The sequence below is a fragment of the Lycium barbarum genome, chromosome 11 (assembly GCF_019175385.1).
Source record: "Lycium barbarum isolate Lr01 chromosome 11, ASM1917538v2, whole genome shotgun sequence".
NCBI classification, from domain to species: domain Eukaryota; kingdom Viridiplantae; phylum Streptophyta; class Magnoliopsida; order Solanales; family Solanaceae; genus Lycium; species Lycium barbarum.
In genome coordinates, this window is record NC_083347.1 from 19,371,094 (window position 1) to 19,432,041 (window position 60,948).

The 60,948-nt window shown below is 35.1% G+C and overlaps 3 protein-coding genes and 1 pseudogene across 3 annotated transcripts; 2 read left to right on the forward strand and 2 right to left on the reverse strand.

The window, feature by feature from the left end:
• Positions 1-5,653: 5,653 nt before the first annotated feature.
• Positions 5,654-9,167, reverse strand: LOC132617256 (transcription factor MYB101). The gene is made up of 4 exons (XM_060332222.1): positions 8,668-9,167; positions 8,177-8,510; positions 6,726-7,626; positions 5,654-6,286 (listed from the first exon to the last, which is right to left on the reverse strand). Exons 2-4 carry the CDS (start codon positions 8,492-8,494, stop codon positions 5,988-5,990), a joined length of 1,518 nt encoding a protein of 505 aa, XP_060188205.1. The 5' UTR covers positions 8,495-8,510; positions 8,668-9,167; the 3' UTR covers positions 5,654-5,987.
• Positions 9,168-18,170: 9,003 nt separating this feature from the next.
• Positions 18,171-20,202, reverse strand: LOC132617228 (probable membrane metalloprotease ARASP2, chloroplastic). Its single transcript, XM_060332187.1, has one exon. The coding sequence runs from the start codon at positions 20,070-20,072 to the stop codon at positions 18,744-18,746; it is 1,329 nt and encodes a 442-aa protein (XP_060188170.1). The 5' UTR covers positions 20,073-20,202; the 3' UTR covers positions 18,171-18,743.
• A 5,940-nt stretch (positions 20,203-26,142) lies between these two features.
• Positions 26,143-29,000, forward strand: LOC132619013 (11-beta-hydroxysteroid dehydrogenase-like 6). Its single transcript, XM_060334002.1, has 6 exons — positions 26,143-26,450; positions 27,380-27,572; positions 27,685-27,770; positions 27,915-28,046; positions 28,134-28,298; positions 28,439-29,000. Exons 1-6 carry the CDS (start codon positions 26,256-26,258, stop codon positions 28,742-28,744), a joined length of 1,077 nt encoding a protein of 358 aa, XP_060189985.1. The 5' UTR covers positions 26,143-26,255; the 3' UTR covers positions 28,745-29,000.
• Positions 28,915-37,439, forward strand: LOC132619518 (11-beta-hydroxysteroid dehydrogenase 1A-like; annotated as a pseudogene).
• The last annotated feature ends 23,509 nt before the right edge of the window (positions 37,440-60,948 follow it).

Consider the following 60,948-nt stretch of genomic DNA (forward strand, 5'->3'; position numbering starts at 1 on the left):
ATTTCTCAAATACGTAAAATTTCCAGTCATCTTATTAAATAATTTGTGCTCATTTCCTATTTAAAAATTTCAACAAAAAAAATGTCTTTTAATACATAAATTTTCTCATTAAACTGTACGTGTATTATATATGAAAAGAGAAAAAAATTAACCAAACTTTGTATATGCGATGTTGGATTTTTACCAAATTAACTTTTTTTATAAGACCAAAAATAATGTTTTATGTTATGATGGTATCTCTGCAATGATTATCTATCTTCAAACACCAACCAACCGAGAGTGAAATAATAATAAGTCAACTGATTGCTTTTCTGTTTGATAACAGTTTTGAGGTCCGATTAATTGAATTCAATCTCACTTTGGACGGTGAAACACTCCTAAATGCGACTTTGTTCCTAATATTCGGACTCGAGGCCTCTTGATAAGGATAGAGAAATATTCGTCCTTAGGTGATCCTTAGTTCTTCCTTCGTTGACATAGAAAATACTCCCACCTTTTTAGTTTATGTGAGATCATTTCCTCCGACTTCCGGTCCCTTCCCTTTTGTTACGGTTAGTAAATTAATTGGTCCAAAATATTTGTCATTTTAAAAAATAAGATAATTTTTTTTTTCATATTTACCTTTACTCTAATAAATGTGGAGGGAGACTAATATAGTGAAAGAAATAGTAATATTAATCTCTGATCAAATAATACATAAGAGTAATTTAGAAGCTATTTGGATTGACTTTTTAAAAGTAGCTTATAAGCTAAAAGTTAAAAGACATAAGTTGGAAATACCCAACTTTTGAATTTTGACTTATTTTTTGTACTTTTTTTTTTTAATCTAAAAGTAAGTGCTAAAAACACTTTTTATTTTTCCAAACACCACAAAAACTAGAAAGAGTTTAAAAGTCAATAAACACTTAAAATAAGCCAAATCAAACATCTTCTTAGTCAAATTATCCTTTAAGTTAATGTTTTCTCAAAAGGACCGCAAAACACAAACATGATAAGTAAAATGGATCAACGGGAGCAGTCATTAATCACTTTAAAAAAGAATGGTACATTATTATATTTGGAACACAATTAATTTTACACTTTTTATTTTATCAATAATGAGAAGCTTGTGAAGTCAAACAAATACTATGGTATATATCATGCCACAAATCTGAAACGTTTTATATCTACTCAAATATTTATTAAGACGACAATTCAAGAATTATTATTTCTTTCTGAAATTTCAAGCTGATTAAGAATTTAAGATTAAGTCAAATAAATTGGACCAGAAGGAACGAATTCTCGATGGATATGGATCCAAGAGCTGGGCTCTGGTTTTTCATTTTTAAGGTGATCTTTAGCCTTGCAGTGAGACGATAATATTCTATCCAGGACATTAACGGAGCAAATTTTGATGTAAGACAGAGTCTCTAAAATCATAAAAAAGACATATTCATACGTCCGTTGACACGATAAAATGCATATACGTATAAGTGCCAAAATACAATTGTATAGAACAGGCATGCCAATTTGGTCAGTGGACATTCACTTTATACCTTGCAACGGCCGATACCATCAACTAACAGTAATATGTAAATGCAAAATAGGCTTTCATTAAGATACAACAATCTAGTAATTAGAGGTGACATCGCTGTATTTTCGAACTTTCTGAAATTCCTGGTAATATGCCATCAGCAGCTTCTAAATTTAGTAAAGGCTCATCACTGTATTTTGTGCGTGATCGATCAATTGGATAAATGATTTATTGGGGATTTTGAGGCCTTATTTATTTAATTTGTTCAACTTTTATATGCGAATTCTTCCTTTATCAGGATTTAAAGGTCAACTATATATGTACATGTAACAGTCTCGTAAACGTGAATTGATAATTAAAAGAAAAAATGAACTGTAACATAATATGATGATCGATGTATTAATCTACACTAATAATATAAAATTGATAATTCAAGCTCGATCCTTGCCATGTAAAGAGAGGCTAAAAACAACTAGGATCCGCACAGATATCAACAAAAAATAACTAGAACTTCAACAATACTTCGAAGTTATTGTAACTAGGTGAACAAAGTCATAATTTTTCTTTTATGTCAGAAAAGTCACTTATCTTTTGTTATTTCACTCAAAAGGTCACTCAAGTCGAAAAATGATATATCTGACCACGTTTTAATGATGTGGCACTAACTTTCAAGCCAAAAATAGAAAACATTAATCCAGCCAATTTTAATCAAAAAACTTCCTAGCCAACCCAATACTCGACCTGTTCATATGCCAAACAAATGCCCAATACCCGACCCGTAAAATATCTTCATATGTCAAACAAATGCCCAATACCCGACCCGTAACAGTGGCTGTGATGAAATCTAGACCTAGAACCTCTTGACTAGCTACTCTATTACTATATAGTATATACCTATATATGTTTAAAAGTTTAAGCAGTAAGAGAGAGCATATCACACAATTGAGTAGTTCCTGATTTAAGTGGAGATGCTAAAGTGTGAAGAATTTGCTAAAGATTTTAGGATGAAGACTTCCTAATATAATCCTAATTAGATAGAAGAACAAAAGGAGGAAATTAAGAGTAACACACAATGAAAATTGAGTAGTTCCTGATTTAAGTGGAGATGCTAAAGTGTGAAGAAGTTGCTAAAGATTTTAGGATGAAGACTTCCTAATATAATCCTAATTAGATAGAAGAACAAAAGGAGGAAATTAAGAGTAACACACAATGTGGATGTGCGAACTATCTCTCAGACTATTCTATGGCTTGAATTAGGGTGTGGCATTGCAAGCCATCACTGCATGATATTGTTTATTTGAGAATAGGACCGGCTTAACAAAATTAGAGACCTAAAGCTAGATTTTAATAAGAGGAATTAAACTTATAATTCAATGAAATTCAAATGTATTTTTGTTTACAGTTCATTCTTTTAGCCTTTTGAGGTGCAAAATGAAATAGTGGAAATCATATGTATTTACAGATCATATATATGGTTCGTTCTTTTAGCTTATTCAGGCAAATCGCGAGTAATTGATAATTGATTTTTTTTTTGTATGCCTTACCAACATGACTTCATAACCGATAAAATATATACTAATGAATTATAAGCAAGTTATGTATCTGTAAAACTTTTACCTTACCAACATATAACGCTTGCAACTGCAGGAGGTGTTGATATAAAAACTCTAGCTATTGGCTCAATAGATCTCATTTTTTTTTTGTTTCTTTTTTTATATTATATAGTTTATTAATATTTGGTCAAATACTAATGCAACTATTGCTTTTAAATGTTACTCAAGGAGCATACCGAAGTGTCATAATATGCTACATATTTATGTAATCTTTTCTTGACTATTTGGAATTATTTCGCGGTTCTAAATTAGCTTATATTGGTACTTTTTTTCCTTTGTAGTGATCACTTGAAGTAGAGATAAGTCCTTTTGTTGCGTATGAAACACAGAAACAATTTCAATGTAGCTTGATTTTGAAGGAAATCGGTGGATTTTTTAAGCTTCACGACGATGATTTACATCGCCCATAATTTCTCTCTCTCTCTCTCTTTTTTTTTTTTTTTTTTCAGGACTTAAATTTCTATCGACTTAAAAAAAATGATGCACACAAATCCAAAAAATAAGGTCTACGTTCTTAAGATAATTAATCAAATATCATCTATATATCCTATGGCCTTATGGTCATAACGTTAGCAAAGCTTTGACGTATGGCACACAGTCCCCAAAACCCTAAAAAGCATATCCTAACGTCAAATTTGTATTGGTAAAGTTTCAATATAAAGTATCAAAATAAAATGACATAGAACGTGAAACATGCCAATTCCGTCACCAAGTTGCATTTTTTTTTTCTTGTTATAAGGTTGGCTAATTGACTTTTTTAGAAAAAGAAAATAGAATAAATGGAATAAAGAAGAAACAAAAAGTGAGCGATGATTTAGGGAAGTGATGGTATGCATGAACCTTTAATAGGGAATGATAAAAATAGAGACGTCTTGGTACCTAAGTACTTTGAAGCAATTGGAAATTATGGGCCTTCTATTTATATATAATAGATATATCATTAAAAATCTAAATTTAGTAAAGACGCACACATCACCACATTTCTGCGAGATTCCGGATAAAGAAGGATGTTATGCAAGTCTTTCTTATTGGGGCCTATAATTGAGAAAGAAAATAGTACTAGAGAAATAATTGATTAAATTAATAGAAAGTACAGGTAGTTAAGCACATATTACAATTAATTAATAAATGGTTCACATATACTTGGAGCAAGACTACGTACTATTTTCCGATCAGTACCAATGTAATATTGCGTCCTGATGCTGCTCCTTATTATTTGAACGGTTTGATTAAAAGATATAACATTTTTTTCTCAGATTTCATTTAAGAGCCCGTTTGGATTGGCTTATAAGTTGGCTTATAAGCTGTTTTTAGCTTTTTTGAGTGTTTGGCTGACCAGCTTAAAGTATTTTTGTACTTAAAATAAGTTCAAAAAAATAATTGAGTCCATTTGACTTAGCTTATCTAAAGCAGCTTATAAGCTGAAAACAACTTATAAGCCAAAAAAAATAAGTTGGACTACCCCAACTTATTTTTTTTGACTTATAAGCTGTTTTCAGCTTAAAGGCATAAGCCCATCCAAACAGGCTCTAAGTTTCCTTTCTTAGCTTATTAACAAGTCAAGTAATTAAAAGAGTTGCAGATTCACTTGAGTGGAGTTCAGAAAAAAGCTAAAAGTTCTTAGAATTTTTTTTTAGAATAGAGAACAAAAGTAACCAATAAAATTCTTCAAATTCATAACTAAGAATTAAATTACTAAAACTTCTTTAGTCTAAAAATAATGAACGAAATTAACAACTTTTAACAATTCGCTCATGACATTTTTATATAGCAGACGACTTAAATAGCATAATCGCTAGCTTGACCATTGTTCTATGACTCATCCTTATTGTGCTAAGTAGGTGCTCCCTTTTATTTCTAAAAACTATATATTCTTTTTAAATATAATTTACATTTAATAGAGAAATTTCCCGACTAAGTTAGGGGGAATACCCTTCATTGTATTTATGGAAAAGATTTTTTTTTAAAATATTCGATGTTTATTTGCTTGGAGAGTCATGAAAACATACTTATTAAAGTTCAATATTAATTTTAGCAAAATTGTGTAGAGTTTTGATGAAACTTTTGAGTACGCATTAAAGATCGATAACAATGTCTAATTAAATAAGTAATAGTTTGAGCAGTGATATAAAGTTAAATGTTGACGTAGCTGTAAAAGAAGATGATTTCCCCCATACTGAAAGTTATTTTCTCCCTTTACGGAAAATGTTTTTCTTGAAGAGTATTTCATGGCAGCCAAACGCTAGTTTTTTTTTTTTTTTTTTAAAAAAAGTCTTCACCATATCAGATACACATAATTCCGCGTGGCATTCCACCTATATGGAGAAAATCAGTGAACATAAGCTTTTACAATTCGAATAGATAAAAATGAAATTGAAAAGATCTTATGTGCGTTATTTTCAGATTTCTTATGTGTAAACTTAAATATCTCTTGTGAAAAAATACAAAACTAAAAATAAATTTGCAAAGGCTACAAAATCAATTGCTTTACCAAAAACAAAACATTAATTCCAAACTCCATGGACAACATGAATTAACTTTTCCCAGATATATTCATCACAATTCACAAACCAATATAAAAACAAGTTTAACAATTCTTGATTAATTTTGTTCCAACGAACAACTGTCTGGACTGATTACCCTAAAACTAGACAATCTATTCAACAAAACAGGAGTTCTCACCATTCATAGTCCAAATACAACAAACAATCCAGGACGACCAAATAATCTATCATCAAATGTACCTATATCTCAATAACCTAAGGTAAAAAAAGAGAAAAAATGAAAGAGAGGTGACATCAAAATCCCTCAATCTTTGCCATTCTCTTACGTATATATCTATGCCTTTTATTTATTTTATTCTAACAAAAAGAAGGCATGTTGTTCCAGCAACAACCTCCAAGTTCTAAATCATGGTTCTTTGGCCCTGACGAAGTTGTTATTACCACTTGTGACTTGGAAGAATCTTCAGCCTGATTTTCAGCTTTGTGAGCATCAGTACCAATATTTGACGATTTCCCATTTGAATTGTTTTTGTCATCAGTTTCGTCATACCAATCTGGAACTGGTACAGCTTGCGGAAAATTATCAAGAAGGCACATTATATCCTCATCCACTTGATTAATTCCTTGTAATGAAACTTCATTTCTCATGAATATCCCTATAACAAGCAAAAAAAGTTTAAGTTACTATAATCATATCCAAAATATTTTATTATACTCCTATAAGAAAGAAGAAAAAAAAAACACAGTAAATTAAGTTGTATAGCTGTTCACCCAACCGTTTAAGCTAACTATAGCTGACAGATGTATAATATATGTATGATATGTGTATAATCAAGTATAATCAGTGTACAATTGATGTATACCGGTAAGGAAAAATAAACAGTAAATCCGGCTGACTATTCGTGTAAAGATCCCAAAAATAAGCCACCAACAACTTATGTCGCTGAAAACTTCGTTGCTAATCCTATTTAAAAACGAATTGGCGATGAATTATCAAAAAACCTTATTAGCTACGGGCTATTTAGTGACAGATTAGCGACGAATTTCATATCTAATTCCTGTTTTTTATTTGTAGTGCGAAGTTTAATTAATTACCTGAAGATGAATGGGGATCAGGGCTGGAGCTTTCAGAGTTGTTATTCAAGGTGACATCACCACCATGAGCAAAGCTGTAAACTGATTCTTCAGTTAAAATGGCTTCATCTTGATCTCCTGTCTCTTCTTCCACAAATCCATAATCTTCCCACAATGATTTCCCTTTATAATCAGCTTCTTCTTTTAAATCAATATAATTATTCTCTTCGATTTTTATAGGCCGGGTCAAAGCCTGAGACTCCTCCAACAAATCTTCCAATAATCCACTATTTCCTCGCGATAATCCAGCAACATTTGCATAATTATTAGCATCGCTTGAACCAAAATCACTGCCTGTATTCTCAGATGATGATGCAGTCGTTACAGGCATGGACGATTGCCTTGAGGGGTAATCAATAGAATTAATACCCATACCGGAGATTAAACCATTTTGGTTCGAAGGAATCCCCATAAAAGGCCTCGTTGTTAAGCTAAAATTTGGATAATTTTGTTGAAATGATGGCACTGGCATTGAGTTGGACAAGCCGTGACCAAAATTGTTATTAGCCACAGACGTTGGCAGTGACGAAATTTGTGAATTTCTCATAGAGGACGGTATTGTCAAGGAAAGGCCTTTAGGAGGATCGCGAAAAATGTTGTTACTATTAAGTGGGAATTGATGTGTCATAGGAGGTTTCATGGTTGAAGGATTGAAGATATCCAAAAGGGAAAGAGAGGGAGTATTGTTGTAAGTTGCCCTTTGGGGATCATATGGTGAAGAAATAAGGCTTTGGGTTTGATTATTTTCTTGTTGGTTTTGTGATTGTAATTCTTGAGGGTATATGGGCAAACCAGCTCTTTGTCTTCTCTTTAGCCTTGTGTTCCAGTAATTTTTTATCTCGTTATCTGTTCTTCCAGGTAGCTGCAATTTATGAAACAAACACCAAATAGAATTAGACAATTTGTCATTAACTAGATCAAAATTAAAGCCAAAAAGGGACTAGTTAATTAGTGAAGTCAATGCCTAAAGTGAAGTTCAGATTCAATATAAATGATACTCATACCAATAAGAATTTGATTTAGATGTAGAATACCTATCTAGAAATTTTAACAACTCAATTTATAACAACTTAAACCTAAAATTACACGCATGCGAAGGTTGATGAAATGTTCTTTTTTCTGGAAAAAAAACAAGACCAAAAGAAAGACGAAAAATAAATGAATCAACAAGATAATTAATAAACTCTCCAAGGAATCCCTTTATGGAAAATGATTAGTTTAGTTTGTAAAAATCAATTCAAGGTTAGAAAAAAAGAAACATACAAGATCCTATATATGCACATGAAGATGGTTAATTTGCTACAAAGCGACAAAAAAAGAAAAGAAGGGGGCATAGATGTCATAACAAAGAAACAATTTCATTGCTCTCACAGGCGAAAAGAACAAGAAAAAAAGAGAGAAAGAATTTGAACCTGAGCAGCCATGCGAGCCCATTTGTTGCCAAGTTTAGCATGAAGCTCAATAATAATTCTTTCTTCTTCAGGAGAAAATGCGCCTTTCTTAAGATTAGGTCTCAGATGATTAGCCCATCTTAATCTACAACTTTTACCACACCTCATCAATCCGGAATTCCTTTGAACAGCATTCCAATTTCCTTCTCCTTGTTTCTTCACGTACTCCATTAAAATCGCATCCTCCGTTGCTGTCCATGGCCCTTTCTTTAGAGCATGTCTGTTTCCTCCTCCACTTCTTCCTCCCCCGTTCTTCATTCCTCTATCATCTGGGGCCATCAACCCTTCCCTTTTCCTGAAAAAAAAGAAAAAGAAAAGGATAAGACATTACGGTAAGACGTAAAAATCGCGTTTTTTATTTTATTTTAACCATCTGGTTCTCACTGGCTTGACTAATTTAAATATAAGAGAAAAAAAAACTTTTAGAATTTTTCTTTGTTGGGCTTACTCACAATTCTCTATGGAATGAAGATAAACAAAAACAAAACTTCTATTCCCTTGTTCTTTTTTCTTATTTTATTTTTCTTTGTGTGGTTGTTTTCTTGTGAAGACAAAGATATAAATGAGAAAGAGCAAATTAGAAGAGGGGATATATGATATCTAAGTTCAAGAAGAGAAATTAAAAATGTTTTGGGGAGTGATTGGGATGCAAGAAACTAGATGGAGGTGGGGTGAGGTGGATAAGAGAAATGCATTTATGAAAATTGAAGAAAAGAGGAAATGTTGGAGAATTGAGTGTGTGTGTGTGCGAAGAGAAGTGAGATGCTAGAGAAGGAGAGGTGGTGAGTATTTATAGGGTGAGCTTGTATTTCGTCCCGGCTTGCAAGCTCTATGCTTCAGTATTTTGCTCACCTTCTTGGTCCATGCTTTTATTCACTTACCTTAATGAAGCTCCACTAGTGTGTCTAATATTTGCATTTTCAATCTTGCAAGATAATAGGTAGGGTTTATCTCTTCCTTTATTTTATTTTTTTGAGGGAGGGTGTTTCTTATTTTTTGTCATCTAATAGAGAATTATAATGGGCGGATAGGATTTCTCCATTCTTAATCAGAGAGGTCTTGCATTTGATCCCGGAAATAGAGAAAAAACCTATTATGAAATACTTCCCTCTCTAATGGGTCTTACGCGATGAGAATTCGAATTACTCGAGGTTCTAAAGCAAATACCTAACACCAGGCGAGAAAACAAAAATAATACGTAATTTTGTGATGTACCGAAGATGTAAGAAGTAAATGTTTTTTTTTAATGACAGTAACAGCCTTTTTTCGCGATTTACTTGAATATAATGTAATATAAGACAATATCGAATGAACTTTCTATGAAAACTGAAAAGTATTCTTCGTAGAACTGTGATAAGGAAGACTATTTAGGAGTTAGGACAAAAATTTGATTTTAAATTTGAGTATACATTTTCATCCGCATGAAAATATTTAACTAAAAAAATTCTGTTGTAGATATGATCAAACATTCCAAATTACCATTATATAATCTCTTGTATGTGTATCAAGATACAATTTTATTCCACAATTCTCTTAAAACAATACTAGAGAATTGGAAAATGATAAATAATGGCACCCGAGATTCAAAATAGGTTCAATACTACACTCTTAATACCTAAATACAAAAAAAAAAAAAAAAAAAAAAAAAAAAAAAAAAAAAAAAGAGTTAATTTTTTTGTAAAATGTAAATAACATATTTGTTGGTAGAATCTTGATATGAAAGACGCAAACGTAGAGCTAGAGTGTCGGACGCGGATCCGGCAGAATTCAGTAATTTTGATTCAAATTCTTTATTTGTCTTAAGAAATTCAGTTAATATGTACGAATTATTAGTTCAGAACCCAGTAATTCACAAGGGAACTAAAATTTTGAACCTATAAACTGCAAATCCTTACTCCACCTCCGGAAAGACTGCTAAGAAAAAATATCATGTTAAAATGGGGAAAGGTGCAAATATACCCCTCAACTTTGCGATTTAGAGCAGATATACCCCTCAACTTTGCGATTTAGAGCAGATATACCCCTCAACTTTGCGATTTAGAGCAGATATACCCCTCGTTAGAAAAATGGTCATATATACCCCTGTTAGGGCTGTTCAAAACCGACCGTTACCGATAACCCAACCGCAAAATTGGCTTATTGGTATTGGGTTATCGAATTAGCCGTTGGGGAATGGATTAAAATTTTATAATTAACGGGTTATCGGTCTGGGGGGGGGGAGGGTTACTCAATTTTCTTATCGGATAAACCGTTAACCTGTTAAGAATTTATCATACTTATATTTTTATCCCTAAACATATAGAATATGTATTATAATTATAATTTATAAACCTAAAGCTAAGCCCCAGCCGGCCAGGCCCATTCAGTAAGTCAGTAAGACAATAGCTATTATTCACTTAAGTCAGTAAGGAAATAACCCTAATTTACCCACAACAACTGAAAGTTGTTTGTAATCTACCAATTAGTCCATTCCCTGCTTCTTATTTTCCTATATTGTAGTTTGCTAATTTCCTTGGAAAAATGGTGCTACTTGCTACGTTATTGTTACAAATATTGAATCCAAGATTTCAATCTTCTTGGTTATATTCCTATCCATTTGTTTTTGGGTAAATCAGTATTTTTTCCTTGACTACATGTGATTTTAACTTTCATTTTTCTCTTAGATTCAGCCGATAAACCGCCCGATAATTGCTAATCTGATACCGAATCAACCGATGTCTTATAGGTTAGCTAGCGGATTAGTACTTTTAAAAGTCGATAACCATTAAGCCGAACCGTTAAGCGTAATTATCCGTCCAATCCGCCCGATAAGTAGCCCTAATCCCTGTCGTTATGCTAATTTCCACTCTCTCTGTTCTCTCTACCTCAATATTCACCATGGCTAATAAAGCGAAAAATCAGAGCTTCCAAATCCATACAACAACAAGTTGAAGAACCACAAGACATTAAATAAGAACCTGATGTTGAACAAGAAGAATACGAAAACGATGTCGTAGAAGAAGAAACAATACATGAAGAAGACGAAGAAGAAAAAGATCCCGAAGATAAGAACCGTAATGCGGCGACGATGAGATCCGCCACTGCCACTGTCGAGTCACTCGCGAAAATTCTTCCATCGGCGAACAAATCTACGAGGGATTGGATTTGAGGCTTGTATTCATTTTTTAGCAGTGTAGACAATCTCAAAGTGAGCAAATACACCTGCTCGTCATTCTCCTTTTTGTATCTCAGATCTGAGTATATTTAATTGTATTCCATGACTTCTCCTTTTTGTATCTCAGATCTGAGTGTATTTGAATGTATTCGTCATTTTTTTTAGTGTAAATATAAATTTAACGTATTTAGCTGATTGTATTTTTGGGCAAACTAGATGTATTTGATTGTATGTGGTGTTTGATCCATACACATGTGTTTGTATACAATTTTTTTGAGTAAATACAATGTATCTGAATTTGTCTTGTTTGTATACAAATTTACCCATCATTGTTTGATACACCTGAATACACTCTATAGTAGTGAAATACTAATCGGCGACAACTCAAATATTGTCGAATACATTAAACCTTTGCGACGTCCGGCGGTGACCTTGCTGATTGGAACTCGAATACATTCAAATATAGTTAACACAAAAGGATACATTAATATATAAATACACTGCAATACAAAGCTCCTTCGTATATTTAAAAAACTGGAATACAATCATTTTGAATACACATGTACTAAAAGAAAATAAGGTTGTATGCATTCAAATACATGCGACATCAAATAAGGTTGGATACAACTAAATAGTTTATTCAAATTACACTCAAATACAATGAATTGCCTTGAACTAGCTACAAAATGTAAATAAATAAAATGTAGCTACGGATTGTTAAAAGCTCTTAAAAGGTAGTGGTTTATGTAAGTTTCCCCAAAAAACAAGTCTACCCTTTTTTTAGTAGAGTTTAAAGAGAATGATTTATTTGATATTATGGATGACTAGTTATGGAGGGATTGTTTCGTTTTTGTAGGCTGGTCCGGTCTATTGCTCTTTCCTTGTGCCTATTTTGTTGTAGGGGGATGGTTTACATGTACAATCTTTGTAACTTCATGATATACCCATGGATTGGCCAGTTCCCATTTGGAAGGCTGCAATTTCTTAACTGTCGCGGTTTCTACTCCTGCTAATAGTTTAGCACATTCGTTGTTGTTACTATGGGGTCCAGAAGCACAAGGAGATTTTACTCGTTGGTGTCAATTGAGGGTTGTTGTGTGTGTGTGGGGTGTGGGGGCGGAGGGCGGGGGGTGGTTGTGGACTTTTGTTGCTCTCCATGAAGCTTTTTTAGTAGACTTTTTTTTTAAAAAAAAAAATCACCTAGTTTAATTTTTTTTTCTGGTGGGTCGAGTTTGATTTGTTTAAAAAAATGGGTAGACTAATTATTTTAAAGTCACCGAGATACTTCTTTAAACTACCCAGACAACCCACTAGAAAAAACAATTGCCACGTGTCTTTAAAATATAAGTCTACTAAAAAAAAAGGGTATACTTTTTTTTTTAAAAGCCGCATGACACTTTTTGATTAAAAAATAAGTTAAATGATTTTTAAAAGAATATAATCTCGTCAGCGAAAATGCTACATTTGCACCATTTGCGTAACGACAGGCGTATATATGCACGAGTTTTTTAATGATGGATATATCCACATGAAAATATTGAACCGAATTAATTATCATTAAAGGAAATTTCATCATCTCATTCTCTGAATTAAATCCAGAATTATTGTAATCTGGGTGATATTTGCATGACTTATCTGCTTTATTACATATTATGTTGTTTATTTCTACAATATGATTATTGGATTACTGCAATCTCACTAACACGGGGGCGAAGCGTTCGGATATCCGATTTTGATGTCGCCATTAAATTTGTATCAGCTTTTTAATTTTTTTGTACGTATAATTACTTGGGGACAACTTTAGATACACGGTGCCTGAAATTAGACTTGACAAAGTCTAACTTCAGACAATATGACTGAAATTCAATCATTTTTTGTTGACTACAACCATTTCGGAATTTCTGTCAGAAATTCATGCATATATGGCTAAAATACAAATAAAAACGGCTGAAGTCAGATTAAAACGATAGCACTTCAGTCATATATGGCTAAAGTTCAGGCCAAAATGATTGAAGTCCAACCATTTTTGCATGAACTTTAAGCAGAAATGCATGAACTTCACATTTTGTCAAAACCTAATTTCAGACACCGTATATTTAAAGTGGTGTATGTGCAAAAATCTTGAAAAGACGAGCACGGATTAATTGCGGTGCAAAGACAAGCTACCTAGTATATATTTTTTTTACTTAATATGAGAAGTGTTTGCATAGGGAAATTCACAGGAATGCCCCTTATTTGGGGTGGTCTTTAATTTTTGCCCCTCAAATTGTTGGTCTTTAATTTTTGCCCTTCGCCTAGAATACCCTGAGGTTCTGGGTTCAAACCCCAGCTCAGGTATAAAAATTAAAAAAAAAATCACAAGGCAAGGCTTTTGGAAAAGTCTGCCTTATGCGGCATAGGTTGCCTTAAGGTATAACTAAAGTTCTACCGGATCTGGCAGATGTTGCCTTATACGACAGACTTTTAGTTATGCCGGATCCGGCATAAGTTGCCTTATAAGACAGACTTTTAGTTATGCCTTAAGGCAATCTATTCCGCATAAGGTAGACTTTTCCCAAAGCCTTGCCTTGCAATTTTTTATTTTATTTTACTAAGCAGGGGTTCGAACTTAGAACCTCGGAGTATTTTCGATCACTCTTTTAAGCGAAGAAAAAAAAATAAAGACCAGCAATTTGAGGGACAAAAATTAATGACCACCCCAAAAGAAGGTCAATCCGCGCAAAAAAAATGGTTTGTATATCCAGACCCAAAAGAAAGAAAAAGTCTTTATATACGGGCCTGGGACAGGACAACCCAACCTAAATTTATGGGAGTTAGCACCGGCATTAAACATAAAAGTCATAAATTACATAAAATAGCAATAGTATAAAGAATTGGCAAGCAATTTCCCATGTTTTAGGCTATTAGTTTTTGTATTGCATAATCAGTAAAGTGTCCTTTAAAAATAGGTTCATACATTACAAGTGTCCTTTAAAATAGGTTCATCTATTACAAACTCATTTTCTCTCTTCAGTAAATTTTTCGCTCTCACAAATCATCTTCCCATATCTCTCACCCATATCTCTCAATTGATAACCATATATCAGTAGGCGGTATCAATAAAAAAAAATATATTGATTGTTTAACTGTATAGTATCCATAATTCTCATCATCAATATTTTGAAGACGAATTTGAAAAACCATTGAAACTTGGCTTGAATTTTCTTAATTTGCATATTTGTAATTTGTCTCGATTGGGTGATATTGAATTTTGTTGGAATTATCTTATGGAGCTTGACCATCATTTTTGGAGGTATTTAGAGATGATTTGAGGCAAATTTGAAACTCGAAGTTGAAGATGACTCTATCTGTGTATCCCCACTATATATATATATATATATATATATTACAATGCATATCCATTTATCTCTTGTGTATCATGTATGTCTGTGTAAATTCATGAATATTTCTGCGTGGTATATACTGAAATACACATCTCAGTGGAGTTCATGAAAATTTATGTGTGATTTACATTGGTATATTCAATATATAACGTGACATACACATGTCGGATAATCATTTTTTAAATCTGATTTTTCACTTAAAACAAATCTTTATCACTTCTAATCTTCCTCAAATTTTGTACATAACCTTGTTTAGGTGTTTTCAACTAATTCCAACCACGCCTACTCACACCCATTCAATCAAATGGAGAAGAACGAGAAGGAGTAGGAAGAGGAGGACGGTGAAATTTATGTAATACTCACACTTGGATTCAATCCTTTGGATCGAGTGGCAACTCTGTTATTCAATTGGAAAAAGCTGAATGCTCAATGACTATTACCGGGAAGAAGAATACTATGTATTTTGTGTATCTTAAAAATGTTATCAATGTATACATATTATATGGAGCATGAAATTAGATAATATTTACCTTCCTCGTAAATCATCATTAATTCTAAGCGTTTTGTCCAAAAATTTCATGACCGCTATAGTGAGGTTGTTAGTAGCTATGCGTCCACCAAAACAATGTATGAAGGGACCTGGTTATCTATCATTTCCCTTATGCAGTGCAGTAAGTAAATAGCACAGGATATTCACGTGGAAAACTCTTTGCTCAAGGGATTAAAAACCACAACCTACCACGTAGGATTTCAAACTCCGTTACACTGAGCAACTTTCAGATTACAACCTCTTGCAGTCTAGGAATTAACCTCTTAATCTCTCACCCTTACAATAACCCTATTGTAAGCTACACATTCTTGACTACCTCCAACCAAGCACTCAACAAAGTTTGACTACCTCTAGCCAAACCAACTAATACACCTTGACTACCTCTAGATAAGTGTACCACTCAAAAAAACTTGTGAAGATAAACTTCCTACAAGCAACTTTTGAGATTTCAGAATACCTATACAACAACTTCCTTTAGAGAAGAGTAGGTTTGCAATTTATAGAACAAAAGACAAAGACTCAACAAACTTAAAGACCTAAAAAATCTTCACTTGTAAGGAGCAGGTCCTGCAGTTTGTTGTAGCTTTGCACTTGGAAGCACTTGAAGAACCTTGTGTCGACTGCTCTTCAGTATGGTGAAATTAGGTTTTTCAAGGCTCACATAAGACCTTATAACATATTGCTTATATACTAGGGAAACATGAGAAGTGAGATGGAACAGTTGCAGCTTTACAACTGTGACTATTGACTACAAGTTGTACAAAGAGAACAGATAGAAGACCAGGTCTCGCTCTGGTTCTTCACGGCTTGACAATCATCAAAATATAGAACGTATCATTTCTTATCAGAGGTGTTGTTATGTATGTATACTGACATTTGATGTTTAGATATCATTTAGCTGTTATAAACAAAATAGGCAAAAAACATTTTTTTGTACTTTTTATGTTATAAACGAAAACAAAATACTTGTTAATTTTAAAATCTCAATCAGTCAATTGAGAAATTATTATGAGCAATGTAATTTTTTCCTTTAGATATTCGCACTTGAAGTTTACTAGAGTCTTTTACGGACTTGTTTTTAGTTTTATAGCATAAGAGATCTTCATTTTACACATAAGAGATCTGAAAAGATCATTTTCTTCTATTTATTTTGTAAGTGGACAAGAGGTCTCATTTTCTCAATATTTAACGAATGCTAATCTTTTTGAGCTTTAATTGCTAAATCCAATTGATGGTTAAAAATATCAATAAATATTTAGGGTTGTATAGAGATATTAATATCCATAGATTAAATAGTCGTATGAGGAAAGGAGGCCAAGCAACAGATAGAAATAGTGGGCACAACCATTTTTTGGCCATGCTTTCAAATAATAGCTAATAATATTATCATGTGATTTCAATTTTTTTCAAGTACAATTTCACGATAATGTCCTGAAATTTCATCTACAAAAGTTGAAATATAATTTCATGACTGCTATTATTTTCAGTTACATAAATGAAAAGTGATTATTGGTGACTTTTATCCGAACAACAGAAGGAGTATAAGATAGCGAAAAAGACTTGGGATAAGTTTTATGCAATTATCGTCCAACCAACTCAGACTAAAGAAAAAACGAGGCGATCAACATCCCAAACCACCATTATAAAATCTCCTGCATAAGTGTTTCAATTGAATCTCCTTCGTCGAAAAATTATACTTTAAATACAGAATTATTTATTATTATTATTATTTTATTTATTTATTATTATAAAATTTCCTTTATGAACTTTTTTCTAGTATATTGGCAAAGGAGGTCCAAAATTTAATTTTGGTTACAAATTCAAATCTTAGGTATGAATTTGTAGTGTCTTTTTAAATCCCCTTATATAAATTTCTAATCAACACAACATACGCCACCATTTCAATGTCAGAGCAAGTCTCACCAACATCAACTAGAAGTGTTTAATCCTTTATACATGTTGCCCAAAATACACCACTGATTGCTTAAAAATGCATAGATAGATCATATCTAAGAAATTCAACTTATACAGTTTTATGTCTCTATTCACTTATAATGTAATGTAGATGTAGATACCACATGAGTGCTTGCTATGTGATAGGAATATACCTAAGACTGTGAAATGCAGGTTCTATAAGTCTTTCTGGACCAACAATATTATATGCTTGCGAATGGAAGAAGCCCCACATATTTAGCAGGAAATTTGAAACAAATTATGCAAATATAATATTGTTAGTCCAGAAATAGATACTATAGAGGATTCACATAATTTGACTCCAAGTCATGAATTTCTGGATTATTTAAAAGAATTAAGAAATCAAAGTTTGGATTCATACAAAAAAATTGGATGCATCGCCTTTTGTACTCTTGTCCAAACTCTGCCATAGCTGAGGTAGAGGATATACTCTATGGTAACATTAGTTTATCTCTTTTAAATTTACGCAGTCATTACGTGCTTGCTTCGTGCACAGGCGCAGCAGAATTTGAAGCAGCTCAGCGTACTAGCCCTATAATGGAGTTGACCCAACCCCACTCTCTTAGCATAAAGTGGAGCAAATCCTTCTAAAAAAAAAAGGTATAAAGTGGAGCAGGGCCATTGGCCTGGTCTATGTTGCCGATGAATTAACTGCATTATAAGAAGCTATAGCTCTTGCCAACTACCCTAGGAATAAAAAAGAAACTCTATCCTCAATCCGTCTAATCCTTAGTTGATAGTGGCAATTTCGCTCGTGCATCCTTTGGTTGTGAGCCCCACCATACAATTCCTTTGTTGTTCCCGAATTACGACATTAACATGACTGAAGGTGCAGTAACAACCTTGTTTCCAGCTAACAATATTTTTATTTGATCACTACCGGTACATAAGAGATTAGACTCATCATGGATCGTCAGAGTGTTGAAAGTACAATATAGAATACACAGGCTACAAGAAAATACTAACTTTTGCGCAAAATGGACCTACCTACTTAATGAACCATTTCTCCCGAAGAGAGGAAATGAGATCTCTTGAGACATAAGAAGACAAATCTGTATCATGTATATTAATTGAGACATAAACAGGAGAAGCCAAGTTCAACTTTGTGTTAAAATAGATTCTTTAGACAAAAAGGAAACCTATAACCAAATTTTATGACCAGTTTCCCAAGTTTTATAACAGCTCCTCCCCTCGTTTCCTCAGCTTCCGTGGCAAACAGTAAGAATATGAAAGTAACACATTGTACTCGTATAAATTTCCATATACATTGTATAGTGAAACGAGCAAGGAGTTTCTCTTTTGAGCCAGTGATACCAACATAACTGTTCAGGAATATCCGTGTATCTGAAATAAATTGAAATCAATGAGAAGTCAAGTACCTTGCAACGTTTGTCTTGGAAGGAAGAGCTATGTTCAAGTTGTCTGTAAATTTCTCAATATCAATTCTTCCAGATTATGAACAACTGTTTATAACATATCCTTGATAAAATCAAGGTTCAGAGTATCACGGACAAGAAGGACCAGTCCAACAATTAACACAAACATGATTCCAGATGACATAATCCCTTGCTCTACTTCTGAAGGAAGTTTTTTTCCACCTCTAGCTGCTTCCACGAGTATCAATGCCAAAGTACCCCCATCCAAAGCCGGCAAAGGAAGGAGATTTATCACCGCAAGGTTGATATTCAGAACAGCAGCAAATTGATAAAGCCCATCAACGTTCGACTTTGCAACTTCGGCACCAACAGCTATAATAGCAACAGGACCCGATACCTTACTAGCCGTTTGAGAGAAGTTCATAAACGTCTGTTTCAAGCTGTCCAAAACATTATACGTAAGACCCCAAAACTCTCTTCCAGAGAAGCTAAACGCCTCGAGTATATTCTTCGGCTGAATTTTCGAAATCTTGAAATTCGGCGAGAGCTGAACACCAATCCTACCCGTACCATCCGAATTCTCATCGGGCGTAACTCTAACATCAACATTCCCTTCTCCTCTTCCTATTTTCAACAACACATTTCTCTTTGGGCTTTTCTTGATTACATCAACAACTTCAGATACCAAACTAGGCCCAGGCCCACTTTTCCCTAAGTTAATTCCATTAACACCTAAAATTACATCACCAGGAAGTAATCCATCTCTAGATGCAGCTGAAAAAGGCCTAACATCAGGTACAAGAACCCCTGGAAATGATTCTTGAACAGGCAATCCAACTAACGACACTTGTGTAAATATTATAACATAAGCAAATATTATATTTGCTATTACACCAGCTGAAATAACAATAACCCTATCAAATATAGGTCTATTTTTAAGTAAGTTTTTGTCATCAGGTGGAATATCACTATCAGGATCATTATCAGGGAAACCAACAAAACCACCAAGAGGAAATGCTCTAAGTGAATACTCTACATTTTTAGCATTAAATTTAGCTAAGATTGGACCAAATCCAACAGCAAATTTGCTTACATGAATACCTTGAAGAGAAGCAGCAAGAAAATGACCACTTTCATGAACTACAATAATAGCTGTTAATACACCAACTGCTTCAAGAACTGATTGTGTACTCTCAAAACCACCAAAATCAAGTCCTGGAATTGCAAAACTCTTGAAATTATTTCTTCTACCAAGTTGGTATTTGTTCTTTTGATGTAAAAATTGATTCTTGGAATGAAAAGATAAAGATCTTGAGAAGTGAGTTTTGGTCTTGAGTTGGAATCTTGAAATGTTTGGTTTTGAATTAATTAATTGTGAGAGAGAACAAGAAGGAGAGGAAGAGGGGAGATTTATAATCATGTTTTATTTTTGTTGATTTTGTGGGATTGAAGGGGTTAAATTTGAATTGAGGGGTTTGGTTAATAAGGGGCATAGAGAAGATAGGAATGGATAATTGCCAAATTTGGATATGTGGAGGGGAAGTGTGTGATCTGTTTAAACTGCTCACACCACAACTTTTCTATTTTCTTTGGGCCCTATTCATGCGCAACACTCAACAGCGGTCCAGGAGAAATTTCCCCATGAAAACAAGTAAAAAAAATTGTAAATTTTACTTGGCATAACTTACTATGTTATATATTTATGAAACATAACTATACTTTTTAATAATTAAATTTAGTAGCTATAATATTATATTTTTACAACTTATAGCTACCTACTTTTCTACTAATTAACTTACCACTCCCCACATCCCTATTTTTTAGCTGCACACTTTCTCTCTCTCCCCTTTTCCTGAATATATGATTCTAACTTCCATCTCCCCTAATTTTGTGCTTTTCAAATCAGTTTCTGATTTCTTTCACTTCCTTTTTTTACGCTGTATTAACTGCTCATTAATTTCAACCTTTTACTGCCAAAATTCAACTCTATTTCCTAAAATATGTAAGATTCTCTATTATTTTTGTGTTCTCCCTCATCATCTTTGTTTCTTTTTGGGCTTTACTAAGCCACAGATTTCATCTTTCCTTGTATTCAGTGGAAGTTTAAAGGTTTTTTTTTTTTAGGGATTTTGAATACAAATCTGAAGTTTTTGTTATTGGACAAGAGTAAAAATGTTCATGTTCTCCAAGAGGTATTTTTTCTTTGGTGCTGTAAGGTATGTTATGGATCTTCACTAATCACTTCCATGCTGGAGTCAGTTTTTTGGTTTCGGTGATTAGTTAAGTGATTTATGTTAGTGCTCACAAAGTTCATTATGGATTTTCCATCCCTCCCGTAAGTTAGTTTCATGCTAATTAAGTTTTTTGATTTTCTATTTTTGGTTAAAACGTATTCCACCATTAGTTAATTGATTTATGTAGATGTTTTCAGAGTTTGTTATGGAATTCCTTTTGCTCCTGACAGTGAGCTTCATGACTGTTCCTAGATGCCCTCCACCGCCGGCCACTGGAATTTTTGAATACAAATCTGAAGTTTTTGTTATTGAACAAGAGTAAAAATGTTCATGTTCTCCAAGAGGTATTTTTTCTTATTAATGACCCTATTTTCACTTCACCAGCTATGTATTTTACTTGCATTTTAAGTATATTTTTATCGTATTTTTCGATGAACTTCAGTTAATTCCACTTTTTTCAATTCACCAGATCTATATTTTGCATACATTTTAAGTATATTTTTGTAGTATCTTTTATTATTTCAATTAGTTTGTGTTTTGAACTTCAGTTAATTCCTGTTTTTTCAATTCACCATATCTGTATTTTGCGTACATTTTAAGTATATTTTTGTCGTATTTTTTATTATTTCAATTAATTTGTGTTTTTAATTGTGTGTTATATATTTTTTCTACCTAATTTGTTACTTGTAAATTTATGCGATTTTGAATTTGTGTTTACTTTTTATCAAAGTATATTTTGTAGTATATATTCAGTGTATTTGAAGTGTATTTTTACAGCACAGTCACACACTGTTGTAGTGACAACCACAATGCATTTGACATTGATATATTTGCATTATATTTATAGTATATTTTCAGTATATCTTGAATGTGTTGTTATTTATTGTGGTTAATTTGTTATGTTGTTATTTTTTCATGTTTTGTTAATGTAAAGTTTCAGTAAATCTTGACGCATTCCAGCTGAAATTGATGCAAAGTTTCTCCGTATGAGATACGACGCAAATTGACAAGGCAACCCTGAATGCATTTATTGATAACGAGCAACCACCAATACCCTGTCAAGGCTACCGTTGATTATGATGCAGTGATTTTAGTAGATGTTCAGGAGTAGATTTGTAGACAAAACAGTTTATGTTTTAAGTTGTTTTTTTTTCTCCAACTTTTTTTTTGATGTTTAACATCACTGTTGCGACATTATTTTTATGAAGATTTTAGAAGAAGTTTTATGTATTTTGGTAATGATCCCGCTTGTTGTATAGCCTAATCGTAGATTTGAATTCTATTTTTATTACATTTATATTTTTCTTGTATAGTTACTGCTAAAAAATTACAAAGTGCATTTCAATATCAAGTTTGTATTTCCTACATGTTTTCACTATATTTTATTGATGAACCAGGAAGAGTTCTATGCATTTTCTCTATATATTCACGGTACACTTGAATTCATTATTGAATCATAAAATTCATTTTTCTGTACAATATACTTCAAAAATTAAAGAATAATTTTAACACTCCTAAAATACATACAAAATACAAGTGAAATATATTCATTACGATTCAAATCTTACGGATCAATTAGAATACACTAAAAAATACAATCATAATACAGATAAAATACAGTGAATCAAAAGTCACCCTTAGGGATTAAAGTTTTTTTATGGAGTCAAGTTTTCCCATCTTATTAAAGTTACTAAATAATATTCAATATCACCTTATTGCACTCAATAACTAATATTTTTTGTAACGAACATTTTGATTTTTAATAATGTAATTTCATTGAATATTAACGAACACAAAACCGATGGTCATAGCATCAGGAGACAATCTCAACTTGTTACTATGCAATTCAGTTGATGAACAAATCAAGCTTTGCGTGATTTATGGAACATTAAAAAGAGTTTTTTTTTTTTAGTTATATTTTGGGAAAAAATATGAAGAAAGTTTTTGAATTCAAATTTTATGTGAATGATTAGATGTTGAATGAGATATGTGATTAGATATGGAAGAGAATGAGATTTGCGTGATTTATGGAACATTAAAAACAGATTTCTGTTTAGTTTGAAAAAGATTTTTTCCCTTAAATAGAGGCATTATTTGCTCAACAGTTCCGTGTATTTAGTCTGTATTTTGGCTATATTTATGCGACGCGTCCAGGACCTAAATATAGAAAAAACCAGTTACGAATTGTAAATAATGAACTTGTAGTTATAGCTTGTTAGAAGCAGCTAAAAGGTAACTATTTGAGAAAATTTTACAAAAAAATTTATAAAACAAAATAATTATGATTGGACTAATGGTGTTAGACTTGTTGTAACAAACCACCAGATCGTGATGCAGTGGATGAGGCTGCGCGTACTATAATCAGAGATTTTTGGGTTCGAGTCTCGCTATGGAAAATTCTTGGCATCGAGCTTTTTTCCCACAAATGGGCTTTACTTCGCACGAATCTCGATATAATCGGGCTCAAATGTGAATATCGGACACCGAATGAGAAAATACCCATCCCAAATTAGTTATTATATTTTGTTGTTCGAAAGTCAATTTAACTAGTAATATTTAAAGTTAAATTAAATTTGATCAATCAATGTCTTACAATTAAAATTTAGATATATAAAATACTAAAACTATTCAAATTGCAAATTTTCTCATGTCAATTTAATTTAAAAAAAAATACATTTTACGGAAAAGGCCAAATATGCCCTTACAGTCTTTAACTATGTCAAATTAAGCAAATATGTTTATCGCTAATTCTTTAGCACAAATATGCCTTACCATCCAATACTTGGTTCAAATTTGTCCTTATTTTAATGACACCCACGAATTGACCTAATTAAATGATTAATAAACAGAAAAGGGTCAAATATGCTCTTAAATTATGTGAAATTGATCACATATGACATTTATAAAAAATTTAAGGGCATACTTGATTAAAATTCACGTAGTTTGACTTTTGAGAAGCAAAATATAACAATTAATTTGAGACAATGCAGACGGCATCTTGCAAAGAATAATTTGTTTATCTGAATTAATCCATTGAGGATCCAACTGCATATAACTTTTTAACCAACTCAAGCGTACATATAATCTAAAATGTATTGTTTATTTCATTGTGATATACTTTGAAACATAAAAGTATCTTTTTATAGAAAAAAAAAAATAGTTACACTAATCAACAGTAGTCACTTTCTGAATGTAATTACATCATGTCATCTACAATAATTAATTCCTCCTTGCGAATTAGAGAATTTTGAGAAGAATTAATCCCTCCTTGCGAATTAGAGAATTTTGAGAAGAATTAATCCCTCCTTGTGAATTAGAGAATTTTGAGTGCACTTCTTTATTCAGAATTAACGGAGTAGTTACCTTAACCAAATAAACAAGTCAGATCTTGTGATTACCTATAGTCCTTCGAATTCCCATATGACTTCCCAAACTAATTTAATCTTAAAGATCATTTAACAAAATAATAGTCTATTCTAGCAACCAGTATGAGATATTTTAATATGTACATCAATGTCAAGTGCATATCTCATTTGTGTGCACAGTTGGATTATGAAACTTCACAATATCAACTGGGCATATTGTTTGCCTCAATTAGTAAAATTACCATAATAGCCATTTGACAGGGGAAATGGCTGCTGGGGGAATTTTAACTACCTCTCCATAAAGCTTAGGTAGTACCAAGTTGCAATTTTCTCCTTTTTTCCTCCAATATGCTTGATATTCGCTTTAAAATTCCAAATAGTTTGAGATTCACGCCATACAAGACTCATTAAATGAGGAAAAAAAAATATTTTCAAGATTAGAATACGATACCTCTAATTAAGAATGAAAATATTTTATTCATGCCACTATAATTCTTAGTGGTTGGATTACTAGGTTTATCTCATTTTACAAACATACTTTTCCTTTTAGTATGTTCTAAAAAATAATAGTAACGTTCTAAATTTAGTTTTAGTGACATGATTTTAGAGTCATAAATATCTTGATATATATAATTATAAATCAATATCTTGTTTTGCTAAATTTTGTTTTTAATTAAACATCTTCCTATTAAAATGAGATGGAGGAAGTAATAGTTATTTTTTGAGTATTGTTTATAGTTTAGATTTGTCATCCGTTAAAGTTTCGGTTCATATTAAGAAACTTGTTATATTTGCCTTTATCATTGACGGATTGCTGACTAAAAACCCTTATTTGTCCACATAGATGCCACATATATATATATAATTTTTCTTTTATTTTATATGATACAAATTAAATTTTACCATGTAATTTATTTATTTTTTTATAAAAACAAAATAAAATTCCTAATCTTCTTCTTCATCGTTCCACCACTTCCCCTTCTTCTTCTCCGTCACTATCACCGCCGTCCACCACCCTCCCCGCCGCCAAATTTACTAAAAATTAAACTCATTATTTCACCACTTTTTTACCCAAACTCAATCTAGGTTCATCAAGACTGAGAATACCATACCTTATATATTCAGCAAGTGGACGCTTCCATGGAGAAAACCCAGATGAGAGAGGAGTGTAATGACCTGTACGGATATTGAAATAATCAACTAAAATTCTGTACTCAGATAGTTGTGCTTACTTTGATAATAAGTAATATCTGTACTCAGATATCTGCAATGCGAGTTAGGGATGCACCAAATTACGGTGAATGGGGAAGGAGTGAGCAGAGAAGTTGACCAAAGAAGCAGCGCCTTTAAATCGCTGGCTTGATATTAAAAAGGATTTGGCTTCCACTGTCATGGGTAAAAAAGTGAAGTAATGGGTTTAGTTTTTAGTAATCCGAGGGTGGTGGACGGCGGCAATAGTGGCGGAGAAGAAGAAGGGGAAGTGGTGGAATGATGAGAAGAAGATTAGGAATTTTATTTTGATTTCATAAAAAAATAAATAAATTATATGGTAAAATTTAATTTGTATGATATAAAATCAAAAAAACAAATTATACATACATGTGACATCAATATGGACAAATAAGGACTTCTAGTCAATAATTCGTGCGAATATAACAAGTTTATTAATGAAAAGGATAAATATGAATCTAAATTTTAACGGAAGGCAAAGCTAAATTATAAATAATAATTGAAGGATAAATTTAATCCTTTTCCCGTTTTTTTTTTTTTCAAAATTGTCAAACAAGGGGAGTTGATCGAGGAGGTGGACTTCAAAAGAACACGAAAGAGCTCAAACAAGAAGAGTACGTGTCAGTTCCATTTCATGCAAGGATTATGTATATTGTTGGCTGCCACGTTCTTTACCCTTTTAACCACTGTATCAGCTTGACTCACGAGATACATCCTCCCCTCTTCCCTTAGAAAAGAAAGAAGGGTTATTTCTGCAAAAACAACTCTGAAGCAATGGGGCTTGTCTTGGATTTGATTCACAAAATTTTGAACACTTATTTACCTCATATGGCAACAACAGCACTCATCCATTTCATGCCTTTATATCTCATTCTCAAGTTTCTTCACTTCATCTACCGTTCTATATTTAGCGAAAACGTCGCTGGTAAAGTTGTTGTCATCACAGGGGCCTCTTCCGGTATTGGCGAGGTTTGTACCTAACATTTCTACACATTTTCTCATCCCGTAACAGACAACATTTCACTAGATGACTTCAAGATTTATGAGTTGTTGGTGTAAAGAATATACTCACATAATCAAGTCATGTAAATTTTAATTAGGGGCGACTAATTAGTCAAAAGACAAAAACAAATCAGCCCATTTAATAATTCAGGTCATTTTGGTCCGTCAATTAAATCCGTTTAAATGTTGGGCTGATTAATATGTGGCCTAAATAAGGCTAAATTGATTAGTTATAGATCTTGTCAATCATTTTCTAACTTTTTGTTTTAGTGTTATATTAGTCATAATAAAAAGTTTATTACTTCTTCCATTTCAATTTATTTGTCTGGTTTTGATTTGACACGAAATTTAAGAAAGTAATTACACAAGATCGCTGAATCTTGTGATCTTGAACTAAAGATATTTTGAGTGTACCAAAATATCCATCTTATGGTCATGAAAAGTTGGAATTAAAGAGTCCAAAAAAAGAAAAAGTCATTTTTTTAAACGGATTAAAAAGGAAAGTGGGACAAATAAATTAAAACGATGAAGGAACGGATAGAGTGATTTTATTTGGTAATTAAATAAATTATAAAAGAAGAAGTTAATATTTGGTAAGAGTTGTGCTGACGAGCTATGATTCATTGTTCAGTCTATTTCGATCTAACCCCTTTCAATTCAAGTAACTTGAGTCATTCATTTATTAACTCAGTCTATTTTGATTTGATCAAGACTGTTGAGCCCATTTGACGGCTCTCATTTTAACTACATTGAAGGTAAAAAAAAACCTCTGCACTAGCTGCTGCATATATAACTAAAATCTTTTCCAGATTAATAATCATTAGAGGACTAGGTCAGCTTTTAGTTTTTATATGGGAGCCTGGGTTGATTAATTTGAGTTTGTTATGTAATTGAAGCACTTAGCCTATGAATATGCTAAAAAAGGTGCACGTCTAGTTCTTGCCGCAAGAAGGCGGCAGAGTCTTGAGCAAGTAGCAGACATGGCCTATTGGCTTGGATCACCAAATGTTATTCCTGTACATGCTGATGTTTCCAAAGTTGAAGATTGCCAACGATTAATCGAAGCAGCCATAAACAACTTTGGTAGATGTAAGTGTAGAAAAATTAATAAATTAAACCGCGAATGATCTTGTTTTATATGTAAAAGAATTATGTCAACTATGTTTATGTATAAATGATTTTGTTTATAATTTTCCTGTAGTGGATCATCTGGTGACCAATGCTGCTGTGACGCCCCTATACATGTTTGAGGACCTTATAGAAGTCACCAACGCTGCACCTGCAATGGTAACCATATTCTCTTTTTCTCTTGAGAAAAGCTGATTGGGCATCTCATCCTTGCACAAAGTGTGTAAATGTCTCCGGGTGTGTTCGGTTTATGAACATTTTGGAAATCAAATCAGATTAATTTTGTGTATTTTATATTCTCAGGACATAAATTTCTGGGGCGCAGTTTATACTACACATTTTGCCATTCCCCATTTGAAGGATAACAAGGGCAAAATCATAGCAATCACCTCATCAGCTGGTTATTTGAATGCAGCCAGAATCAGTTTGTATTGTGTATGTTAATCTGTCGATGACTTTCAAGTTTCAATTACATTTTTCTCATGCCTAGTTGAGTTTGAATATAATTTAGTGTTACTACAGGCAAGTAAAGCTGCAATGATTAGTTTCTTCGAGACGTTGCGGGTAGAGCTTGGGACACTAATTGGCATTACAATTGTCACTCCTGGATTAGTCGAATCTGAGATGACCAAAGGCAAATTCCTAACCACGGAAGGCAATTTGGAAGTAGACCAAGTAATGAGAGATGTAAGTTGTGATCACTTCATCTAAATATTTGAAATGTGTACTTTATCCATTTAATTAAATCTTCGACGCATTTTCAAGTTATTGTTCTCTCCTATTTGTCAAATAAGATAGCAGTACCAATTTGTTGCTATTGCTATCAGGTTGAAATGAGCGTGACTCCGATATTGCCAGTGGAAAAGTGTGCGAGATCAATTGTGCAAAGCGCATGTCGGGGAGACAACTATCTAACAGAGCCACTATGGTTCAAGACATTATTCTACTACAGAATATTTTTCCCTGAATTGGTAGAATGGTTCCAACGTTGGTTCTTGATACCAGGGCCGGGGAAACCACCAGCAGAAGCACCTAGCAAGGTAATTCTGGACGTGACTGGATTACAGGAATATGTTTATCCGGCGCCTGTCCTATCTCCACATATAAAAGTGGATAGAGGATATTCATTGTAAATTGAACTTAGCAAAAATAATGTCAGCAAATATTCATAGATGCACACTGGACAGGAAGTGGTTTCTTTCTTTTCATTTTGGTTTAGCCCTGACTATGATAGAAGCAGAACAAAAACGATAACTAGGTGGATAGAAAAGCTGACAATTGAGATCAAAGAAAAACTGTTTTAATGGGCAGATACATTCTATTGGTCCAAGCTCTTGTAACTTAATTTTAAGATTGTTGATGAATGAAGGGAACTCATTGATTTATTTTGGTATTGAACCTCTATATTTCTGTACCAAGTCACTTTGTTAATTTTTTTTTTTCTTGATTTATTCGTACTATTGCACTTTACCTGGTTTGTTTTACACTCGCGTTCCCCTCTCGTTTTCCTTTGTTTCTAAACAAAGCATAATACAATAGTATAACAACATTACGTGTCAGTTTCATTTCATGCAAGGATTGTGTGTTTTTTTTTGTTGACACGTTCTTTGCCCTTTTTAACCACTGTATCGGCTCCACTTACGAGATACGTACGTCCTCCCTTCATCCCTTAGAAAAGAAAGAAGGGTTATTGCTGCAAAAAACTCTGATTTAGCCATGGAGCTCTTATTTACCTTTTATGGCCACAACAGCACTCATCCTGTTTTTGCCTCTTTATTTCTTTCTCAAGTTTCTTCACTTCATCTTCCGTTCTCTATTTTGTGAAAACGTCGCTGGCAAAGGTGTTCTTATCACAGGTGCCTCTTCTGGTATTGGCGAGGTTTGTAGCCCAACATTTTACTGGATGGAGTAAAAAACTATACTTGCACATAATCAAGCTACGACCCGCCCAATCCAATAGTCAAAATTAAGTTATTCACTTAACTCAACCTCTTTTGATCTGTCTAATTTATTTCATCTAAAATTTGGTTGATAGCTCAAATTTATTCATAAGAAAATCTTGTTACAGTATTTTAATATTTTTGTTTAATATGCGGAGTATATAGTTATAATAAAGCAAAAAATAAAAATAAAAATTTGCTAATTGGTTTGATAATTAAACAAATTATAAGAACAAACAGAGAAACTAAATGATGGCATTTTAGAGCATTTTTATATTAAAATATATTGTATGAAAGTTCATTGGTCAAATGCAACATTCTATTGCTGCATTCATTTTCCGTTGTGGCCAGTGGCCATAAAGAGGCAGAGAAAGGTTTCATTTTCTCTCACGTTTTGGAGCCTTAATTGGCCTTTACTTTTTATTCTTCCACTATCTCATTACTCATTCATATTCATCCTTTTAGTGTTGTAACTCATGTAACCTCCAACTAATAATTCTTTCATTTATCTACCTACTTTACTACCCTATTCATATCAAATTAATTAAAAGATGATTTTCCTAGCTATAAATAGTTAGTCATCCTTAACTTGTGGGGTGTGTAGAAAAATATATACTTTGGAGAGTTCTTAAAAAGTGAGGAAACTAAAAGAGAGTTTATTAGTTGAAGGAAGGTGTTCTTCTTTTTGGTGGAGCTTTGGACTCAACATCTTGTCCAGAGTTTGTTGAGTTATACGATGTGATCGGGCTGTTGTATCCTGGAGGGGATAAGTCAGAAAGATTACTGCTGGACCGGTAGATTTGCTGCAGTGGGCTTGAATCTCCTTAAAGAGAGCAAGATATCCGCGCCTCAGCCGAAGATATTTTTATTTCTTCATTTTTATTTTTCTATTGTAATTGTAATTTCATTGTAATATCACCAACAATTTTAAGGAGATTCATATGGCTACAATTGAAAAATCGACGGATGTCAAAGTAGGAGATCTTAACAAGCCATTTCGGTTCAACGGTACTCATTTTAAGAGATGGAAGGGTAAAATACTTTTCTACTTAAGTCTTCTCAATGTTTCGTATGTGTTAACTGAGAAGAATCTAAATAAAGTAGACAACTCTTCCATGAATGATGAAGAACTTATTTCTCTTCAAGAAATAACTGAAAAGTACGATGAAGATTCATACAAGTGTCGGTATTATTTACTTAATTGTCTATCAGATAATTTTTATGATTATTATGATAGAACTTACTCTACTGCAAAGAAAATTTGGAAAGCGTTGCAGAGTAAATATGATACCGAGGAGGCTGGAGCGAAAAAATATGCTGCTAGTAGATTTTTTCGTTTTCAAATGGTGGACAACAAATCAGTGGTAGATCAAGCTCAAGACTTTATAATGATTGTTGGAGAGCTTAGATTCGAGGAGATCAAAATTGGAGATAACCTTGTTGTTTGTGGCATAATAGATAAACTTCCACCTTCATGGAAGGAATTTCAAAAAACTATGCGCCACAAACAAAAGGAAACCTCTCTTGAGACGTTGATTATGCGAATCCGCATGGAGGAAGAGGCGAGGGGCCAAGATGCACTTTGGCAAACGGAAGAGAGCAACTTACAACCCGTCACAAATAAGATAAATTTAATTACTTCAAATAATGCTGCTCCTAATACTAACAAAAATACCTCTATGAAGCCTAAGAAGAAAATATTCAAGAAAAATAATGGTAGACCTCCCAAGAAAAATAATGGTGGTAACAACCAAGCACAAAATCAACAAGCACAAAATGGAGGACCATGCTTTGTCTGTGGCAAGAGTGGGCATATTGCTCGATTTTTCAAGTTTCGGAAACGTGGTCCTACACCTCAGACGAACGTTACCGAAGAGCCACTTGTGGCGGTGATAACAGACATAAATATGGTTGAAAATGTTGATGGATGGTGGGCTGATTCTGGTGCAAACCGTCATGTCTGCTATGACAAAGATTGGTTCAAAGTGTATACTCCATTTGAGGAGCCCAAAACCATCATGCTTGGTGATTCTCACACTACTCAAGTGCTTGGAAAGGGAGATGTCGAGTTGAGCTTTACCTCAGGAAGTGTGTTAACTTTAAAAGATGTAGTTTATACTCCTTCCATGAGAAAAAAATTGATGTCTAGTTTTCTTCTTAATAAAGCAGGCTTCAAACAAATTATTGAGTCTGATCAATATGTAATAGTGAAAAAAGGTATTTTTGTGGGAAAGGGGTATGCTTGTGATGGGATGTTTAAGTTGAATGTTGAGATGAATAAAATTACTAATTCTGTTTACATGCTTTCTTCCACTAATTTTTGGCATGCTCGTTTGTATCATATTAATTATGTGGGAATCATGAGTAGTTTAGGATTAATCCCAATGATTAAAAAGGATTTTGAAAAATGTGAAGCTTGTAGTAAAGCCAAAATCACAAAAAGACCTCATTTTCAAGTTGAAAGAAAAGCTGAATTATTAGAGTTAATTCATACTGATATTTGTGAACTTGGAGGAATTTTAACTCGTGGAGGAAATAGATATTTTATTACTTTTATTGATGATTTTTCCAAGTATACATATGTTTTCTTGATGAAAAATAAAAGTGATGCTTTTGAAAATTTTAAAATTTATCTCCATGAAGTTGAAAACCAGTTTGGTAGAAAAATAAAAAGAATTAGAAGTGATAGAGGCCGTGAATATGAGTCTAATGAGTTTAATTCTTTTATTAGATCATTGGGAATAATTCATGAAACTACTCCACCTTACTCTCCTGCGTCTAATGGTGTAGCGGAGAGAAAAAAATAGAACTTTGGTTGAGTTGACTAATGCCATGCTTATTGAGTCTAGTGCACCTCTAAATTTTTAGGGTGAAGCTATTTTAACTGCTTGTTATGTGTTGAATCGTGTGCCTCATAAAAAGACTAAATTAACACCATTTGAGTTGTGAAAAGGTCACAAGCCAAATTTGAGATATTTAAGAGTTTGGGGTTGTCTAGCTTATGTAAGGCTAATGGATCCCAAAATAAGTAAATTGGGTAAAAAAGTTACTACTTGTGCTTTTCTTGGTTATGCTTCAAATAGTACAGCCTATAGATTTTTTAGTCTTGAAGATAATATAATAATAGAATCAGGTGATACTATTTTTCATGAAGATAAGTTTTCATTTGGTTCTAAAAATAGCGGGGGTCATAAGACTAACGAAAATATTTTATCACTACCTAGTTCTTCTACTTCTGTTTTGAAAAATAAAGAAAGTGATGATTTTGAGTTAAGGAGAAGTAAAAGAGCTAGAGTAGAAAAAGATTTTGGTCCTGATTTTTTTATTTTTAATGTTGGAGATGACCCTCTCAATTTTACAAGAAGCTTTATCTTCACATGATGCTATTTTTTGGAAAGAGGCTGTAAATGATGAAATGGAATCACTTATTTCCAATAAAACTTGGAAGTTAGTTGATTTACCATCGGGTTGTAAAACAATTGGGTGTAAATGGGTCCTTAGAAAAAAGTTAAAACCGAATGGCTCTGTTTATAAATATAAGGCTAGACTAGTTGCTAAAGGTTTTAAACAACTAGAAGGCCTAGAAGTTTTTGATACTTTTTCTCCAGTAACTAGGATTACATCCATAAGGCTTTTAATTGCTATTGCTGCAATTTTTTATTTGCATATTCACCAAATGGATGTAAAAACTGCTTTTTAAATGGGGACCTAAATGATGAAATTTATATGGAACAACCCGAAGGTTTTGTTGAAGCAGGCCAAAAAAGCAAAGTGTGTAAACTTACTAAATCCCTATATGACTTGAAACAGGCACCAAAGCAATGGCATGAGAAACTTGATTCCTGCATGATTGAAAATGGTTTTAAAACAAACGAGTGTAATAAGTGCATCTATCATAAGTATTGGAATAATTCCCATGTTATTGTTTGCCTCTATGTTGATGATTTATTGATCTTTGGCTCTAACATGAATGGTATTGGTGAAACTAAAAATATTCTTAGAAACCATTTTGACATGAAAGATCTTGGTGAGGCAAATTTAATTCTTGGAATAAAAATTACTAAAACATGTGATGGAATATTCCTTGACCAGTCACATTATGTTGAGAAAATTTTGAAAAAATATAACTTTCTTGATTGCAAGCATGTTGTAACTCCTTTTGATTCAAGTGTTCACTTGTTTCCTGTTCAAAGTGAAAATGATGTGATAAATCAAAAGGAATATGCTAGTTTAATTGGAAGTTTGAGATATGTGACTGATTGCACTAGGCTTGATATTGCGTATGCAGTTGGAGTACTTAGCAGGTTTACAAGCAAGCCAGGTAGTGAACATTGACATGCCATAACGAGAGTTATGAAATATTTAGTTGGTACAAAAACTTATGGCTTGTTTTATAAAAAATATCCTGCCGTACTTGAAGGCTTTTCTGATGCAGATTGGAACACTTTATCTGGTGATTCTTGTTCTACCACTGGTTATTTTTTTACGTTGGCAGGTGGTGCTATTTGTTGGAAATCAAAAAAGCAAACTATTATTGCTAACTCTACCATGTAGGTTGAACTAATTGCTTTAGCTTCAGCTAGTGAAGAAGCGAATTGGTTAAGAGATTTATTATTTCAAATTCCTTATTTTGAAAAATCATTTCCTCCTATATTAATTCATTGTGATAGCACCGCTGCAATTGGTAGAGTTCAAAACCGTTATTATAACAGTAAATCCAGACCTATAAGGAGAAAACACAGTACTGTGAGATCATATTTGACAAGTGGTACCATTAACGTTGATTATGTTAAATCTTGTGATAATCTTGCAGATCCACTAACCAAGACCTTGACAAGAGAAAAGGTCTGGAGCACATCGAGGGGGATGAGATTGAAGCCCATAAATTCATGAGTCGTATATGAGGAAACTCAACTTGGGGACTAGAGATCCTATAACCAGGTTCAATGGAAAAACGAATCATATGATGACTTGTTGAGAAAAATGCACTATTTTATTTATTCCCTTCCTATGGTGTGAGTGCATTATTCTGTAACAGTGTGTGGAGGTTGAGTATATAAACTCTTAATGAAATTCTGTAGCTCGTATGAGTGGGGTGTTAAATTACAGAAGCATCCTTGACAGATTTCACCTATGTGAGTGTGGAAGTAGGCCGCTTCCTATGAGAACTGGGCTCGTTCTCAAAAGCACTCATGAAACCGGGATAGCACAAGGCCGTAATGTGCTAGCTGTGAAAGCTCATGTCAACACCTTGATTATTATGTGTTAGCAGTAATTCTTTATTTCCCTAAAGCAGTCATAGTTCAAGTCTGAGACTACTACGGTTCTAGAGTAAAGATTATTGTTTTACTAAGTGAAGTTCAATGCAGAGCACACCTTCGTTAAGCATAATAACCTACCTTCAACTGATATACTCTTTTTTTTAATATTAAAAATGAGTGGGGGACTGATGACATTTTAGAGCATTTTTATATTAAAATATATTGTATGAAAGTTCATTGGTCAAATGCCTGCATTCATTTTCCGTTGTGGCCAGTGGCCATAAAGAGGCAGAGAAAGGTTTCATTTTCTCTCACGTTTTGGAGCCTTAATTGGCCTTTACTTTTTATTCTTCCACTCAGTGGCGGAGCCAGGATTTTCATCCAGGGGTTCAAAAATTCTAAAAGGTAAATACACGAAGAAGTCAGGGGTTCAACATCTACTATATATACATAACAAAATAATTTTAACTTTGAAAATACACTGTAATTTTTCGCCGAGGGGGTTCGGATGAACCCCCTTGAGCCAATGTGGCTCCGCCCCTGCTTCCACTATCTCATTACTCATCCATATTCATCCTCTTTAGTGTTGTAACTCATGTAACCTCCAACTAATAATTCTTCCATTTATCTACCTACTTGACTACCCAATTCATATCAAATTAATTCAAGGATGATTTTCCTAGCTATAAATAGTTAGTCATCCTTAACTTGTGGGGTGTGTAGAAAAATATATACTTTGGAGAGTTCTTGAAAAGTGAGGAAACTAAAAGAGAGTTTATTAGTTGAAGGAAGGTGTTCTTCTTTTTGGGGGAGCTTTGGACTCAACATCTTGTCCAGAGTTTGTTGAGTTATATGACGTGATCGGGCTGTTGTATCCTGAAGGGGACAAGTCAGAAAAATTACTGCTGGACTGGTAGATTTGCTGCAGTGGGCTTGAATCTCCTTAAAGAGAGCGAGATATCCGCGCCTCAGCCGAAGATATTTTTATTTCTTCATTTTTATTTTTCTATTGTAATTGTAATTTCATTGTAATATCACCAACACTAAAATTTGGTAAGAATGGGGCTGATGGAGACCTCGGTGGTGACTTATTGTTTAGCCCTTACTTATTAAGCCATCTTGATCTAATTAGCTTAAGGAACCTTTGAGGGGTCACTCATTTATTTAGCTCATTTTGATTGGCTCAAACTCTAACTCAAAGACACCTCTGTTTTTTTTAACTCGTTGATAGGTAAAGAAAACCTTAATTTGTCTATAACTTAAACCTTTACTAGATTAATAAGTAATCATTAGAGGAATATGTTTTCATTAGAGGAATACGTTTTCTTTTTATATGCTAGCCTTGGTTGATTAATTGGAGTTTGTTATGTAATAATTGAAGCACTTAGCCTATGAATATGATAAAAAAGGTGCACGTCTTGTTCTTGCGGCTAGAAGGCGCAAGAGTCTGGCTTGGATCTCCAGATGTTATTCCTGTTTATGCTGATGTTTCCAAAGTTGAAGATCGCCAACGATTAATCGAAGCAGCATAAGCAACTTTGGTAGATGTAATTGCAGAAAACTGATAAATTAAACAACCAACGATCTTATGTTTTATGTAATTAAAGAAATTATGTATCAACTATGTTATAAGTGTAGATGTAATTGATTTTGTTTATGATTTTTGTAGTGGATCATCTGGTTACCAATGCTTCAAACATGTCTGTATACATGTTTGAGGACCTTGTTGAGGTCACCAATGCTGCATCTTCACTGGTAAATTAAATTCCATATTTTTCTTTTTATTATTGGATTTTGAATTATGAACATTTTATATATCAAAACTAGACACCAATTCGCGTATTTTTTTTACCTTCAGGACGTAAATTTCTGGGGCGCAGTTTATACTACACATTTTGCCATTCCCCATTTGAAGGAGACAAAGGGCAAAATCATAGCAGTCACTTCTTCGGCTGGACTTGTACCTGCACCCAGACTCAGCTTTTATAATGCATATATTAATCTGGCTATGACTTTGAATTACATTTTTCTCATGCTTAGTTGCGTATAAATATAAGTTAAGAGTTACTAGTAACAGGCAAGTAAAGCTGCAATGATTATTTTCTTCGAGACGTTGCGGGTAGAACTTGGGACACAAATTGGGATTACAATTGTCACTCCAGGGCTAATCGAATCTGAGCTGACTAAAGGCAAATTTCTCACACCCGAAGGCAAATTGGAAGTAGATCAAGTATTGAGAGACATAAGCTAGTACTTCTTTTGATTCAGATGTCAAGCTTTTATCAAAGTCGACACACTTTTATTTTATTAGTTATATCTTCAACATGTTCTATAATTATATTTGTTGTGATTGGTTGAAATGCCAGCGCAAAAGTGTGCGAGATCAATTGTGAAAAGCGCATGCCGTGGAGACAACTATCTAACAGAACCAGCATGATACAAACCATTATTCGACTACCGATTTTTTCCCCCTGAATTTTTAGGATCGTTGCAACGTTGGTTTTTTATCTCGGGGTCAGGGAAACCAACAAACACAAGCACCGAGCAAGATACTTGTGGACGTGACTGGATTAGAGGAATATGTTTATCCAGCATCTGTACTATCTCCCCATATAAAAGTTGATTGAGGATGCACTCTTTAATTGTACACTGAACTAAGCTAAATAATGTCAGCAAAAATTCATAGATGCACACTGGACAGGGAACGGTTTATATCTTTTGATTTTGGTGTAGCACACAAAAAGCAAAAAAAGGTGAAAAACAAGAGTCACCCGTAGCTGCATATGGCCCCATCAATTAACCAGTCCAATGTGTTGGTACTGTACCTGGGATTGCTGGGATTGCTAATTACTTATAAATTGCTATCCACTTAATGCTCTTATAAACTCTCAATCAATTAATTAAGGATTGTATTCTTGTTCTATTAATCATTCATATATGATGAATATTATGTTGTGTTTCTTTTATCGAATGTGGAAAAATATAGTGCTTTGTTCATTTTATTTTAACTGAATCTTTATTAGTAGTAGTATTTTTGGTACCACGTTTATTGGTTAACTTTTATTTTAGTCCTTGCAATATCTAACTAAGCGCATTTAACCTTCAATTACTTGAAAAGTGCACTTTTGATCAATTTGCTTATGATCAATATTCACAATTTTTCATAATTAGTAGTCGTTCTAGCGTTTAGTTACTCATGTTTATGTAAAATTTGTATTTTTACTCCATACTTGAGGGTAATATAAATATATCTCCTACATAAAGTGATCGAAAGCACACATTTTCATTAATTGAAGATTAAACACATTGAAATTTATATCACAAAAAACAAAATCAGAATTTACAATAACCAAGAAATCAAAAGTATTGTTCTCCCTTTTCTTTTTATCCTTTTGGTACAGCAAGCAACGATGGATACAGGTGACTTCCCTCGTTGAAGAGTACAAGTAAAGAGAAGAAAGGGTCACGATCACATGTATTTGTTACTAATTTAAAGTGATCTTAATTAGCGATTTTCTGACTTTCAGACTACTCTGAAAAATCAAAATTAATCAATTTTATGACTTAATACTAGTTTAGTTGAACGATATATAAAACAAAGTTTCCCCTTTTTTAAAAAAATTTGCGATAGAGGTTCGAAGGAGATCAACAAAACATGATAGCTGACCTGCAGAGGCGGACCCAGGATTTTAAGACAGAGAGGACACCATTATCTTGACATAAACTACAACAAAAAATTTAATGACAACTGAGGGATAATACCGTATCGGACCGGTCATTAATAGCATAGCAGTGGAAAAAATACAAGTATATAAGTCAAATATGTGTAATAAATAAAATTTAATACAGTGAATCAAATAAAAGAGATAGCTGAGTGGCTAAGGTTGTGCAACATGTGGTGACAGTGCAGGTTCAAATCTGGGTGAGCTCGTGTAACGCTTATTGTTTTCCTAAAAATAGGCTAAAAAAATAATTAAAAGTGACACCCGAGTTCGATCTGTGGTGACATGTAAAGGAAGCAACAGTTGCAACTAACGTGCCCCAAAGATAATTTCATTTGTTAAAGTGCACAATTAAATATATATTAATTTATCAAGATATATACACATATATACATGATTTTTTCCGAAAAGTGGGAGTGCACACCCATTTGGGTCCGCCTCTGCTAACCTGTATGCTTTCACCTTAACAAAATATTATATAACGCCAATAGTGAAAGATATAACATAATTTAAGCATTTTGAACAAGCTCCTTGATCGCTAAAAAGACACGTGACGTTGATTACGGAAAAAAAGTTAACTTTCTTGCTGAAAATACAATGAATTGGAGCCTATTTCCACGTCAAAAGTAAGTCTGGAAAAGGAAATAGGAAAAGGTGAATACTGAAAACATGATTGTCTCCAAATCCAGACGTATCTCTCCGAGGTGGGACTTTTGATTCGGAATTTTTGTAATCGTGACAAAATGGAGTATTATTTAATGGAATTAAAACACGTAGTCATGCCAGTTCCTGCAAATTAAACCCCAAATTTATTTCACGGCAAAAGATGATGCGAGGATGACGCTTCATTAACGTCATATTTTTTGTTACGTAATTATTAATCCATTATACTCTCTTCGTCCATTCTTGGCACCGGTCAAATTTGGAGAGCCAAATGAGTTTTTTTACGGGATTTGTTTGTATGTTGTTTATATTTTGAATTATTAAATAGTGTGACTTATAATACATTTTATGTGATTTCAAATTTATAAATTTTATTTCAAAAAGCTTAAAAATTTCATGTCAGACTTTTAATTAAAAATAAAAAATTTGACTCTTGAAATTTGAACATGGCAAGGCGTAATTGAAGTCAAATTCTATTTCAATAATCGTGTTGGTGTTCAAACAAAATGAGATACATAAATATTGTGCCAGAAGGAGATTAGAAAATTCAACCAAAATGATATACTCCCTCCTTCTCAAAAATATTTATCGTTTATTTACCCAAAATAAAATTAACTAGCTTTTTTCCATTTTACCCTTGAATTAATTACATCAATATCCTTATTTTGTGAGTTCACATACCAACATTTAAGAGATTTCATCATTAATGAAGTAAATATTTATTGAGGAAAGAGAACATGAAAAAATATATTAAGAGGTAAAATGGAGTCCGGAACCAAAATGCCCCCAAAAAAATCATTTTGAACCAAAATACCCCAACAAAAAAAAAAGTTACCAAAATGCCTTTAGCGCAGTAAATTACTGCGCTAAAGCACTTAACGGGGACGGCTCCGTTAAGTGCTATAGCGCAGTAATTTACTGCGCTATAGCCCCCCCCCCCCCCCCCCCCCCCCCCCTTTTTTCGGCCCTTTTGGTTAACCCTTCTTCCATTATACTTTTTAACGTATTTTGACCATATATTAATCATGCTTCGGGATCCCGAAACTTCAATATTTTATATAGAACTCTACTTATTATTGTGCGATTAATAAGGTAGGATCAATACATCAAGGATACACAAAAGTTCGGATGGCCGTTTTAGTGGCTGGAAAGTGCTCGAACACCATTTTCGTTTGAAGGCTCGGTGACGTTAGCTTGAAGTTCTTTACGAATACTTAAACTTGTTCATTAATAATTAATCAAGTTAGTCAAAATGGCAGCATTCATACAAAAAAAAAAACTTAATTAAATTGCATCATTCATTTATAACCTTGAGTAGGTGAAAATACTTAACATACTAATATTCTTCAAAATAACAGCATAATCATAAATTTAACTTAAAACTAAAATCACAACATTCTTAATCATTATCAGAGTACAAGTCCTCAATATCGTCCTCAGAACAATATTGGCGGTTTCTTAAGACACATCTTTTTTCAGTAGCAGTTAGTTCTCTACCGGTTGATGATGCTTGTTCTTCTCATTAGTGCAATATTGACACTTCTTATTAGTGCAATATGCCAGCATTTCTGTCTGATATCACACAGATTCCCATGCGATCCTTAATAACGTGTTACCTTAAGTAGTCCAAAAACATACCCGACATACTAATGCTCTCATTAGCTGCAATTGCAAAAGCTAGAAGGAATATAGCTCCATTTGCATCCATTCCAACTGCTATTAGTAGCTTTATGTCATACTTCCCGTACACATGTGTTCCATCTATTGATATTACAGGCCGACAATGAGCAAAACCATCAATGCATGGTTTGAATGCCCAAAACACAAAATCAAAAATATTACCGGGCACACCAGGTTTCGATTTGAGCTTCCATTCAACAACAGTACCATGATTGAAGTGTTGTAGAGCCGCCTATCTCGGCAACTTCTTGAAAGAGCCCTTCCAATTGCCGTAGACCATCTCATGTGCATGCCTACGCCCAAGATACGCCTTCCTCCTAGTAATAGTTTTGCTATATACTTTCAGGACGGCTGTAATACAATCTTTAATAGGGTACCTGAAAAAGTTAAAATATCAGCATATAGCAACGAGGAACATTATATTAACACCAAAAATAAAATGAACATAGGCGAAGGGGATACCTTGGATTTTTTCCAATGTCGCCAACTAACACACGAGCAATCATATTGGTATCTAAATTGCAATGATCATCTGGGAGGTCACCCATATCACAAGTGTGCTTTGTGCAGAACTTTGAAATAGTCCACATCTTTTCAGCAGTTTCCTTACCACGGAGCATCCATTCGCAGCCTTGATATTTTCGCTTGCAGACCAATCGCCAAAGTTTTCGTGTGGAATCGTCAACTTTAAACTCCCTCATCCCCTGGATGCAATAAATCTTAACAGCCCTTTGCAATGATTTTTTTCGAGCTGATAGTCATCCCTTTTCCAATATGAGCTTTTTGTTTTAAAAGATCGACTGACTCTTTCCACAAACTTCGCCGAATATGATTATCATCCCTAGTAAAGACAAAGACATCTGGGCGATCTTGAAGATGATCAAGATAGGGGATATCATCGGAATGCCACTGAATCGGCGTCGACTCTTGCTGTTGAAATTGGCTTTGCGGCTGAACCGGAGTCGACTCTTGTTGTTCAAATGGTTGCTGTGAATTCAGTTCCTCCTCGTGTGCCGGACTGTCCATCATGTCTTGCAACAGTTCTACTTGATGTTGAGGATTAGTTCCAACCTCAATCTCATCATCACTTTGCTCATCGTCACTTTCATCCGCATTAGGTATTTCCTCACTATCGCTGGATGATGTCACTATATAATTCGGATAATCCGGACCATCCATAGCAGGACTTTGCCTATAATTTGGTGCAACCACCACATTCTCCCTACATAAGAAATTAGGGTGTTTTAACTACTACACATCAAATAACACTATTGATGTTAAAAAAATAGACATACCGATAATAATCAACTGCACCGAAACTTGAGGAAGGACTGTCGCTTTGAGTTGTTGGATAGGCTGAGGATGTTCCAACCTGATTCCTCCATCCCGATTGAGGAGACAGTCCGATATGATCCATATTAGGTGTATAACCCCTAAATAATATAATCAACATCATTAGTAGCATTCAAGTGCCACTACACGTAATAATAATAATAATAATAATAATAATAATAATAATAATAATAATAATAATAATAATAATAATATTGTAAAAAATGAATATTTACCACTGCCCGTCAAATTGCTGACTTAAACTATCCAGAGGCATTTGGCTCGTCAGAATGCCTTCATAAGTACTCATGTCAGGGTAATTGTGTTGATAAGTAGGTTCCGCTTGAGTTACTTCGGCCTGAATTATAGACGGAGCTTCCCAACGAGGTCTATTTCGGGCTTCCTGAGGAGCCCTAGCCATGAATTCAAGTCGATTAATGGGCACCTTCTTTATTGCATTGCGTATAATCATAAGGCGCCTTCAAATAATCAGTCAAAGAATCATCGTCTTGAATGTACCACTCTCCATAACTAGTTACACCTTGCGGCGTAAAGGACACTGGATATTTTCCAATTATATTGAGATCAAAATCACTTCTACTAACTTGTAGTCTATTATACAAGGCTTGGAGTAGTTTTGAGAATTTTAAGTCAAGTGGAAACTTAACATGGTATTTTGGGGGAGAATCGTAGCGCAAGTTATTTTCCTCGAATATAATTTGTCCGTCCCAGAATAAAGAAACTCTAATTCTTGGAACATCTGCCATATTTTGAATAATTGAGGAGGAATACAAAATGCTAAAACTAGTTGAAACTTAAAATTTTATGCTTTACGAACTCGGTATTAATAGGATTCGAAGTTTGAATATAGAACCAACGCATGCATGCAATTACAGTGTCTTGCAGTGTTACGTCAAATCAAGTGAGGTATAAAGTGTTGCATAACGCATGAAATAACTGCGTTATGGCAGAATAGCGCAGTAAATTATTGCGTTCTTCTATGACAGAGCCTCACAACGCGGTAAAATAATGCGTTATGTCAGAATAACACACTAATTTAATGTGTTATACTGGTATAACGCAGTATTTTACTGCGCTATGCCGCTGCATCTTATTGTCACCTTAACTGTCAAACAAAAAAACGTCATGATTCGAATCAAACTTTATATAACGTAATTTGACGAATAACTTACCAACACAACATTCCACACAAAATTGAGTTACGATGTCATTTTTTGACCAATTTAGAGATATTAATCGTGTTATATCGTTCACTCCAGCAAACATCTTTGAAGCAATGGGTAGGACCTGGGAACTAGGTGATGATGATTTTTATTACTCAAATAACCCTAACGACAGATTCAATCGAGAATACAATAATAAAATGAGAGAGGAGTGAGATTAGCGTGTTAGGGAAGCTGAAGCACTGGAGCACAAGTTAGCGTCAGTAGGGCTTAAACGCCCAAAAAAACGTGCTATGTCAATGTCTCGCAGAACTCCACAAGAGTTTAATTTGGTTCTTAATCGTTTTCGTGAAGAGAACAATCGGATGCAAATACGTTACCATAGGGTAGAATATGGTATACATGGTAGCACAAGATTTAGATCCAAGTGGGATTCGGACTGTGAAATGTCCGATGAAGATTAATATTTTTCTTACAATAAGGTAAGTAGGTAGGGTCATAAAGACCCCCCCCCCCCCCCCCGAGGGTACTTGGGGGTTTGCAACTATATAAGTAGCTCTTTCTTTTGTTATTAGACTACACCATATTCAATGTCGAGTAGTAGAAACTCAGCTTGGTCTTTACTCCTTCCAAAAGAACCAAATAGCAGTGATGATGAGAGTTCAAATCATAGCAGTTTTTCGAGCGATACCAGTGATTTCAAACTAGATGAGCTTAATTCCCACCTTCTTATAGAGCGTAATGATGATTTCTGCAGTGTGAAATATTCAGATCCCGGGAATATTATTGCGGTTTACGCCGAGAATGGTCACATCGGCTTGCCGTATCAGAACGTCTTGTTCGTGACTTGGAAAATCTCAACGCTCCAATCCCAACAAGGTACTCCTTAACCATGCCTCAAGTAGGTCCAGAAACTTGCGAGCTTGCCGTGCAAAGGATTAGAAAAGAAAACAACAGAATTCTGGCAAGACGATGTAGATTTTACATGCTATAGTTGGCCGAAGAACAAGCATCATCAAACGGTAGAGAACTAACTGCTACTGAAAAAAGATGTGTCTTAAGAAACTGCCAATATTTTTCTGAGGACGATATTGAGGACTTGTACTCTGATGATGATTAAGAATGTTGTGATTTTAGTTTTAAGTTAAATTTATGATTATGCTGTTATTTTGAAGAATATTAGTATGTTAAGTATTTTCATCTACTTAAGGTTATGAATGAATGATGCAATTTAATTAAGTTTTTTTTTTTTTTGTATGAATGCTGTCATTTTGACTAACTTTTGATTAATTATTAATGAACAAGTTTAAGTATTCGTAAAGAACTTCAAGCTAATGTCACCGAGCCTTCAAACGAAAATGGCGTTCGAGCACTTTCCAGCCACTAAAACGGTCATCCGAACTTTTGCGTATCCTTGATGTATTGATCCTACCTTATTAATCGCACAAAAATAAATAGGGTTCTATATAAAATATTGAAGTTTCGGGGTCCCGAAGCATGATTAATATATGGTCAAAATACGTCAAAAAGTGTAATGGAAGAAGGGTTAACTAAAAGGGCCGAAAGGGGGGGGGGGGGGGGGGCACTATAGCGCAGTAAATTACTGCGCTATAGCACTTAACGGAGCCGTCCCCGTTAAGTGCTTTAGCGCAGTAATTTACTGCGCTAAAGACATTTTGGTAACTTTTTTTTTTGTTGGGGTATTTTGGTTCAAAATATTTTTTTGGGGGCATTTTAGTTCCGATCCCAATAAAATGGTCAAAATACTAGTCTTATAAATATTTTTTTAATGTGCATGTAAATAAAAAATGTGATAAATATTTTGAGATAGAAGAGTATTACATTTTATGTTATCGCAATAAGTTGGAATGATGATATCCAAATTGCTTTTGCAAAGGAACGCCATAGTAGTTTGACAACTTGACTTGAAATCCACTCTAATCAACTCTCCGGTCCCCACCCCCTCAAATCCACGTGCCCTTCCCCTCCTCTCCACAAATCAATAAAAGATTTAACTCATACCCATTAAAATATATTTACGTCATCAATGTTATCTGTGGGTGTCCCTCATTTTTAAATGTTGAAGAGAATGAAAGACGAACAATCGGTGATGGTCATATATATTAAGCATTTTAATATTAAATATATTATATTAAAGTGCATTTTAATTGCTTCCTAACCAATTCGTTTGTGCAGAAGATGTGGCTAATCCTGTCAACCGGTTTGGTTTAATCGGTTCAAATCGATAACCGAATCGGTAAAACTGAAACCGGAATCGGTGCAACTGGTTTACCGGTTCCGGTTAACAATTTAAAATATACCGGTCCGGTTTTGATTTTTGGGACCGAAACTGGACAGGTTAAACCGGTCAATTTTTTTTTTTAAATGTAGCCGTTGGGTATATGGGCTGGACCATTGGGCAACGGTCTATTTGCAAAAATGGCCGTTGGCAAACGGTTCCAAACTCCCCTTTTGGCCCCCCAACACCCCCCCCCCCCCAAAAAAAAAAAAAACTTTTTTTTAACACTTTAACCCATCCCCGACCCCTATATAAACCCCTCTCCATTTTCATTTTAATCCACACCAATTCACTCTTCTCTTTCTCTCAATTATAGTTACTTTGCAACAATTAGCCACTTTAAATTTCTCTCAATTAAATATTATAAAGTTTTATTCTAGTTTCAATTATTAATTTTGCAATTATAATATTGTTGGTGGAGTTGGTGATTTTGCAACAATCCGAAGTAGCTTTGGTGGATTTGCAATTCTAGCCGCCTTCACTTTGTTGGAAATTAGTCCGGCAATTTGAAACCTTCATTCCAACTCTATCTTTATTTTTCGCTATTTAATTTACGCAATTTAATTCTAGCAATTTAATTTGTTGCAATTTATTTTCTTGTGATTTATTTTCTTGTGATTTAAATTAATTCTATTTAATAATGGCGAAGAGATTTAGACGTGGTGCCGGTAGTAGTGGTATTGTTAGGGGTGGGTTTAATGAGAAAACATTTGTGAACGAAGCACCTAATTTAGGTATTGATGTTGGTGGAAATAATCCACTTTTAGATCATGAGTCAATGCAACAACATTGTACCGACACTTTTAATGAAATTGATGATGATGAAACACAAGCCCCGAAAATCCCATAGGAGATACAGGTCCTGCACAATCACATACACAAGGCAAACCGCCAAGAACTCGTAAGCCAACCGCTAAAATTTGAAAATTTATGACTAAGAATAAAGAAAGTCAAACAGCTAAATGTACCATATGTGGACAAGTATTTGCTTTTAGGCGACAAACTAATAAGGATGGTGAAACGGGTACACTAAATAATCATATGAGAGTTAAACATATGGATGTTTGGGGAGAGCAAACGGGTTCAAATGTGGGGGGTATTCAAATGACGATAGACCCACGAACCGGTAAAATATTTAAGTATGACAAGAAAAAAGAGCATGTAGAAATAGCTAAAATGGTTGTTTTTTATGCTCTACCATTTTCCTTTGCTTTGGGTTTGGGGTTTGTTACTTATATTCAACGTTGTTATAATCCGTTATTTGAGGGTATTCCTAGAAGTACTTGTAGAGCGGATGTTATAGATTTATATAAAAAATATAGATTTTATTTGCGCCATGTATTTAATTCTTTAAATTGTAACGTTTCTCTGACCGCCGATTTGGGTCTTAGTCTTAACAAGTTAGATTTTTTTGCTATTACATGTCATTGGGTTGATGATAATTGGGTGATGCAAAAAAGAATTATAGCTTTTTTATATGATGACTGGAAAGGTCGTCACGATGAAATTTTTTTAGTGGATTCAATGTCTACTATTATGAGATTTTTTAACATTTATAGAAAAACACTTTGTATTGCTTTAGATAATGCTTCTAATAATACAAAGGCGATTGGTCTTTTAAAAAGGGAATTAAACCCTCCGCTAAAAAATATTTTTCATGTGAGATGTAGTTGTCACATTTTAAACTTGATTGTTAAAGATGGTCTTGAGTGTTTTGAAGATTCTATTCAAAAAGTTAGAAATGCGGTTGCGTTTCTTTTTTGTAATGCTAATATGGAAAAACTGAGAGATTTTAAGAATTCTTGTGTGGAAAATGGCCTTAGACCTAGAAAAATTCAAGTAGAAGTTGAGACTAGGTGGAACTACACTTACATTTTGTTACAACAAGCATATGAGTATAGGATTCCCATACAACAAGTTGACAACCATTTTAATAAAAATATTGATGATTGGTTAAATATTACCGATTGGGAAGATGTTAAGAAATGTGTTGAACTCTTACAAAAAATTTATAATGCAACTCTTGCTTTTTCTAGACAATTCTATCCCACGGTAACCGAAATTTTAGCCTACTTAGTGGAAATAGCTAGAATTTTACAAGATTATAAAAATAAATCCGGTTATCAAGCGGCTATTTTTAATATGACAACAAAATTTAAGAAGTATTTTTTTCCCATCCCAACTTTATTTATATTGGGTTCTCTTTTAAATCGTTGTTTAAAAATGTCTTATACTAGAGCATTGGTTAATCAAATTTATACCTTTTTAGAAGTTGAAGAGGAAGTTGAACCATCTTTAATTGAAGCCGAGCTCGCTATTGATCCCGAGTTTAGAAAAGTTTTTAGTCATTATTCTAATTTGGAAGAAAATGCTACACCCGTTGCTCCACGCCCTACTACTTCTCAAAGTAGCAAAAAGGGCTTGTCGGGTTTGTCGCATTTAAAAGTTTTACATTCAAATCCAACTCCTTCTTGTAATTCAAACTTTGATGAATATCACCTTTATTTGATGCAGCAAAATGTGGATATCAACCAACTAGATGATTTGGACATCTTAGCATGGTGGAAGAAATACAAGGCGAGACATCCGATACTTTCAAGAATGACTCGAGATATCCTTACGGTTCAAATATCAACTGTGGCTTCGGAGAGTGCATTTAACCAAGGAAGACAACAAATTGGAGACCATAGACACTCATTATCCGGATTTAGCTTGCAAGTACTAGTGTGCATTCGCGATTGGATTAGATCGGAGCGACGCAACCAAAACTTAGAAGCGGTGGAAGGCGAAGAGGAAAAGATTGAAGATTTGATAGCAAGTGGAGTGGACCAATATGAAGACTTTGAAGATATCTCCATGGCCGAATATGGTATGGCAGATATTAGCCAAATGATTGACACTTTTTGGTTTTATTATTCTACTATTTCTTTGCATCTCATGTATTATTTGCAAGTTAAAAAAAAAGTACAACTTGCAAATAAATGTTATCCATGAATGAATAAAATATATGGCTCATTGAGCTTTCTTCTATTTACTTGTGTTCATAATTTTACTTATATTAATTTAGAAATATACCTAAAATATACTAAGAATATACTTATAATATACATCTACTTAAATTTAAAACAAGAAAGTTATATACTTGAAAAATAACTAAAATATACTAAGAATATACTTATAATATAAATATACTTAATTTATAAAATAGGAATTTATAAACTTAGAAAAAACTTAAGCTTAAATAACTTAAGTTATAATACATATAACTTAAACATATATAAGTACATATGGTATACATATAACTTATAACTATATATATATATATATATATATATATATATATGTATGTATGTATGTATATTCTTAGTATATTTTAGGTATATGTAGTATAACTTAAGCGTATAACTTAATATATATACACGTATATGCTGTTAGTCAGTAAATATATAAACTTTACTTATAAACTTATATAACATATGTAAATATACCTACAATATACTAATAAATACTAATATATATAAAAAAAATATATACTATACAAAAAAAGAGGGGGGGGGGGGGTTCTAACGTTTGGACCGGTTTGGTTCTGGTTTCCAGTTTGAAACCAGTAAACCGGATCCGGTTAAATCGGTTTTTAGACCAGAAACCAACCGGTTTTATAACCGGTTACCGGTCAAACCGGTTAACAGGCTTAGTTGTGGCCATACTTTGCCCCTTGAAATTTTCATTACCACTACTCATTTATTTAGTGGAGGGATGTGGTAATAATATCCTTGTAACTCTTTTCTCCATTAGATTATTATTCATGCACATTCTTCTTGTAACTTATGTAACCTCCAAATAATAATTCTTTTATTATCTACATACTTTACTACCCCGTTCATATCCTATTCAATTCAAGGATGATTTTCTTAGCTATAAATAATTATTCATCCTTAACTTGTGGTGGGTAGAAAATATATAGAGAGTTCTTGATAAAGTGAGGAAAAGAAAAGAGAGTTTATTTCGTCTAAGGAAGGCATTATTTTTTGTGGAGCTTTGGACTCACATCTTGTTTAGAGTTTGTTGGGTTATACGTCGTGGCCGGGTTGTTGTATCCTGGAGGAGACAAGTCAGGAAGATTATTACTGGACCGGTAAAGATTTGCTGCAGTGGGCTTGAATCTCCTTAAAGAGAACGAGATATCCGCGCCTTAGCCTGAAGAAACTTTATTTTCTTAATATTTTTTTCAATTGTATTATCACTAACAATTTTAAGGAGATTCAATGGCTACAATTGAAAAATCCACGGATGTCATAGTGGGAGATCTTAACAAGCCATTTCGGTTTCAACGGTACTCATTTCAAGAGATAGAAGGGTGAAGTACTTTTCAACTTAAGTCTTCTCAATGTTTCTTATGTGTTAACTGAGAAGAATCCAAATAAAGTAGACAACTCTTCCATGAATGATGAAGAACTTATTTCTCTTCAAGAAAAAGTACGATGAAGATTCATACAAGTGTCGCTATTATCTTTTTAATTGTCTATCGAATAATTTTTATGATAATTATGATAGAACTTACTCTACTGCAAAGAAAATTTGAAAAGCATTGCAGAGTAAATATGATACTGAGGAGGCTGGAGCGAAAAAATATGCTGCTAGTAGATTTTTTCGTTTTCAAATGGTGGACAACAAATCAGTGGTAGACCAAGCTCAAGATTTTTTAATGATCATAGGAGAGCTCAGGTCCGAAGAGATAAAAATTGGAGATAACCTTATTGTTTGTGGCATAATAGATAAACTTCCCTCTTCATAGAAGGAATTTCAAAAAACTATGTGCCATAAACAAAAGGAAACTTCACTCGGGACGTTGATTATGCGAATCCGCAGGGAAGAAGAGACAAGGGGCCAAGATTGTCACGAACCAAACCGATGAGTCGTGACGAGTGCCTAACCTCTACTGACCAAGCACCCCTATACTCGTACCTGGAGCTCACTGAATGATAGGGTGGCCCATTTATGACTTATAACTAAACTATACTGACTTGAAAGGACGACATCATGAACTTTGTATCAAGAACTCACAGCCATCTGTATATATATATATATATATATATATATATATATATATGCTGAAAATAACAGTGCAAGCCGACTAGGCTGCCACATATGTTGTACATAAAAAATAATAGGTGCCGACAAGGCTACATCACATCCTAACTATACACAACTGTCTACAGACCTCTAATAGAATGCAAAGCTATAGAAAGGACAGGACAGGGCCCCGTCATACCCATATATATATGTCAAAAATAGCATACCAAAAATGAACTACAACTCCGAACCAAGTGGAGCGCACTAACAATCGTTGAATGGGAGTCCTACTGAGCTGGACCGCCTGCTTGTCTACCTGGACCTGCGGGCATGAACGCAGCCCCCGAGCCATAGGGAAGTCAGTACGGATAATGTACCGAGTATGTAAGGCATAAGAACAACAAGTACATAATAATCATGAAAGATATCTGAAACATGAAAGTTAATCTCAATATCTGAAAGTGCCTTTGCGGCGTATGATATGCATGCTCTCTTTAAAAATCACATATATATATATATATATATATATATATATATTGTTAGTGCTGAGGAACGTACAACCCGATCCATATATCATGTCATCCCGCGTCCGGGGTAATCTCATAATCTGCCCACTGCAGTGGTGTGCACATCTACGTGCCTGCCTGACCACATCTCATGAAAGGATACTCTGGAAGCTGTAGATATGAAACATACGAAGTCAAGGATACAATAAACTCTATATCATCGAAGAGTAGAGTCTTTGGAACTCGCTCGCTTGCTTCTTTTGTTCATATGGTAAGGATCATGTCAAAAGAATAGAAGGGACAACCTTAACATACATTGGAGCGTATCTAATTGTCCAACGTCTACTCCTCGAACTCGTAAGTCTACAATCAAGATAACATATGCCCCCATTAGACCATTTACCTCACTTACTAACCAATTCAAGTACGAAAAGAGCTTAACGAATTTCGGACAGCATTTCCTTTGAAAACTTAACAATCCCTCAATTTCCAATTCAACCCAAACATCATCAGCAACATCAACAACAACAATAACACCATATGGCAACACAAACAAGTAAAAATCTCTCCAAAAATCTAATCAAAATCAGCCCGCAAGGCAGCCATATCAACAAACTAGGTTATGTCTCCACAACACCATCCCCTTCACCTTAAATCACTAAAACACATGATAGTTAACTCAAAAACAAAGATAAGAATCATATACATTGTCACGCCCCGAACCATGGCCTGGGCGTAACACGACATTCGGTGCTTGACTGCATGTGACCGAGCGAACCACATGACTTGCTGAACCATCATGAGGCATACATGAGCGGAAATATAATGTGAAGTACATGACCAGCTTTTATAAAATATAGTAAGTCATAATATTAAACGTAAATACTTGATTAAGTCAATAATGCGGACAATATCATAAATGAGCCAAACCGACTAACCAACTCTGGAAGTTTAACATGACACTTGTCTTGTCTATGAAACCTCTAACATGAGTCTTAAACACGTAACATACTTGCTGGGACAAGGCCCCAACATACCTTTAGATGCAAAACTAGATAAAGAAAGATAATGCCTAAACCCCGAATGAGATGGGGCTCACCAAAAAGCTGGTACGTGCAAATCCTAATGAGCAGAAACGTCATCCTGTAAATCCGTACCTGCATCGTGAAATGCAGGCCCCCAGGCAATAAAAGGGGACGTCAGCACATTGAATGTACTGGTATATAAAGCAACTGAAAGAAACAACATGGGACATAGAATAATATGATAAGAATTGAAACTGAAAACCTGGACACGAACACGAGCATGAGTACATATATATATATATATATATATATATATATATATATATATATATATATATATATATATATATATATATAAAACATGATAAGTAGGGAGAGCATTTCATGAACCGACACATGATATCACCACGTGGATACGTGGAGTCTGGTACCTCGCCGGACCAGCAGAGCCCCTATACCTTGCCAGGGTATAAGGTGGTAACGTGCCTGATGGATCCATTCAGTGTAAAATTAAGGTATCGTCCTAACTGGGCGAAGCGATCCTTGTCCTATGGTGGCTACATAGTTTCAGGCTATCTGAGCCTTCTCGGTAATTCGTGCAACTCCCAAAAACATGAACATAATATAATTGGCTAAGAAGCCCATGATTTTCGTGAATTAACTTGTACTTGTCTTGTAATCATGATTTCACGAAATAAGTTGTAAACATGGTTTCATGAAATAACTTGTAAATATGGTTTCATGAAATAACTTGTATTTAATATGTATGTATCTTGTATGATAGCATGAAAGTAATTATATAATACAGTTGCATGAAAACTTGTAGACATGTAGGATATTCATGAAACAATCATTCTTAGTCAAAAACATGCAGGCAAGAACCCTTGGAATACAAGATATGGGTTTTCATAGATTACGGACGGATTCTCAATAATCATAAAGAAATATTAAGAACTCAATGATGGAATTATAACAATTCATACATAATATAATCATGGACATGGACCTAGGGTTATCATGAGCATAATATAGAATAGAAACCCTAGTTTTGTAAAGTTTCATACTTTATGGATTAGGAGGCGTGGGGAAGAACAATGATGTTCCCACACGTAGATAGCAACTCTACATACCTGGTGATGCTCCAAACTTGAATTAGAGATTTTAACTTTGAAGAAGATTTCCAAAATCTTGAATTCTTGAACCTCGAGATGGGTTTTCTTGAAAACCCTAGTTTATGAACAATGATTTCTTGCTTAGATTACAAGGAATTAGGGACTTGAATTCAACCTAGAATCATGATAAAACTTACCTTGTAGGGTTCTTGAGGCTTGGGACTTGTTCTTCCTGACTTTAGGGTAATTTTTCGTGACTAGGGGTGTTAGGAAAATAAACCCCAAGCTTAAATATGACTTAAAACGCGAAATCCCGACTTTTTGACCCGAACCCATCCTGTTACGCGATGGGTCCGCGATGCGGGGCCATCGCGCGACATTCTGCAGGGTTGCGCAATCGGTCCGCGATGCGGGGCCATCGCGCGACATCCTGCAGTGTTCGGTAAAATGGTCATAACTTTTTGTACAGAGCTCTGTTTGGGCCCCATAATATACTGTTGGAAACCTATTTCAAAGAGCTACAACTTTCATGTTTTAAGTTCTCTCAAATTCCCAACTAATCAAGGATTTATGGCTGCCAGAAGTAGGCCTATCAACCGTTTTTGCAAAACGTTCAAACTTTCAGTTTTTCCACTAAAGATCTATTGGCATGAGTATGACCTTAGTTCTAAGATACGGGGTGTAACATACGTACCTTGAAGGAACTATAACTCCTAAAAATAAAACTTCAACTCCAACTCCCAAGCTCAACAACTTCAATGAAACCCTAGGAACAACTTTCCTTTCACTAGCTCGGGTTCACGGGGCTCGGATCTTGGTAAAACTTCACTAATGTGATGGAAAATGTTGAGAGAGAAATAATTTAGGATTTTATCTGGTTGGGGAATGATAAAATGAGGAATAAAACGTGAGGGCTACATATAAATTAGTGGAACAAAAAGTTCCAGTGATGTGGGTTGACGAGAGGGTCGACGGCTCGTCGACTTGCTCCGTCGCTCTGCCACCTGAAAGTTCAGAGGCTGCGGCATGGCGACGGCATGGAATGACGCCTCGTCAACGGCCAGTCAAAGTGGATGAGTTTTTGCAGGTTTCCCTGAGTCGCTCCGACTCGCGTCGATTCGATTCGTTTAACTTCTAATCCTATCATATTGCAAGGAACATATACTTGTACTTTGGTATGTGCAAGGTGAGGCACTTAATATCTCGAAAATTCGGGTATAAATCTCTGTACTATGGGTGCAAATCACTAGGAAGCCAAAGACTTTCCTACGACAAAAATGAGAGGCATAACATTGTCTCCCCCCCCCCCCCCCCCCCTCCTAGAAACATTCATCCTCGATTGTTCATACAAGTCATGGGTTGTAAAAATTTCGGCAGAGTCTCCTCTCTAAATATACCAATCCAACCTGTACACCGCAACCCAAAATAATACCACACAGGGCCACACACTAAAAACACCACATTATGGTCTCACATGACCAATCACAGAGCTACACAAAACATCTAACAACTATGGCCTCACACGACCAAAATAAAGTGGCCATAAGTATATCACATACCTGAAGTCTGAACCTCCTCGAAAGATGAGAATAGATGTGGATATCTGGTCTTCATATCATTTTCGATTTCTCATGTCATTTCTTCAACATTATTATTTCTCCAAAGCATTTTAACGGAAGCCACATCCTTGGTTCACAATCAACGAATTGTCTATCTAATATAGCCACTGGGGTTTTCTCGTATGGCAATTGCTCGGTCACCTGGATATCACCTACCAAAAAAACTCTTGAGGGATCTCCTATACACTTACGGAGTATGGACACATGAAAGACTGGATGTACAGACTCCAGATCAGAAGGTAGCTCTAACTCATATGCTACCTTACCCACTGCGCGAATGATCCTATATGGCCCAATGTATTGAGGGCTCAATTTACCCTTCTTGCCAAATATCATCACTCCCTTCATAGGCGAGATCTTTAGGAAGACCCAATCGCCTACCTCAAACTCCAACTTGCGTCGTCTATTATTTGCATAGGATTTTTGCCGACTCTGTGCCGCTAGTAACCTTTCTTGAATCACTTTCACTTTGTCAACCGCTTGCTGTATTAAATCTGGGCCTACTAATTGATCCTCTCCAACATCAAACCATCCTATAGGTGATCTACATCTTCACCCATATAAAGCCTCATAAGGAGCCATCTGAATGCTAGCATGGTAACTGTTATTATATGCAAACTCAATAAGAGGCAAATGATCATCCCAGCTACCTCGGAAGTCAATCACACACGCTCTCAGCATATCCTCAAGTATCTGTATAGTACGCTCAGCTTGTCCATCTGTCTGTGGATGAAACCCAGTACTAAGACCCACCTGAGTCCCCAATCCATTTTGAAAAGATTTCCAAAAGTTAGCTGCGAACTGTGCCTCTCTATCTGAAATAATGGCTGTAGGAACACCATGAAGCCGTACAATCTCTCAAAGGTCGAGCTTCGCATAATCCTCAGCTAAATAAGTAGTTCTGACAGGCAGAAAGTGGGCTGACTTTGTAAGCCTATCAACTATGACCCATATTGAATCATACTTCCGCGGAGTACGGGGAAAACCCGTAATGAAATTCATTTTAATTACCTCCCATTTCCATGTCGGAATCTCAATAGCCTGCAATAAACCTCCGGGCTTCTGGTGCTCTATCTTAACTTTCTGGCAATTTGGACACTGAGCGACAAACTCCGATATGTCCTGCTTCATACCATCCCACCAATACACTTACTTGATATCATGATACATCTTTGTTGTGCCCGGGTGAATAAAATAGCGGGAATAGTGGGCTTCCCCCATAATCTGGCGATGAAGCCCTGCAACATTAGGAACGTACAATCTAATTTGATATCTGAGTACTCTATCCCCTGAAATCATAAAAGGCGTCTTTTCTTTCTGAAAAGCCGTATCTCAGTAATGAGCTAACAACCGAACTCTAAGGTTGACACCGCTGTGTCCTGAGTAATAACTCCTGTATCACCTGAGTCTAACAACCGAACTCTAAGGCTAGCTAACTGACGAACTTCGCGGACTATCTCCCATTTCGCTGGCTGCACATATGACAAGCTACCTTTGGATTTCCGACTAAGAGCATTGACAACTATATTGGCCTTCCCAGGATGGTACAAAATATTAACGTTATAATCTTTTTACAACTCTAGCCATCGCCTTTGACGTAAGTTCAAGTCCTTCTGCTTAAAGATGTATTGGAGGCTCTTATGGTCGGTATAGATATCAACATAAACACCATATAGGTAGTGCCTCCATATTTTCAAGGCATGGATCACTGCAACTAACTCAAGATCATGGGTTGGATAATTTTTCTCGTGCTTCTTCAGTTGTCTAGAATCATAAGCAACAACCTTATCGTGTTGCATTAATGCACAACCCAATCCAATACCTGAAGCATCACAATAAATCACATAGCCATCTGTTCCCTCCGGAAGAGTCAAGACGGGTGCTAAGGTTAACTTGTCCTTCAATATTTGAAAACTCCGCTCACATGCCTCCGTCCATTGGAACTTAGCAGACTTCTGAGTCAACTTGGTCAACAGGGCTGAAAGAGAAGAAAATCCCTCTTCGAACCTCCTATAATATCCTGCCAGACCCAAGAAACTACGTATCTCTGTTGGTGTCGTGGCCCTTGGCCAATTCCTCACAGCTTCAATCTTTTGAGTATCCACGCTAATACTTTCATCTGAAATAATGTGATCAAGAAAGGCCACAGAGTTCAAACAAAACTCACACTTGGAAAATTTCGCACATAACTCTCTATTTAGAAGAACTCTAAGCACTGCACGTAGATGATCTGCATGTTTAGCAGCTGACGAAGAATAAACCAGAATATCATCTATAAACACGATCACAAACAGATCTAAGAAGGGTCTGAATACATGATTCATCAAGTTCATGAATATAGCTGGAGCATTAGTTAACCCGAATGACATAACACGGAATTCATAGTGCCCATATCTGGTCCTGAATACAGTCTTCAGAATGTCTTCCTCCTTCACCCTAACCTGATGATACCTCGATCTGAAGTCTATCTTTGAAATATATCTGGCACCTTGTAGCTGGTCAAATAAATCGTCAATCCTCGAAAGCGCATACCTATTCTTTATATTCACTTTACTCAATTGCCTGTAATCAATTCACATTCACAAGGAGCCATCTTTTTTTCTTACAAATAATACCGGCGCTCCCCGCGGCGATATACTGGGCCTAATAAAGCCCTTCTTGAGTAAATCCCTCAATTGCTCCTTCAGTTTCTTCAACTCTGAAGGTGTCATTCTATAAGGGGGAATAGATATTGGTCGAGTATCTGGTAATAGATCGATAGTAAAATTAATCTCCCGCTTTGGTGGAATGCCTGGAAGCTCATCTGGAAACACCTCTGGGAACTCATTAACTACAGGGACAGACTGAAGGATCGGTGACTCCGCTTGCACATCCTGAACCCGAACCAGGTGATAAATATACCCTTTTCTAATCATCTTGCTTGCTTTAAGGTAGGAAATAATCCTACCCCTCGGTGAAGCAGTATTACCCTTCCACTCTAAAACTGGCTCATCTGGAAACTGGAACCAGACCACTCTCATTCTACAATCAACATTATCATAGCAAGAATCCAACTAATCCATACCCATAATAACATCAAAATCGATCATATCTAACTCAATCAAATCTGCTATGGTGTGGCGATTGCAAACTATGACTACACAACCTTGATACACTCTCCTAGCTGTGACTGGGTCTCCTACTGGCATAGACACTTCAAAAAGTTTAATCGATTCAGGCTTTATCCCAAACTTGCCAGCAACAAATGGGGTAACATATGATAAGGTGGAACCTGGGTCAATCAGTGCATATACATCATAGGAGGAAACTAATAATATACCTGTATCAAATTCAGGAGACGACTCACGATCCTGTCTACCAGCTAATGCATAGATGCGGTTCTGAGGACCACTCGAACCAGATACTTCACCCCTTCCTCTACCATGTCCTGCTGGTGCCTGAGACCCGTGCCCTGAAGGGCGTACAAATGAAGAAGAACCAGCTACGGACCCTATAGGCTGAACAGTACCTATACTACCCCTCGACGGAAACTCCCTCATCACATGACCTGGCTGGCCACAAGCATAACAAACATCTAATCCCAAACGTCATTGTCCAGAGTGTAATATACCACACTGGGTACACCGTGGTAAAGGTGGTCTCACCTAGCCTGACTCCGGTCTGTACTGAGAACCTGAAGCTCTAAAACTATAACTTGCTCCGGAATAAAAAGGCCGATCAAATCCCTAACCTGGAAATCGCGGATGTGCACTCGCTGCTGAATGGAATCGATATCGAGAATAATGTTGTCTCTGTCCGCCTCTAAACTCACCAGCAATATCTAAAGATCTAGCCCTCTTGCCTTGGCCCCTGTCACCCTCACGCTCTGTCCTCCGCTGACGCTTACGAACCTCCAGATTCTGTGCATATGCCTGTATAAGGGAAATATCCATACCCAGCTGTAACGCAGCTGTCGTACACTCATCAATCAAATGTGGCCCTAGACCAGCCACGAAATGATGAACTTGATTATCCATCTCAGCCACCATAGCTGGGGCATATCTAGCCAATGAATCAAAGTATACATTGTACTCCTGAACACTCATACTGCCCTGCTAGATATGCAAAAACCTATCTACTCGGACCCGCCGAACCTCTGGCGACAAATAATGATGAATAAAGACATTTGAAAACTCTCGCCAAACGACTGGAGGGGCATCTTCTCCCCTAGATAGTTCCCACGTCTGGTACCACTGCATTGCAACATCACGAAGCCTATAAGAAGCCAACTCCACTGACTCAACCTTATTAGCATGCATGGCCCTCAGAGTCCTTTGCATGCTATCAGTAAAGTCCTGAGGGTCCATATTTTTCCTCAACACAGAGAATTCTGAGGGATCTAAACCAAGAAAATTCTTAACCCTCGCACTACTAGCTCGGTCTGCCTGATCAACATTAAATCCCTGACGCCGAGCCTGGGCGGCTGCCAATCTAGTCAACAACTGTATAGCATCTCGCATATCTTAACTCGGTGCATCTGGCTGAGGGACTGGAGGCACTGGGGCAGGTGCTGGAGGCGAGGTACGTGAAGTCTGAGTTGGGGTCTGACTCTGAGACTCGCCCCGAGCCCTGGTAGCCCGCTGAGTACTGCTAGTGGCCTCACCAGTCACTCCCTTACCCTTCTGGGCAGCTGTAGCTTTCTTTTGAGGCATCGCTGAAATCAGAGCAAATTGTTAGAAAGTGAATTCTTATCACACGGCTCTATCGCACGATCTAAGATGAAAAGAATGACAACATCCTAAATGTCCTGTATCCTCCTATCTATAAGTGTGGTGCACGACACACCCATAAACAACACTCTACTATACACGGTCGGTAGCCAACCCTAGGACGGAACTGCTCTGATACCACTTTTGTCACGACCCAAACCGATGAATCGTGACGAGTGCCTGACCTCTATTGACCAAGCACCCCTATACTTGTACCTGGAGCTCACTGAATGATAGGGTGGCCCATCTATGACTTATAACTGAACTATACTGACTTGAAAGGACGACATCATGAACTCTGTGTCAAGAACTCACAACCATCTGTATATATATATATGCTGAAAATAACAGTGCAAGCCGACTAGGCTACCACATATGTTGTACATAAAAAATAATAGGTGCCGACAAGGCTACATTACATCCCAACTATACACAACTATCTACCGACCTCTAATAGAATGCAAAGCTGTAGAATGGACGGGACAGGGCCCCGTCATACCCATATATACATGTCAAAAATAGCATACCAAAAATGAACTACAACTCTGAACCAAGTGGAGCGCACTGACTATCGCTGAATGGAAGTCCTACTGAGCTGGACCGCCTGCTTGTCTACCTGGACCTGCGGGCATGAACGCAGCCCCCGGAGCCATAGGGGAGTCAGTACGGATAATGTACCGAGTATCTAAGGCGTAAGAACAACTAGTACATAAGAATCATGAAAGATATCTGAAACATCAAAGCTAATCTCAATATCTGAAAGTACTTCTGCGGCGTATGATATGCATGCTCTCTTTAAAAATCATATACATATATATACTGTTAGTGCTGAGGAACGTACAGCTCGATCCATATATAATGTCATCCCGCGTCCGGGGTAATCTCATAATCTGCCCACTGCAGTGGTGTGCACATCTACGTGTCTGTCCGACCAACTATAGCGCGGCGCGGTGTGAGAAAATAGCTATACATATATATAAATGCATGAAGGACTCATGAAAGGATACTCTAGAAGCTGTAGATATGAAAATACGAAGTCAAGGATACAATAAACCCTATACCATCTAAGAGTGGAGTCTCTGGAACTAACTCGCTTGCTTCTTTTGTTCATATGGTAAGGATCATGCCAAAAGAATAGAAGGGATAGCCTTAACATACCTTGGAGCGTATCTA

Excerpts from the sequence above, each read along its gene's own strand:
- LOC132617256 (XM_060332222.1), bottom strand. The coding sequence starts at position 8,494 with ATGGCCCCAGATGATAGAGGAATGAAGAACGGGGGAGGAAGAAGTGGA. Across the intron at positions 7,627-8,176 it reads GGGCTCGCATGGCTGCTCAG|CTACCTGGAAGAACAGATAA; the intron begins GTTCAAATTCTT and ends CATAAATTGCAG. Across the intron at positions 6,287-6,725 it reads TGATCCCCATTCATCTTCAG|GGATATTCATGAGAAATGAA; the intron begins GTAATTAATTAA and ends TGCTTGTTATAG.
- LOC132619013 (XM_060334002.1), top strand. The coding sequence starts at position 26,256 with ATGGGGCTTGTCTTGGATTTGATTCACAAAATTTTGAACACTTATTTA. Across the intron at positions 26,451-27,379 it reads CCTCTTCCGGTATTGGCGAG|CACTTAGCCTATGAATATGC; the intron begins GTTTGTACCTAA and ends ATGTAATTGAAG. Across the intron at positions 27,771-27,914 it reads CCAACGCTGCACCTGCAATG|GACATAAATTTCTGGGGCGC; the intron begins GTAACCATATTC and ends TTATATTCTCAG.
- LOC132617228 (XM_060332187.1), bottom strand. The coding sequence starts at position 20,072 with ATGATTATAAATCTCCCCTCTTCCTCTCCTTCTTGTTCTCTCTCACAA.